A 70,587-nucleotide genomic window follows, 5' to 3' on the forward strand; every position below is an offset into this window, starting at 1 on the left:
TAACCTACTTCAAACTGATGGCCATTGAATGATGATAACAAACCACAGACAACTGAAAAAAGCAGCTTCTTCTAAATTGCTCTCCTGAATATTAGATTCTAATGAAAATAAAAATGATCCTGATTCAACAACAACAGGTGATGTTTTGGAGTAAATCTGTGCTCTCATATTATTTCTCCTCCACATATTTAATTAATACACTTTGAAATTTCACATGACTTACGACTAAACTGAGCCTGGAGCACAGGCGGCACACCTTCCACACCTGTCACCTTCACTCAGGACATTTCAACCGACTCTGCAGCTCCACCCAGGGGCGTTGGCTGCAGCTCCAGACTGCAGGTTGGAGGACGAAGCACGACCTGTTTTGTTTTGCGTCTAAAACTGAATGAAATATTGATCACCTCATATCAGTCTATTAAACACCTCTAACGTCTTTGATTCTCTGTTACTGGTTGATAAAAATGGCAGGATTAGTGGATAATCCCTGGATATAACATTATAGTTTTTAATCATGGTCTGATTTATGGAAGTTGACGTCATTAAGAGAGATGAACATGTGTTTACAGGGTTAAAATTATAAAAGCAAATAATAAACAAGTGTTTCAAATGTTTTAATGGTTGAATTGACAGAGCACAGTACAAGCATCATTTTATAAATTATTCCTAAGGAAGCGTACGACAGGTAACATTTCTGCTTGTCCACATCTCTGCTGCTGCCTGTTGGACAAAAGACAATAAATATTTGTCACTGTGATGGACAATCAAGAGAAAAAGCTTCAACAGGACAAACACAAGCAGCATTTATTTATTTATTTATATATGTATATGTTATATGTATATATATATATATATATATATATATATATATATATATATATATATATGTTTTATACATCTAAAGAGGCGAACATGTTGTGAAACAAAGTCAAATATAAAAGTTAGTTTGAGAAGTAATAAAGAATAAACTTTTCACCATTCATGACTTTCCACCTTCGTGTCCGTGTCCATGTCCGTGTCCACGGCCGCGCCCCCGACCGTGACCGTGACCATGACCATGACCATGCCCGTGCTTGTCTCCATGGCTATCGTGGTCACCATACTGAAGGCCTTTGTGCTCATCCCCTGCACGGGGAGGAATATTCCCCCCTGGGGGAGGACTACCTCCCCATTGAGGAGGCTTAAATTCCCCTTGGGGAGGAATATTTCCCCCTGGAGGAGGCATATTCCACCCTTGGGGAGGAATACCTCCCCATTGGGGAGGCAGATTTCCACCTTGAGGAGGCAAATTTCCCCCTTGGGGAGGAATATTTCCCCCTGGAGGAGGCATATTCCACCCTTGGGGAGGAATACCTCCCCATTGGGGAGGCATAAATCCCCCTTGGGGTGGCATATTTCCCCCTTGGGGAGGAATATTTCCCCCTGGAGGAGGAATATTCCACCCTTGGGGTGGGATATTTCCCCCTGGAGGAGGAAAATTTCCTGCGGGGGGGATGTTGGTTTTGTTATCTTCAGGAGAACCAATGAAAAGAAAGAGAAAAATCAAGCGGCTGCAGTGACGACATGTTGCTGCACAAAATCAAATGTGAAACTTTTCTTGTTTCTCCATAAATAAACACAAGAAGAGAAACTTACCTGACATTTTCTGTCTGAAGTTTTAGTCTGTGCAGCAGGTGAGGATTCCTCGGTGGCGCTCTGTGAAAACAGGGAGGTGTCTGTCAGCAGCTAATTTGAACCGGTTTGACTAGATGGGAAATTACACTGCATCAAGAGAAATAAAGAAGCAGTCGTAGTTTTGTGTGTGTTTGAGAAAACAGTAACAAGTCCGTGAAGTTTGGATCATTTGAGATGCTGCAAAACAGTTCATGATTTCATCACATCAGGAAACCTTTGCGTTTGATTTGACACCTTCTCACAGTGACAATGTCATTAATAAGCACCTCTCCCACAGCTGGATGCTTGTCTCATCACGTCAGCCTGTAGAGTGGGTGGAGTGAGAGCTGTTGTCTTTTGATTGAAAACGCTTGAATGTGACTTCACTTTGTCAAGTTGAAAACCACAAATCAAAGATTTTCTTCCTGTTGTCAGGCTTCATCTGAACAACGTCCGTGAAATGAGTTTGGTTATGAAACAGCACGATCTGGAGCAGTGGCAACACATCTCTGTGTTACTGTATAATCTTACTAAAAAGATGAAGTCGAGCTGCTCATTAAACACTAGAGCAAGAAAACACGAAACTCTTTTACACACAACTGACTCCAGAGAATCATGAAGGGAAAAATAGAAATTAAAATTTCCAGTTTAGTAACTTTTGGCTACACAACATGAAACACAACAAACAACAGTGTGTGTGTGTGTATTCTCCAGGTGAATAAATAGGCATCGTCTGGTACTCTGGAATCCAATTCTTACAAAGGCTTAGTGTGTAAAAGAAAATGTTTCTCAGAAATCTGGGTGTGCCAGAGATAAATTTGTTCTAAACCGCAGAGCAGAAGCGCTGAAACCACCTGATGACACGGTTTTAATACAGTAGCTGATCAGTGGACTCAGATACAACTCTCTGCTGCTATTTAAATCTTTCTATCAAAAGAAAAAGAACAAACTAAACCTTTGCAGCAAATTCACAGAAACATCAGAATCATGCAGGTTTGGAAAAATGAAGCAATAAAGAGACGCTGCCTGGATTGGGCCTCTGCTCCTCCTCCTCTGTGTGATGTGCTTCAGTCAGGTTAACACTACACCTGCCGTGAACAGTGACCTGTAGGGGAGTCAAAGATCAGGCTGTTCCTCACGGAAATACACAACTTCAATATTTCAGCTCTGTTTATACTGATTTTTAAGTTCTTTTAATCCTCAGTCCTCAGAAAATATGAACTTAAACACATCCACTGTATCACCTCACATGCACATGTCTGATTACCATAAAACTACAAGAGCACATGATTCATTTGTATTCAGAAAACAAACTCCCCGCACTATCTTATCAAACACTGAATCAAACTGTGAGATAGTTTGCTATTCAGACACACTTGCTAAACACATATATTATGCTAATAAACCAGTAATATTCGTGTGGTTGACTATGAAAAGAGTTCCCTTTGTTTTCCTGCCGTCGTCTCTTCTCCACTCACGTCCACTGCGTTGGACTCTGCTATTTCTTCTCTAGAAATGTCTTGCCAGTTGTGCATGGCAGATGATAAATACTTTAAAATTCAGTAATTCTGTTAATGAGGTCAGTTTTCAATGACACGTTTTGTTACTGACGGTTAGAAAATAACAAAAATCTATTTTTGCATCTTTTGGGTGAGCCAGCAGCGTCTTTGGGTGTGACAGCCAACTGTGTTGGCACAAGACTGTTTCAGTGGTGTGTGAGTATAATTACACCATGTGTCAAATTCCTTTATGCTTCTTTATGCTAATGAACTATTCTTAATTTTAAACCCCACACACTGTTTGCCTCCTGTGCAAAGTTGTGTCACTGTTCACAAACATACAGATCAACTAAAAGTACAAGAGCTGCAAATAGCTGCCTGACAAAAGTGTTTTTCTATTAAAGACTGCAAATTCTTTGAAACCTAGTACTAACTGGTCTAAAATGTACCTTAAGTAAAGTATGAGTACACAAGTAGTAGTTTTTTTAATCTGGAAATCAATTTGACCAAGTTACTGATAATAAAGCTAAACTGGCTTTTCTTGCTGTTATTGTTCCCTCTGACCAAAAAGATGCTTCCTCTGGGACGATACCTGCAGATCTGTGCAAACATGCACAAACCTTCCAACTTAGTCACATTAAGCGGATATGTGGAAAAGTTTTCCGTCTTTTTAATACAACATTAGTGTTATTTTATTTATTTTAGTGTTTCCTCTGTCGTGTGGAAACATTTTCTAGAATACTTTTCCTCAGAAATGAACAGAAAAGTAATTCAGGATGATCCTCAGGGCACATAATATCCTTATACTGCTGTAATGAACCCAGCACGTTATCCTTTTTAATCCAGTAGGATTTATTAAAAGGCCAAACCCCAGTTGTTGTTGTTGTTGTTGTTGTTTATGTGTTGGCTTGTGGTTGTTTTTTTTTTGTTTGTTTGTTAGTTTGTGTGCTTGCAGCGTTAATGAAGAAAAACTACAATGTCAAACAGTGTCAAATAATATTTATTTAAAAGTATTTTTCAAACTCTCTTATTTCTGCAGGTCCAAGTTTCTGCAGCCTGGAAGACAAATAACACAAAACAAACACAATGAAGGTTTCTAATTGACCTGTGACCTCATAAAGTGCAGGTTCCGTTAGCAGTTCAGAGCAGTAAACACCGTTATGTTACCAGATTAGTTTTACTTTTGCAGGTATTTTAGACGTTGGTCAATATTATGCAAGAAACAAAGTCAAATGTAAAATTCAATTAGAAAACTAATAAAAACACACACTGTATTTTCACCCAAGCTGGAAACATTATAAACTTTACAATTTTTGCATAGTAATAATTTACACAGAGAGAAATTTCTAACGTCAACTCCGACAGAAAGTGAACATAGAATCACTCACAGTAAGAAGCTGATTAAGAAAAGAGTTCCTCATGGTTTTAATGGACTTCATGTCTCACCTGCGTTCACCTTTTCTTACTTTCCACCCTGTTGGCCTTGACCTTTATCTTTCCCGTGTCCGTGTCCGTGCCCATGGCCTTGCCCGTGCTTGTGGTCATGTCCACCACCATGCTTGTGGTCATGTCCACCACCGTGCTTTTGTCCATTGTTTCCTGCTTGAGGAGGAATGTTTGCTGCAGGGGGGATGTTTGCTGCAGGGGGGATGTTTGCTGCAGGGGGGATGTTGGGGTTGCTGTCTGCAGGAGCATCAGAAAAAATAGATTCTGTCAAAATCACTGCAGTGAACATTGTTAAACACCTTATTCTCAAATTAACTGTAAATAATTGTAACTTACTCCACAAATGGAAAATAAACACAAGAAGAGAATCTTACCTGACATTTTCTGTCTGTAGAGAGAAGTGTCTGTGGTAGATGGCTCCGCAGCGACGCTCTGTTAAATACAGGAAAACAGGGAGGTGCCTGTTGAACCAGTTTGACTGATGACGTCAAATATTACCGCTTTGGAAAATTACACTGCATTAAGAGACAAAAACATGCAGTTGTAGTTTTACAAATTTAAGAAATGCCAATGTTTAACAATCCAAGAGTATCTTTAAGTTTGGAAAAAGCTTTTACAGGCTGCAGAACTTTTCAGATCATGAAATCCCTAAGTCTGGTTTTATGCTCTATAAATATAAGTAATTTTTTACTTTAAAAAACAAAACTTTATTTCAGTTTTCTTCCTTTTTTAACGACAGGAGTTAAAACCGTGCACTTTCCTGATCTGGAGTTCAGTCGACAGTTGCACCGCCTGACGGTGAAAAGTAGATGAACTATAATTAACAAGCTCTGTCTCGCACAGCGGCATGTTTGTCTCAGTACATCAATGCATGAAGTAGGTGGAGTGAGAAGTGTCTCTTTGTCTTTTATGTGAGAAGTTTAATTTAAATTAAAAAGACATTTTATCAAGGTGAAAACCTAAAATCAGAATTTGTTTCCATTTTTTTAAAACATCATTTAACTCTTCATTGATTTCTTCTAAAAGACAGACAAAAGATAACTGGCAGGATTTAGATATAAGAATCTACGTCTATCAGATGACTTTGGTTATGATTGAGCACCAATCAGAACAACGCAAAATGTCATTATAGGTTTAATGGTGTCAACAGTTCAACAGAAATATTACTCATTTTTCTCTAACATACAAAAGATGAAATTCATAGGAAGCAGGGACAATTTGAATTTCTGCCATCTTTGTTTTCCAGATAAATCTTTTATACTTATATTGAGCAATGGTGAGAAAAAACGGGAGCCATGATAAAAATTGGCTCTTGCATGGAAATTTACAACATCAAAAGGTTGGCAAGAACAGCAGAGGGAGGTGTTTTCATTGGAACCGAGAAGCAAAGAAGCCAAAGTTATGCAACGAGTCCTGAGTAACTGCCGAGGTCCTCCTTGTCCAGTCTGATAGAAAAATAAAGAACCCAGCAGCATCGAACATAAAGGGAAACACTTTGATCATATTACTCCTCATGGTCTTGGGCAGAGGAAGTCTGAAGCCAACAGACAAATTATTACCCAGTTTAGAACGAGATGTGTCTGCAACCAGGTGTGCTATCTGTCCAGACATGTGCAAAGAAATGAAGATACATTCCTGCAGGAGAGATCGTGAAGCTGCAGCCAAGTTTAGGCCCAAGGAGGCGGAAGTTTGCAGCAGGTGTGTCAAAGTCTGTCTGAGAGAGGGTTATGACACATTACAAGCACAGGGGTTACTTCAAACGTTCATCATTTATAATAAATAATAAAATATACCAATGTAAATCAAATAATTCACAGACCGAGTGTGAACATTTTAAAGATAAATACACCTCACGCTGCTGAGGATGTACACCTGTCTCTACATTGGATACTGCTGAAGTATATATAGAAAAATATAAATAATCTATAATAATAAATTGCTGAATTTCCCCATCGTGGGATGAGTCTATCTATTGTACATAGTGTGTAGTATGGATTTACTGCAGCGTTCTACGAATGCCACTCGTGAGATGCTGTTTGAGGAATTCAGGGAGTGTCTCACCACATCTGTCTCTGTCCGTCTGCTTCCTGTATGATATGAGGCCTCATTGTTTTGCTCCTAAACATAGTTTAAACCGTCTCACTTACATTTTCCACATCACTCTGTATCTTTAATTCATGTCTTCACTAAGATCATGATGTTTTTTATCAGTCTACAAATGTTTTGCTTGTAGATATTTATGACTTTAGTGAAGTCTTTACTTTGTACTTTATACAAGGTTCCTTCATATCTGTCAGTTTTCCTTTGCCGCCTCACAGCTGGACCTCTTTTACGTTTTATAAAGAACCATTTAAACTATGACAGACCCCTGTTTTGTATGTTTCACGTGAAAGTTATTTCACTTCATCAACTTCCTTCAGGAGTTTAGTAAGTGTTGGTGATCATGTGGCCAAGTTTGACTTAAAAATATATTTTACATTTTTATTGTCCTTTCCAGTTAAATAGTAATTATAAAACCCTAACATTGATTTATTCAACAAAGGACGTCTTACAAAAGATTTTGACTTAGTTATGAACCATGCTTTAGAACATGGGCAGGTTTCAACCTAAAGTATTTAACTTTAAACAGCTTAATGGGAAAGAATTGTTCAGGGAAAATGTGGATTTGTTACAAAAAGTACAAAACCAAACAGTTCTAAATAATATTTATTTAAAAGTATTTTTCAAACAGAGTAGTAGCAGGTGACATTTCTGCAGGTCTCCGCAGCCTAGAAGACAAAAGAACACAAAACAAAGAGGATCAAGATTTTAACCTGATAAAGACTTGAGAACTTTCATGACAGTCTACAATGTGACGCCTAATTATTTTCCTAATTTCTATTTTCAAGGCAGAAAAGACTTTATTTGACAGATTCTTGTACTTGTAGAAGGTGTAGAGAGAAACGGTAAAATATAAAAGTGAATTGAAAAACCATGTGTCAGTATTTGTGCAACAGCTTCTTTTGTTCGTAACTTATCCTGACACTCGAGCAGCATTTACATCTTTACCTGTTACAGATGTTCCACATCAATAAGAGACGCCTTTCAATATCACAACAGACACAGACTGTGGCAGAAAGTGAGCGTAGAATCACTCGGAGTACGAAGCTGATTAAGAAAAGAGTTCCTCATGGTTTTAATGGACTTCATGTCTCACCTGTGTTCACCTTTTCTCAGTTTCCACCCTGTTGGCCTTGACCTTTTTCTTTCCCGTGACCTTGGCCGTGCCCCTGGCCTTGCCCATGCCCGTGCCCGTGGCCTTGCCCGTGCCCGTGCCCATGGCCTTGCCCTTCACCACAGTGCTTGTCGCCATGTTTTCCTTTATCTCCTGCCTGGGGAGGACGGTTTGCTGCAGGGGGGATGTTTCCAGCAGGGGGGATGTTGGATTGGCCGTCTGCAGGAGCATCATAAAAAAAAGAGAGATTCTGTCCAAATCACTGCAGTGACAACGAAATTTATTCTGAAATAACTGTAAATAACTGGAACTTTACCTGTTTCTCCATAAATGGAAAATAAACTAAAGAGAATCTTACCTGACATTTTCTCTCTGCAGTAAGAGTCTATGTGGTAGATGGACCCGTGGATCCCCAGTGCGTTTAAATACAAAAGAACTGGGAGGAGCCTGTTGAACCAGTCGGACTAATTATGCAGAATATTACAGGTTTGAAAAATTAGGTAAGCGTTAATTAGTTAAGAGAAAAAAGAAGCAGGTAAAGTTTGATATGTCGTGGAAAATGTACAAACTAATGAGCTTTTAATGTGTAGATCGTTCTGAGGGTGGAGAGCGTTTCAGTCATATCATAAAATCTTTATTTCATTTTCAGGTTTGGTTCTTTAGTCAGTGTTTGAGATATTTACTTAAAAAGATTATTCTAGATACTGAGACAGCAGAGTAACAAAACATTCACCTTAACTAATAAAGTTGCAGCAAAACTAAGGGGAAAATATTAGATTTGTTCTTATTCTCATTAAAAAACAACAAATTCCAATTGAACCATTTTAAATTGAATCTTAATTCTGTAAAATTAGTTGACAGAAGATAAAACCGTGTATTTAACTGATCTGGAGCTCAGTCAACAGCTGCACATTTCTGTCGATGAAAAGATAAAGCTTCATAAATAAACACTGGGTTGCACGGCTGCATTCATGTCTCATCGTGTTAATGTATGTACCTGTAGGCAGACCAGCCTGGAGCTTTACTACTTGATTCTCATGCGTGACTAGAACTGAAGTCTGCAAACACGCAAAACAAAGAAAAATGTGACTCTGGTTTCATGAGATTTTTTTCTATTCACAGTGTTTTACTACACGTCACCAGTACATGTCGATCACCCAACCTGATGTGATACAGGTGCTTTGCCAACATTAAAATACACCTTCATGGATATGATGCTGGCGTAGATACAAATTCATTCCAGTGTTTAACATCAACAGTAGTAGCTCCCAAAATAAAAACACAAAACTCAAAACCTTGTTCTCTCTTCTTCAAACTGATTCCTTCCACTTAAACTATTCACACTGCTAATATATCACATGCTTAAGTCTCACAAAGGATCAAATAAATTAAATGAATTCAAAACACTGGCTTCACGTTACAGAATCAAATGAAATCAATGTTTTTGATCTGTAGTCTTTTTCCTAAACAGCATTTACAGTGCATATATATATATGCAAAGGTTACTTATGATAATAAATAATATATAAATACAATGAGAAACACTACAAAGAAAATCAGTGCACAGATGCAAACACGTAACAAAATAAATGTGTTACTGCAGTACAAAGTGTTAAAAAGATAAACTGACGTAAGGAATTGAAAAACTGCATGGAGACAGGTCGCTCTGCATCCCGCCTCTTATCCTTCATAGATCAGTGGTGGATCCACTCCTGGCATTGATCTGCATGGATATAATCACGTCTCCTCTTTTATACTCTGATTCATGATTGAAGGATTTTTCCCACTGAGTTTGCAAAGATGCAGCACGAGTTGAGAGTGATTGGTAATCAGGGTGCTGCAGTGCAGAACACGGTGAAGCTGAACGATGCACCGTGAAACATGAGCTTTAGGTAGTTAGTTGTGTATAAAATGTGTAAAACGGTCAAAGGAAACTAATTCAGTCAGTAATCAGCACTAATGTCCACAGACTTTCTTCACTATTATTTGCTAAACACTAAGGCACAAATACATTATTTATTTATCTTATTATTTATTTTTTATTATCAAGTGTAAAACCCTTAACAACAAGAAAAGTGTTTGTGTTTTTAGAAACTGTCTTTGAATTAACAGGTAATTCTAGTTGCTGTGACTCAGCTTCCACACCTGTGGCCTCAGGACTTGGCACAACATTAATATGTAGACGTTTCTTTCATACATGTAGTGAAAACACATGCACACAGACATTTGTACTATTAATGGACTCGTGATGGCCTTGATCTCATCATCACTGCTGTATGTCAGACACACCTTTACATGTGGCAGTCTGCACAGGTCATTGTTGTTTTGTTGGTGTCAAACTCCTCAGACAACAAAAGCACAATAGAAGAAATTAAAGTGTGCTAGAAATAAAAGAACAGGGATATGATGAGGCTCAGGCTCACCTCGTTTGACTTCATCCAGATGTGTGAAGTGATGTGAGACCGTAGGAGTGTGTCCTAAAATGACAAACTTAGTGTGAAGCAGTGAGTTGTGTTACAGAGTTCCATGCCCTGTTTATTCCTGTTGGCACACTTGGCACACGCTTCAGTTACAAGTGTTACAACACGTTTTCAACGACCCAGTTTTTCTACGGGCAGCGGCGCCTCCAGAAAATGTTGACAGGGGTGAAAATCTCACGTTGTGCCTTGATCACACCACCGGGCCGACAGTGGGTGGAGAGGAAGGAGAAAGAAGATAAGAAAGAAGAACTCAAATCCTGTGGCTACCTGAACTGGCTTTTCAACCCACGAGAACACGACAACAGACGCAGCTGTCAAAGTGTGGACTAGGTGTGGGGAACAGTTGAGCCTTCGGGGGCTGATACCTGATGTGAGGAAGCATATTTTAAGACTTAATATGAAAACAATGCTGCTCACATGCAACTATGCTCTTGGAGGGAAAGTCAGTTTGACAAAAGAACAGACAACAGGAAGGTGACAGCGTAGAGGAGGAGGAGCAGACGTCTCCTGATCACTCGCTGAAGTCGCACCACAGCACTGTTGATATTCAGCCCCCTCCACACCTTCAACACCTTCAACACCACCTTACCTGAGCCGCCCTACCCTGTGTTTAGGATTATGTATGAATCACTTGGCTCCTCGTTGTCTGTCTGTCAAATGTATGAGTTAAAAACAGTAGATTAGTATAAAGACACACACACGCAATCAGAATGATTCTTGTTTATTCTCCAGTCTCTTAGAGTTTGTTAGTTTATTAAATGCACATGAATGTGCAGCAATTACAAACATTAGAAAACTCTGAATTTAAAGGAAAGTGAGTTCTGATTCATAAGTGCACAGAGGTGCAAGTGTACTGTGATATTCTGATGACAGATGATCTTACAGTAGATGTGCAGAGGTCTACACGTTCAGAGAATGTTTGTAATGTCATTATTTTTAATCTAAGTCTAATAGTGTATTTAAGACTGTTTTGTTTTGTTATGTCGTCTGTGTTGCAGAAGATTTTGACGTGTCACAGCTACATGTTAGCTACACTGCATCGTGGTCGTGTGGTGTGCACGCTGCACAGGTCAGTCTATCACAGTGTAGACAGACGACCGTCCACACTAACATTCACAGTTCACAGCCGGACAACAGGGTCACACCCAGAAATGTTTTGTGGTCACAGTGCTAACCACTGTACGAGGGTGCCGCCCGAACACCAAACAAAGGTGCAAGTAACAAAATTAATTTTGGCTGAAGTCCATTAGTTTTCAGTCAGTCCAGGTATCGAGTGTTGTGACTCGTGACACTGGCAGGCAGGTTGTTGTGACAAGTGACTGTGACAAGTCAAAAGATGTGCTGTGGAAAATCCCACCACGTCATCTCTAGGTGAAAAAGAGGCTGAAACACAGAACACAACAGCTGACACAACTGGTTTGTTGCAGCCCTTTTTTGTTAGGAAGCTTATTTTGATGTAAAAATCACCTTCAACAGCAGGTGGCGCTTTTGACATATGATTCTGTTTGTCTGCAGATGAAAAGAACTGAAATGGTGAAAATGAGACATGTAAGACAGAGCAGCTCTGAAGGCTTCACTGCAAACGGAGAAATACGACTTCATATTTAAAGGGAAATGCGAAGTTAAATGGTTGTTACTCTGCAAAAGTAGATGTAGCTTAAAGTGTCTGCAGATATGTTAAAGCTGCTACAGGTATGTTTCTATTACAAATTCTGCCATTCAAATCAAATTTGTCCAAACCAACAGGATGTTTGGGATGTGCAAAGTTTCTCTGTGCAGCTTTAAGTAAAAGATTAGCAAAATAACAAATTTCACATTTAGGCACTGTAACAAAGCTACAAAGCTCTTTAGTCCCCGACTGCACATCTCAAGTCAGTACTTGACATTCTTTCCTATTTTGTATGATTTATTCCTCCTCTTTGAGTTTCAGGCGCTCTTTGGCTTGAAGCGCCGCATCAGAACCGACAGACTCATCATCATGGTTGTCGACGTCGTCATCATCCTCGTCCGTCTCGTTGGTGACGTATGAGCCTTTGTGTCTGGACAGACACCACATCAACACAGCTATTGTACAGATCAGTATCAACAGCACTGCACTGACGATTCCTGAGAGAGCACAGATAAATAAATAAATAAATACTGAAATAAATAAGATGTTCACCCACAATGTAATAGTTTTATGTGACAATGTTGTGTTTAAAATGTTATAGTTATGTTTAGACTCTCACAGCAAAAGAAAGTTAAGGTTAGATAAAGACTGTAGTCGGGTTTAAGAGCGGAAAACAGTGAGTTCACACACTTTATACAAAACCACAATCTTTTTCTAACTTCATCACATTTGCAGTTTAGTTGCATGGGAATGTAATTTGAAGGAGACAAGATTGGACTATAATATACACTAAAATTATTATTATTATTATTATTATTATTATTATTATTATTATTATTATTATTATTATTATTATTATTATTATTATTATTATTATTATTATTAAGGCTCCACATTTTAAAACCCTTAATCATCACATGCTACCATAGTTTATATTATTCTGGATGCTAATTATCCAGGATCTTGAAAATTAATCCTTAAAGGCTAATCTGGGTTATAATAAGTTTTAATAAGGCCAAGTAGAAGATATCAATAAATCAATTTAGCTTCATCTCACTCTTGGTCCTCACAGACACTGCAAAGAAAAAAGTCAAATAAAAATCTCACCTCCGATTAAAGCTGCCAGGTCGCCATGGTCTGTGGCTGCAAAGACATAAGAAATGGAATAAAACATTTATTACCGTTCATTTGATGTTTGTTCACCTTGTTTTGATTTTCAAGTTTTAATTTTGAAGTTCTGCAGTAAATTGTCATATTTCTTCTGGGCCTGGTTTTGACCTGCAGGACGACACTGATGCAGTGTTTACAGTGAGCTCACTTCATAGAGGTATTTGTTGGCTCAGAATCCAACTATGAGCACTAATCAAACACCCTTAGTTTATTTTGGAGCGTTTCTTCAGGGCCTCATCACCTACTAAGGTTTTACTACAATTAAAAGGTCTGAGCATCAAAATGTACTGAAAGATAAAAGGTTACACTACTCACGTTCACAGAAGGATATTTTTTAATTACTAGAAGTTTGTTTTTATGGCTTTGCAGCTAAATTTGGAAAAATCTCGACTGAGGGAAATATTTAAATGAGACTAATATCTGGTACTTTTGGATGATTTGGGATCATAAATGTGGAGTTTGGCTTTTAAACGACTAAGTTCCATCTTATTAATGTTATAAAGTCTTTATACTGGTAATTGTTCTGGCAAATTACAGAACAACTGATAAATATTTAGCTAACGGAAAAAATACATATTTTATTTAAAAAGATTTAAATTTATAAACTTTACAATAAAAATATTTCAACCTGAGTGTACTGAAAACTCACTGTATAAATAACATAAGATTTTACAGAGTAACAATGATCATAATTGACTAAAACTAATCTATTTTAATCACAGTCTTACGTATTTTACTTATAATAAATAATTATTATTATCAGCAGTGTTCTTGTCTGTTTCTGTGCTGCAGTCTGTTCCAACCAAAGTAACGTTTCTCACATTTAAAAGTCAAATTATGTTCGTCAGTAGCAGAAAAAAATAATTTTATCTGTCACTTCAGGCCAAAACTTTACTTGTAGCAGTTTGATAACTGTGTTCAGGCTTCATGTTCATCAGAGGAGCTCCTCCTCCATTTAACGCTGACAGTTCAGTTTGTGTTTGTGTGTTTTCAAGTCCAAATTAGTTCAGAGGAACTTGAAAACAAACTTATAACACAGTTCAATTAAAGTCAAAAACAAACAGTTGGGCTTTTTATACACACATCCCCAGCTAGTTAGCCCTGCGTTGGCCCTCTCTGGCCCTGCTGTGGAAACAAGGGCCAGTGGGTATCAGTGCGCCAGCTCTTATCTCCACAGCAACAGACCCCTGAGGCGTCATGCTCATGCTCGTCCCTGATAAGACACTCCCTGCTGAACACACTCACGACAGGTCCGAAGCGACCGTAGCATCACTGTGTGTGTGCTGACATCTAATAAATGCACAATTATGTGTTAGTTAGTCAAAAAAAAAAAAAAAGTCTGAAATGACTGTGTCTCTTTGAGTCTGGGGGTCCTACACACAGTGGGATGGGTGGGAGGCCCTTTGTCTCATGGTGAAAGATCAAATCTAAAAATACTGCTGCACAATTTTATCTTTTAGTTGCATCAATTTAAAGTTATCAGTATCAAAAGTGAAATCTGGTAAGATGTGTGCAAAGATCTTATCATCCCTGTTGTTTTGTCTTCAAGTGGTAATTTTCAGTATTATTTATTGTGTTTCGACCACCAGAGCAGTTTATGGTACAAAGTTCACTGTTATAGGTGAGAAATACGCTTTTGGTCATAAAAACTCCAGGCTGCCTGTTTTCTTACTGTCAGTCTTTAAACTAAGTTGCGTGACTTACTGTAGCTTCACAGTTAACACACAGGTAAGAGTCTTTCCCCAAATATTGGACCCTACGTACCCTTGACCCCTATCCTGGTCACAAGGTCTGGAAAAGAAGAAGGTTTCTCAGTTGATGCTGAACTCAGAGGGGCAGGAGTCGTGAAAGTGCTCATGTTGACGCCACCCTGCACAAAAAAAACATAGAGAACTTTCTATAAGGGGATAAAGTCTGGGGAGTCATTAGGACTCATCCTTAGGGAACATACAGCAACTTATGCAACAGTCTTTTAAATGTGTCAGTATATCTCACAGTTTGTCTTCTGCAGTGAATTTAGCAGAAGGCAGAAGGTGTTTGCTCTTAGTTTATTTAGCTAGGTTGAAATTCAAGTATACTAATATACTGTAGTACTATACTACTACAATAATTCACAAGCAGCTCCAGTGCATCAGGACGTGCTGAGCTCGTGAGCTGTCTGTAGGATTATACAACAATTAGCCAAATAATGGAGTTTTTTAGAGACAGCAGAGAACTTGGTGTGTCTAGTTTTTCACACACTGACTCATGAACTCGAGGGATGCCTCCGATGTGAATCCAAAAGTGGGTGTGTTTGTCTGCATAACAAGAGTCACGCTTCACAAAACTATCTCACAGCTGCAAAGTATTAAGGTTGAACACAGAAATGCTAAAAAAATAAAAGACTTTACCAGATTATTTCCTTTTCCCTTCTCTCATACACCCCTTCTTTGAACTTGTGCTACTCATTTAAAATGTGTATCACCAAAAATAACTTTAATAACAAACCTAGAGGATATTAGCAGCAGACCTAGGAGGATGCATGACCTTTTTTAATATTGTGGAATAAAAACCATGGTGGCTGTCACAGTAAAAATATCCCAACATGTAAACTACAGAGCAAAACTTCGACATAAGATATAAGACTGTGATATAAAAGATAAAACTCACCAGTGCTGAGAATCTGCAGACAGCTCTTCACTCGCCAAGAACAACAAGGAGAAGAAGAAGAAACACCAGAACATATGCTGCACACACATCTCTAACACACACACACACACACACACACACACACACACACACACACACACACACACACACACACACACACACACACACAGATGGGTGTGGTGTCAGTCCCCAGGGTCGAGATCTGTTTCCACTCTGGCCAATAGCGGCGCTGACTCCACCTCTCTGATGCTAAACATCCTGCAGATGTCTGAAACTGTGCAGCTGACAACAGCTCTTGCATCATTTGTCCCTGTTCGAACTGCACAGAGTGCATGTGATGATGTGTTTAATAATGTTACCTTCAGCCTGTTTAAGGCCCCGGGTTCTGTTTTAATATTCAACTATTTGACAGTAGATTACTCCTCGCTGTCCTGCAGAGGCCGAAGCTAAACTCAGAGCTGTTTTTATTTGACATGTGAGGTGAATTATATGATATATTACAGGTGTAGTTGACCATGTATGAGCCACTCACCCTCCTAGAAACTGTAGACCCACTGACTGAGCAGCCACATCGTACAGTATGTCATCAGTTTTGAATCCCTTTAAGTTATTTTCTATCTTTTATAAGTTTATATTTTGTGTCTCTGTGGCCATTTGGCATCTATGAGATAGTTTTAATTGTCTTTGTGGTTGTTTAGAGTTTTATTTGTGGTCATTTTCTGTCTTTTGTGATAATTTTGTGTCTCTGGGTTGTTTTGTAGTTGTTTCGAGTTTCTTTTTGTTTGTTTTGTGATACTCTGTCATTGTTTGGAGCTCCTGAGCTGTAGTTTTGAATTTCTTTGTAGTTAGTATTGATGACTCTGTGGTCATTTTGCACCATTTGCTTCAACTTTCTGTCATTTTGACTGGCTGCAATAGAAAAAAAGTGATATCATTCCTATTACCTGTTGTCGTACAGTAAGAAGAAATATAAAAAGAACTAATTTGAACCTTTGACCGGGTTCTGTTCACAACTTACCTTTCACCTGAAGATTGCAATTACGGAGCACAAAAATTGTTGCCTTAGGTTTCCCAGTTTTCAGTTAACATTACTAGATCAACACTTTCTATGCTGCAAAACCTGCTAAGTAACTCTGCAAATATTAAAGTTAATAGGAAATTACAGCAGAAACTTCAATCTGGAGTTTGACGTGAATCCTAATTCTTTCAAATTACTAAATTTTGTCATCAGCTGGGACAAAAACAGCCCAAAGAAAAAAGGAGACATTTTAAACAACACAAATGTTGTTTAGGTGTTTTGTTCATGTGTGAGTTCATATGTGAGAGGTGTAAAATTTTAACCAGCCTTTCATCCCCACATGTCACAAAACCATTCTGATAATTGAATTCATTTAATAACGACATCCAAATAATCCAGTACTCCATGTTTCAAAAACACATCGCCCCAAAATCAGATCAACTTTTCTTTTCCACATTGTATGAACTAAAATTTTACCATAATATTTTTTTGCATGAGAAGTTACACACTGTGAAATAACATGTTTTTCTAGATTGATTGGTTTCTACTGAACTGAATATAAACTCTAACAGAATCAAACCTGCAGCAGAAGCAGGGAGGGAATTAAATACGATTTAACTAATCTCAGCTACAGGCAATAGTAACTAATAATTGTCCCAGTCTTAAGATTATTTTAGTTTACAGCTAGAAATTTTAAAGGCATTCTGATTCAGATATATGCTGATTACTTGTTTACCAACAACCTAAATATGATTTTTCAAATATAACTTCTAAACAAGAAACCTAAGCAAGAGTTAAACAAAATTAGTTGTAAAGTGTTGTAAAACAATGTAACTGTGTAACAGGTTATTCCAGAATTATGGTTGGTTTCCATCACAGTGGAAGACATAACTAAAAAAACTAAAACTAAAACAAAATACAAAATACAAAAAAGCAAACTTTCAATAACCTGTTAAATGTGAAATAGTTCCAGTCACTTTCCAGATTTACCGTACATGTGCACCTCTGAACAATCGGTAGATTCCTGAAGGGCCTGCGAGAGCTCATTAACGTGGTAGCTACTTTCTCAACTAAGGGCAACGGAGCAATTGATTTATTTTATAGCTTCAAATGATGCCTGAATTCCTCCCAAAGTGGTTACCACACCAAAACACTCAAAAGCCATTCTGAAAATGCTTTTAACTAAATAAAATGTTTTAACGTTAAAACCAGCTCAGCAGACCTCTCCTAAACCACCAAATAGCCGATCAAAGTCGACTAAAACATCAACTAAAACTCACAGGCCATTTTTAACTTTTAATAGCCAAAACAAATATTTTCAGACACCAGACTTACTAGACACTTTAATATTTGATGTTAATGTACACATTTTAAACCCAACAAAAAAAACACTACATGGCTATTGAGTTCTGAAATGGCTACTAGCATATTTTAATTGTTAGCCAATTTGAAATTCAAAGTGCAAAATCACAATTATTGATTTTGTGGCATTTAGACAAACTTTCAATAAGTTTCAAAATTGAAATGTTCATGAAGGCAAAAGAAACTTGGTAGCCAAATCTGAAATGTGGCCAACTCTTACAAATGTTCCAGCCAGCCTTTATGTTTGATTGTGCCTAGTATTGACTAACCAACCAGCCACTTTCCTACTTTTACTGGCCTTAGTCTTTGACCATATCCAAAATCTAGAAACACATTTCAAATGTTTTGATGTTTGAAAATTGGAAACTGAATGAAGTCAGGTGAACAACATCAAATTGACGTGACTCATAATGATTGGAGGTTTGCTCATCATGTTGGCACAGAAACAACAACTTACTAGCCACTTTCTTCAGGGCCTCCAAGAACTCCTGCTGACATGTTAAAGAAAGCCAACATTTAACTTTAGCTCTATTTACTGGTCGACTTATAGAAACCAGTAGCTAGTTTTGTAACAAACCTTGCAGCCGCTCTAAAAATCCCAAAGCCATTTCAAAGACTTTACAAACCATCTACATGTTTAGAATAAAATAATAGGAACTCTAGAGCATGGTGACGATTGAGTACTAGACTAGGCTGTTTGCCATCCACCACCAAACCTGCTGATAATGTTAGGCTGCTGGCTGGACTTGTGTTTTCCCACCCTGCACTGCTCTGAAGGCACCAACAGGTTGTGCGTTGCTAGGCTTCTGCTTCTGTATAATTTACTGTAACTCCCCCCTTTTGTCTCCGTCCACCGCCGCTTCCTCCCTACTCGTCCTCGTGCTCAAAAAACTCGTGGCAACAGACAGTAACCATGGAGATGAATGTCATGAACTCCTGGAAGTCGCACTCGGCGTCGCCGTCACTGTCCAGGCTTTCCATCAGGCTGTCCAGGGCGGCCTGGTCTTTCACATGCTGCAGGGAGGAAGACGGGTTCAGATCAGGACGACAAGAAAAGGAAGAAAACATCTGCTTGAAAATAGAAATTAATTAGAAAATATCTGCTTGAAAATAGAAATTAATTAGAAAATATCTGCTTGAATATAGAAATTAATTAGAAAAAATCTGCTTGAAAATAGAAATTAATTAGAAAACTTGCAGCTTTTTCCTACTGCACAGGAGTCAGATTGTTTGTAGTCAGGTTTTGTCTCTGTACTTTTGGACATATGGTGTCTTCTTTTTATTATTTTCAATTGCTTGCAGTACTTTTGTGTATCTGTTGGTAGCCATGTGCCCTTTACTGTCTCCTTGGGTTCATTGTGTGTCTACTTTTGCTCATCATGTGCTCTGTATTGTCCCTTTTGTGTCTATATTTGATCACCATGTGTCTATCGTTATCTTTCTTTCTCTATCACTTTATTCTAATTTGTTATCTCTTTGTGATAATGTTTTTTTCTTGTCTGTCATTTTTTCTGCTTTAAACAAAGCTCTTTGGAAATATTATCACTCGTAATTCACTATCACTGAATTATTTCCACCAATGCATTGTGATGATTTACCTGGTTTATCTGGTTGTGTGTATTTTCAAACTGCTGGGTTGTTTGATTTATTATAATGCATCATGTTGAGTGAAAAATCTTGATTTTGAGTAAATACTAACTTTGAATCATTTAAAACGGTGGAGTATGACTGTCAGTGAATAAATAAATGATAAATGACTGGAAATACTCAGGTACAGTAGGTTGACCTACCTACTGTCATTCATTTTAATGCTTAGTTATTTTCCATGTCTGCTATTCTGATGAATTTCAGCTGACTAATTTTCTGATTTTGAAATCGTTACGCTTTCTCTGTTCTGCTTTGTCCAACTTCTCTCCACTTTTTGTCTCACCGCCATCAGATCTGGCAACTCGTCATGAAGCAGATCCTTCAACTCGCTCTTCTTCAGTTTGTGTTTGTCTCCTTCTCTTTCTGAATACTTCTGAAATACGGCGATGATGGTCGCCATCGAGGTCTCCAGGTCAGTCATTGTCATCTATCCTTTCACCTTTGATAAAACACACAGAACAATAATAAATACACTTGAACTAGAAAGTTTGCTTTCAGTGTGTCTCAATAATGCAGAGTTGAGTTTTTTTTTTTTTTCCTGTCGTCTCATAAAATCAGAGCAATATACTGTATTAAAGGATATTTGATGGAATTTACTATAATCAGACTTTTTAAAACGGGGTTACAAACTGCTTTATGTGGTTCAAAACAGGATCAAGCAGGTAAATTACACAAAAACTGGAACAAAACAAACATAAAATTGAGTAAAATAGTAAAGATATTATATAAAAACAACAAAATAAAGAGCAAGACAAAAATCAATGAAAAAATATGATGCTACTACTTTAATACGGATTGCTGGATGGTTCCCTTGTAAAAAAAAAAACTTGTAAAAGTACTTTAAATTCATACATCAAAGTACATCTGTTACTATAAAATGTTAAATTTAATTTAATTAATTATAAATATTATAAAATGCAATCCACACCAAAGCATCCTGAATACAGATCTTTTTTTTTTTACCAGCATGACGATGCAAAAACGTGCTGCATTAACTTAACTCTAATATTTATTGTACATATTGTTGATCCTGCACTTTCTAAACTGTTCTTCAACATTTCTCACATATTATGGTACAAACTATAATAAAGCTTCACGTATCCAGCCATAGAAGACATGCATGACCTTACCTTAATGTGAGCTGACGGAGAAGTTCTCTGTTGTGTATCCAGAGGGTGGAGGCTGAGGATGTGCTGCAGACTTTATACTGCAGCAGTGAGCTGGGTGGTGGTGTGGAGGCTGCAGGGTAGAGGTCAACCAGCCTGTCATTCAAATTACTGACCAATCCTGTCTCTGCACCTCCCCTCACTCCACTGCAACCCTGCACAAACCACTGATGGGTATGTCTGACTCTAACAAACCTTAATGCCAGTGTAATGAAGAATGAACTGTTCCTCACAGTGTGGATGTACTTTACATGACTCCAGTAACAGCTGGGATAACTTCAGTTTGAAATGTTTAAAAAAGTAATTTAGTAAAATGTCACATAAAGTTTGTTCTACATGAAAAAGATAGAAACAAACTAAATGTAATTATAGAAAGTCATATATATATGATATACTTTATATCACCTGTTCTGTACATCCTGAGACATCATTTCAGCGAAGAGAGCAGAGTGTTTAGAGACCTCAGAATTGCTTCTCTGTTTTTTGCAGATCATGTGGTTCTGCTGATGACTTTCAAAATGAACTAGGGTGGTTTGCAGTGTTTGCACAATCCGATATGTCAATATGAGCTGCTTCGTATTGAAAGAAGCCTGTTGAAGGGGTTTGGGCATCTGATCAAGATGCCTCCTGGAGTGCTCCCAATGGAGGTCTGCAGGGCACATCCAATTGGTAGGAGGCCTCGGGTTGGATCCAGTGTATACTGGAAAGATTATATTTCTCATCTGGCCTGGAGATGTCTCCGGAACCGGCAGGAGGACCTGGAAAATGTGGAAAACATGGCCGGTAGAGGAGGTTTGCACTACCTAGCTGAACCTGCTGATACCATTAACCCGAGTTGGATCTCAGAAGTGTAAATGTAGTAATTAGTTGGAGATAGAGTAGAAAGAGAAGTTAGGCATTTTGCATTGGGTCAGTTTCATAAGAGAACAGTCATTAGTGATTGTCCACAGTTACTGCACGTTTACTTTAGTGCATGTTACAGAAAATACTTCACACATTCAAACAAAAAAATAACTGTGAACTATTACGCTTGGTGTTTTACACGTGAAGACATGAAATGAAATGTTTGAAAAAGAAACCGCTGGTGTACTGAGCACCACATAGTGACATCACAAATAACTTTTACAGAACTAATTTATAAACCCTCGGGTTTATAAATTAGTCTTGCAGTTCCAATACTTTTGGAAGGTGCTGCTAATATTGTGCACACATTTCTTTTAAAGCAGCCACTGAACATTGCTGAATAGCAATTGGAAGCTCAGCTCTGTAAGTTTCAAGGCTTTGCTGAACTCAGTGACTCATGTAAAATGCATGTTGGCTAACACGGGGAGCAGCAGGTGCTTTCAGTTAAATATGTTTACCAAATCTTGTCAAGCATCCCAGAGCTAATTAAGATCAAATGAGACGAGCACACATTCACTAATGAGCCAACCATCTCCCTCTGTATGTCTGTCCGGTCATCATAGATCCTATACCATCTATCTGTGCTTCCCTTTGATCCGACTCTGCCTCTCTTCGCTCTTTTTGGGGATCTGCTGGGCGACAAAGGCCTGCTTCAGAGGAAGCGGCTGGCCGTGCATGTTAATGAAGAGCTTCTTTTCACTGGTGAAGTTGGCCAGACGTGTGCCCTCCGCAGCCCAAAGAGAGCTCACAAACTCTGCATCTGCTCCGGCCAAGCAGGCAGAAGTTGACATGTCCCAGTGCCAGGTTTTTACTCCAAAAATCTGTAAACAAACTCTGAAAGTGTCTTAAATATCCAGCATTCTATAAATCTGTCCATGGATTTTACAGACAATATTTTACTAGTTCTACTATGAGCAAGTCTGACGCGTGCAGGAACATGTCCATTTAACCTGGCTTAGTGGCAGGTATGTGACTCAAATATTCATCATCAATATTCAGACATATCTCTCAGTATTGATTATTACTGGTCAACAATCTGCACAATTTGTCAAATTCCCCAGATGGCTTCTTCCAGCACCCTCACCGACCTCCGCACACTATTTTTCGGCCAGGCATGGTGTAGCCGAACAGAGCCGTTTATTATGTGATAAACTGTGTCTTTGTTTGGTGATAAACACACTCCTCACGCGGACCACTACAGACTGTTTCATTGTTTGTTTCTCACACTGAAACTCTGTTCAGAGACATGAGCCAAGACACAACCAAAAATCCTGGAAGCTGGAGTCGTACAGCTGGGAATGAGCATCTCATCACCTCTCTGTCTTCCTCTGTTTTTCTGTCTGCTCAGGTTTTAGGAATAAAAATCTAAATTATGGAAAAATAAGTAATTTGAATTTATCTACAAAGACCTAATAAATTAAACATTTGAACTTTATGGAGTCATGATATATTATAGGAATATTTTTTATTGAGAAGTGTATGGTTTATATTTAAGTGAGAGTTTTTGTGCTTTTGTTTGTTTTTGTTATATTTGATCAGTTTGACTTAAAATTTATATAAATATATCATAGTTTCAATTTACTGAGCTAAAATAATGACTTGAATAATGAAAGAGTTGATGAATTATTATTTTTACTATTCTGACTTAAAAAATGTAGGTACAGTTTCTCAGTATTTTAAATTTTTACGTTACCAACTTCTTAAATATGACATTTTTAAAACAGTACTTTTACATGTTTAAATGTCAGAGTGTAGTTTACAGTATGAAATGAGTGAATACAGTTTAAAAGTCATTTTTATTTTGCTGTTTAAAACAATAAAACCGTCCTGGTTTCTCACCTGCAGGATAAAGTCACATTTATTACATTTCACCATTAAACCCTCTCTCTGTTCTTCTGTTGTGTCTCTTTCAGCATATCTCTCCCAGGAGACGGCGTCCTCAAACGGCCGAGGCGTCCTCAGAGCCAGCCTAGGTCCCTGAACTCACCAGTCGCCGTAGCAACCAGTCAGTGCCTCCAGCTGGGATGCAAAAGGTTTGCCAGGCCTGAGTCACCTGGCACTGACACCAACAACCCGAGGCACACACTGAGGTTACTGGTGTTTTGGGCTCTTTCTCTTGTGTTTTTAGAGCCTTTAATTCAAATGTTTGTTATTTCAGTTTCGTATTTTACTTCGTCTGTATCAGGTCAGATAAGTTGCTCTGTTCACTTCCAGCGTACAGTGACCTCCTGTCTTTGCTTTGACAGATCAAGACTTTTTGTTCACCTCACTTTATTTACTTTTCATGCTAAAAAGTGTGGCACCTTTCTGTTTCTGCAGTTTTTGCAGTGTTTTAATTCACCATCAGAGGGCAGCCACGTGTCGTGCACAAAGTCAACACATCCATAGTCAAACTGGTCTCACTCTAATTAAACTTTACCCTTTAAAACTGCCACAATGATCTCAATAAACCAGCATTATCTAATTGTCATGGCTTCATTCATTAATTTATTATGGAGGATCATTAAAGTTATGTAACATGTCTCTAAGCCCAACCCTAAAATGACTTATCCTTCCTGAATTAAGTGAAACACAGTATGTGCTCTGTAGAGTGTGTTGTCTTAAAAACAGTGACGACTCAAACTCATGTTATAAATTACAGAGGAAACAGTATTCCTCGACTTATTTAGCTAAATGGGCAATAAAAGATTAATTTATGAATCTATTAGAGGTTTTCAGCTCCTTTCATCCTTCATCTGTACAGTTGTTGCTACATGTTTCTACCGCTGAGTCACAAATCATGGTCAATCGGAGAACAGTTGAATCTTTGTTAAAACGTATTGATGAGTTACATGATTCCTTTAAGACTCGTTTAGTCTTTTAGTCTGAAGTCCAGGCTGCAGCCAAGTCAACGCCTCTCGAGTTTGAGCTGTTCATGCAAGTATTGAATAGGTTGAATCTCCTAAAGTGAATATTACTCATCCTCTGGACACTATAAATGTTACAGAGGAAGCTGAATCCAAATCACACACACAGGAATGAATGATTATTTTTAGAGGCTTTGATGGAAGTTTACTCCAGTACTTTAACCACTACTCGCATTTTATTTCTTAAAGAGACCAGATCAGTTCACAGACATGCAGCATCTCTGTTTGTTCCCAACAAGCTGACAATGGAAACATCCTCCTCTTAGTGGCTGCATCACTGACTTTTTGTCCAGTGGTATCATGGTGCCCGTCCTGGCTGGCGTGTCCCTCCACTGGATTAGAGCATCTGCATGTCTGGATGTTGATCACAGCATTATCTGGACAGAGCCTCAGTCTGTCGTACAAACCCAAATCCCATCTGGCTCATTTGGTTGTTCACACTGCAGTCGGGGACAAACTGTCATAAACCTGGATAATAGAGAGAAGGAAAGTGTTTTCTAAAGGGTCAGGGCTGCACTGAGTCTTACTGCATGGGGTATTACATTGAGTTATGGATGCAATCAAGCCACCAAGGTGATTTATGAAGGTCGTTTGTTGTCGCCTGGAGCTGAGACGAGATCGTTTTTTGTCTTTCCGTGTCCTCCTGTCTCTCCAACACATTTTACTACAAACAGTGATTAAGTCCTTGAGTCTCAGATTCACCCTTTGAATTGGATTTTTGTTAAACCAAGAGACAAATTCTGCAAAATGAAGGCAGGTAATTCCACTTGGTACAAAAGAACCAACTTATTATTTTTGGTATATAAAAAAAAAGTGTTTGTCTGTCTTAAAAGAAAAACAGACTTGTTGAGGAAGATATATTAGTAGATTACATCATGTACTTATCAATCAGGAAAGCATCATCCCTGGAAGCTCAGCAGTTACAAATGCCAAAGTGGTACAGTTACAGTCAAACATTAGCTTGAATACATCACGATTACCGAGTTTCCAACTATTGTGGGAACTTAAATCTTGCACTTACACCTTAATCTGTTCAAACAGTTTGCACTAAAGCACCTTTTGCGAGTTATTTGACTGTTTAGTGCAACATAAAGATAAGGAAACAAGTTCTTATGTGAGCAAGTTTGTAGTTATTCGAAATATGAAAACTTTTAATTGTACAAAATTAGCAGTAGTTTTAACCGTCACTCTAGAGCTGTGAGACAGTATGGTGCTAGCTTATCAAGCCATCTCTGTCTAGCTGCTGGTCCTGGGTGAAGCTATGGGGGGAAGAGGCTCACAGACGTGTACTGAAGCAGGTTTCACACTTCAGTGAACAGAGAAACCTCAGTGTATTTCCATCTGATGGTCCCTTTAATGTCTGCAAATACTCCTCTATGCCGATGATGTTGTTATATTCTGTTAACTAATGAAACCGAAATATTCAGATTTTATTAGAAACATTTAACTGTCTGATCATTATTTGCTGATGGATTGAGCCACTGAAGCAGATTCGAACTGTTCCAGAGTGCAGGCCTGCAGCTGTAGAGTGGCCATCTAATGTCGCATCTTCCCTCCCTAATCCCATAATCCTCTCCTGCCTCCACTCTCACCCCCCTATCGGATTAGAGGCTCCTGGATCAGAGCGCTCTATCCTCCACACACACACTCACACCTTATGGCCTACATATCTAGTTCCTGCTCCCAGTCTGGGCTAATTTGGACTGACAGGAAAACAAACCACAGGACAATAAACAAGTTCACACACTGAACTGAACATGACAGACTGTGAATGGAATCAAGGTCAGTGATGACTCACTCTACTACAGCAACAACAACATCCATCGCAAGCTGTCCAGTCTCTCACTGATCCTTTAAATCTTATTTTCCTCACTAAATCTGTCCAATGGTGAACGATGCATACATTCAAATACAGTACAATTTCATGCTCCTCTGCCATTGACTGTTCGCCAGGCCTTATTGCTTTTACCTCAGCACGTGACTTCTCCTCCACGTCACTGTCTGTTAAGCACTGGGTCGATCGTCAGAGCCATTTTTAGCTTGTAAATTAATTAAATGAATCAGATCTCAGACAGATCTTAGACCTGACGGAAGTCCTCACTCCAAGGAAAGAAGCACAATGTTTGGAGGAAAGTTCCTCCTTATCTGACCTCGTCCCAGATGAGGTTTTCAGAGCCCGGACCAACATGCATTTGTTACCTAAGAGTGAGTCACGGAGGCAGATGGAGCGCAGAAAAGCCTGACTGTCTCACATTTATGGCAAATGTTTGACATGACAGATGACAGCTGTCTCCTCTATTTCTTCTTAAGTCATTTGTCCCATAAATTATGAAAAAAGTCTGGGTACTGGAGTTGTTCTAGAGACTCTTTTTAACACAGTTCAGTACCAATTCATGCAGATTTGTAGGATGTTGTACAAGCTGGATGGATATAATTCATCTACAGAGATAGATTTGGGGAATATTTCAAGCCTGAATGTTACATTTGCATTTGTGGCATTAATGAGAGCAAACAAAATTATGCTGCAAAATGTATTCTATGATTGTCACTGTGTGCTGTCATACTGTGGCTGTAACAAAGTATATGAGAAACAGCGTCTTTCCAATGGGTAGACTATCTCTTTGGTGTCTGAGACAAAGGGGATTCTTGAAAGACATTTAACCACAGTCAAAACCTTTGTTTGCACAGTGTAGAAAGCAGAAAGCAAAAGGTGCAGGGTGATGGATGTGGAGACGCTGCTGACGGAGTTCGCTGAAGTATATTTGAATGAATATAGTGTGTAATATAACACATTATGTTTGCAGCTGAACCACCATTTAAGTAAAGAGAAACTAATTACATCAATTACATCATAGGAAAGTTTAATATAAGTTATGTTCAACGGCATTTTAACAGTTTTCAAGTTGTTCATGTTTCCAAGCTCCTATTTTTTAAGTCAGAAATGCAGCATAAATATTTGTTTAGAAGACTGATGTTATATTTTCTGCCGTTTCTCTCACAAATTACTCATATAAACAAACTAAGTGCTGTTTCTATCCATTGCTTTATTCTTCACACAGTGTTTGCTAATGAGCAGAGTAGGGAGGGGGCTGGTCTGTCATTACTCTCTGACGCATCTCACTTGGGGGACCGAAGGAGAGCAGCAGTGGAGATGTCGAATTATTCTTTGCTGGGTTCATTGTGTCAGATTTTTAGGTTTGTTTGTTAGATTTTATTGTGTGGCTGAAGTGATACCACGTCCAAGAAGAAACCATCAAACACTGTAATAACAGGAAAAGAATCTCAAGTTACTGACACGTTAGGAGGTCTAAAACGTGTTCATATCACCCAGATCTGTAGATTTGAGTGGGAAATAGGAGAAAAAGAGAGTGAAGCCACTGTAGCCATCTGGTTAAAACTAAAAACTTAATTATCTCCACTCTCAACAGGACTCTTTGCAGTTATTCTAATGAATATAAATCTAAAAGTATTTAGTTGAACACACCTAACGATATATCATCATTTGTCAATAACACTGTCTCAGTCTTTATGCTGAGGAAAGAACCCACTTTCATGCAGCAGTATAAATATCCTCCTGTGTTCTTTGACACTGTTGTAGTGAGCGCCCAGCGTGACAGCGACCGCACAGAGCTAATCTGCCCACACACACACAAAAACAGCCTCTGACAACCACAACACCATATGGTGAATGCTAAGCTGCCGTCAGGTCATAACAGCAAAGCTGGAAACTCTCAGAGTGGCTGCCACCTTGCAGCCATCGGAGGGGATTACTGATACAAAGGCAGGTTCTAAACGAAGAAAACTGACAAAATGCAAAGAAGTGATCCTGTTTTTAAAGGATCCTGAGGACATGGGGATATTTCAGGATCCCTCACGTATAAATCATGTTCATGTACGATTTTCAAAGTTAATTTCCACACTTTAACATAATCTGTCTGTAAATATTTAAAAAGTTAAAATCGAATTCTTTTTATATTTACATTTGTACATTAAGACATTTGCAGATGAGTCAGAACAATGACTCTGATTTGATTTTGAATGTTACAATGTGAAGAATCCAGCAGACTTTAAATTAGCCGAGCAGTGGTCTGAAACGCTGTCAGATCGACTCCAGAGGACAGAAAGTGTTTTAGGACCTCCTCTAGGACTCACTGACTGGACTGACTGTCTGTTTTACCTGGTTTGAACCTGTGACCTTCCGGCGACAGGAAGTGTCCTCCATCCTCCTCTGGTGTGAGCACTCAAACAGCTGCTGTGATGAGGGCTTTACACAGAAACAAGAGCTCATTATGATAATGGAAATCAGTCGGGGAGCTTTTGAACAATGATTAAAACAACTCGATTGACCTGTTTGTCAGTGAAGCAGCTCTGCCACAAGCCACTTTGAAATCTAGTGAATGAAAAGAGAATTGTAGTGTCTGTAGACAAGTCGATGAAAAAATCTGCCCCAAAATATGACAGGAACTTCACAGTAGCTGTGCTGTTGCACATTCATAAAGCTTTGTGCATCAGCAATACGATGCAGAAAGTGGCAGCTGTGCTTCCTTATTATTGTGATCCAACATCATTTTATCAGGTGTGTGAATATACACTCAAGCAGCTCTTTTTTCTGTTTTAACCATAATTAAATTGTATATAGTATTGTAGATATTTAGATCTGAACAACATCGTGACGGTTGCCAGTCAAACCCTGGGAGCTCCATTTGATTGGGTGGCAGCAGAAACAGCTTCCCGATAGCAGCAACATGTAATCCTAAAACAGCCTGTAACAAGTGCTGCAGGTTGTTGTCGTCAAACAGAGCAGGCGGTGTCTCCACTTCTTTGTCTTATACACCTGTGGGTGGCACAACCTCACATTCAAGCACAAGACATTATTTGAAATACATGTTTAAAATGTCTTTAACTACTGTTTTGACAGCACATGGGTCGAATTGAAGAATCAAAAAAAGAAGAGCTGCACAAGCCCAGGGTCACAAGGCCCCATAGAGACACAAATTAACTAAGAAAAGACATGATGACTTCCGGTAGTTACTCTGAAAGTGACCGGCCTCGTAAAGTGGACGCCTTGTTTCTGCGGGAGCTTCGTCAATCACGGCTGATAATTGTGATAGATGGAGGAGAAGGTCGGGCAAATGAAGACCGAACAACATTTAGCCAAGCACAGCGAGGAGGAGGACCTGTGAGATTAATGGTGATAAAAGTGACTGTGGTGCATCACGTGGAGCTTTAACATACGTAAGTTATTACTGTATTAATACTGAGACGTCACAGTGTAAACAACGAGGCCCTCGCTGAGCAGCTTCTTTTCATGTGGTCAGAGTTCAGGAGGGAGCCTGTTGGATTTAACACCTTCTGTTTGAGGTTTGAGACCCCAGGGCAGATCCAGACCACATCATCCGGCCCGGTAACACCCTGTAATCCTGAACCTGCTGCTACCACGTCCAACCCCACATAAGAACATAATGGAAGAAGGTTTTGAATTGATCTTTTTAAAGTTAACTCTGGTTAGTTTGGGCCTGATCATGTTCTTATAATGTCTTAAAGTTGTTGTTTGTCTCCTGAGCACCGCGTAACCCGGTTCTGAAAGGTTAATATTATCACTGAATGTTACAGTTAATGGGTTTTGGGAGTCGGCGTCATTATAACAAACTATAAATTAGAAGATTCTTCTGGCCGCTCTCTCTCCAGTTCACCCTGACCTTCATAAACTCTCACAGGCAGGACAGCTCAGGTTGTCATGGGAAACCTGTGGACAGAGGGGCTTGTGGGTAATTGGTGTTGAACTGAAGTGGGCGATGGCGAGAGTTCAGAGATAATGATTTTACAAAAGGAGACGTTACAGAGAGGATTCAGCTCTATAGTGCAGCAGTATCTGTATTTCCACTGAAGTCGTCAACTCAGACTAGAGTGGATTACACAGCCAAACCCAAGTTTCACTTTTACAGTTTAATTCAATTAATTCAATCATTATTTTAATTCCATCTGTGTTTTAAAACTGTTTCCACATTTTAACTTAATTTGTAAATTTAAAGCTGCATTCAACAGCTGTTAGTGCTTCAAAGTGGACTGAAGCTGAGTTTGAAACGTTACTAAAGTCAAAGACAACAAAGAAGTTAAAGAAACAGATCTAATCAAACAGCTAAAAGCTACGACACTTCTCTCTTCACACTTCAGCTTCAGGTAGGTGCACAGTGCATGATAATGATCAGTGATTTGTCCAAGTGGAGTTCAGTGTTTGTTAAGTAGATTTCACATTATTTTTAATATACTGTAGCAGTGATAAAATAGTTCCTTTCAATGCAGCAGAAACTCCACGGTTTGAGCTCCAGGCTGTTTGGTAAATGACTCCAAATTAAACAACATTACCTTACCAGCTAAGAACACACGTAGCACCACACCACTGCAGCTGCAAAATCATTTAGAAGGTCATTCCACCTATTTCAAACTATTCACAGTGAGTTCTTTATGTTTAATGAGTAGTGCATTTAACTCCAACAGTAAAGGGCACTGCTCATTTCATCTACAAGATGAATCTGGATCATTTAAAGCTGCTGCCACACTGAACACTGAACATCCTTTAATGAAGAGAAAACATCATTAGCCACTGTTGATCATCCTGTATCACTTCTGAGTGTCCTTCAGGGAAACTCAAAATCCTTTCCTGCTCACTGTCTTTGTTAGTTTCATAGAAGCAGCAGCAGAAAAAGAGTGATGTAGAAGTGTAGATGGTGCAGAGGTGTCGGCCACTGAAAAGATAATCATTTAGTAACCAGGGATTTGGGGATTTATTTAAAGGCTGCCCTTCAGAAACTACCATCATCTGGTTTCATCACGTTGACAGTGGGTTTCACTGTATTACAAATTACAGGTGGTGGTTTCAGTTTGCAAGCAACATAAGAGCAGAAATAAAATACCAACAACGACAAGAAAGCAACCTGAAAACACAAGAAATGCTGTGATTAAACCATGCAACAAGAGTTAACACTAAATCCTAAGTGGAGCAGAAGGGGCTGCTGATTTCAGGTGCGTCTGTGTGTTTGCCTGAAGACACGGCCCTTTAATCTGTGGCCTTTTTCCTGCTGCTATAAACAGAGGAAATGATGAATAGGTAATTTCCCGTGAACAGGTTTGGCAGCCTCAAGTGTGGAGCTGGAGTAAATGGACAGATGGAGGCAGGAGAAGCAGAAATAGACCGGGGAGAAGAGACGAGGAAGCAAAATAATAGGAAGTGGAAGAGGTCTGGAAGATGAAATCTCCTGTTCTCCAGATTTCCTGAGATTTTATACTGTACTGTGTTTTTCTGTCAACGACAGGTTTCGTGTGTCTGCTGGTAATTCCTTCCAATACAGTTCTGATATGCAGCATTATTTAGAGCACATTTCCAGTTTGCGACATTACAGGATTGATCATTTGCAGCCTTTTCCTTTCTTTGCTGGTGTTTAAAGTTTTTAGAACTAACTCTAATGTCGCCACGTTCTCAGGAATTCCTGCATTTGCATTCAGCAGCATCTGAAATAAACCAAATTCCTGCTGTTTCTTCCCATAACCAACCTGGTTGACAAGCAAACGCTCCGTTATTCTGATGCAAAGCGAGCGCCGCTGATAGCAAGCCTCCTTGATAAAGCCGTGAATAGAAGGCGCCTTTTCAGATGCCACAGTTCCCATTGAGGCCACATGAATAGACGCGTTGAATCCCGTCTGGGCCTCTAATAAGAGCTGAACTACAGGGCAGCAACGGCTGCGCTGAGTGTGGCGTTCAAGTGAAACGTTTACTTCTTTTTACAAACGTGCAGCTTTTTGTACCAAATTTCTCAGGAGGCGTCTGAGTTCTTCAGTTTGTTGAATACTCGACGTCTTACTGATTGTTTGAGCTGCTACTATTCTTAGTATTATTAAAAGTATTAGAATACAAAGTGTTGTTATTAAATTCTACTGCTTTCCTATAGTTTTTTCCAGTGTATTTAACACCATCCATTTGTTTCCACAGAGAATGAAACATAATGAAAAATATGTGTTGGATCCTTTTAAAAACTAAATACCTACAAAACTGCCTCAACTGCACAGTGCATTTAGAGCTGAGTAGTAATTCGTGAGCATGCTAACATGCTAAACTACAAAACACTTAGTTTAGCAAAAATTAAAAGGTAAAAGCATGTCATAGTAAAGCTGCCAGAACCGGATTTTTATTAGCTAAAGAACTGACTGAGTACTGAGTTGGTTATTTCCACACTGCTACACTTAAACCAGTCATGTAACTTGGTACGATTCAGTGTGGTGTGATACGATACGATAAATTACAATACTATACTATACAATGCAATAAAAGACGATACAGCCTTATTATATAGTCGTATCTTGCATTCATCATGCATGTCATCTTACAAATACATCCCAAAACGCATCAAATCACATCATACACATAGTAAAAAAAAGTAAAGTACAGTAAATTAAGGGACTGTGAAATGTTAATGTCTAGAAAGGTTTTCCTATAAAACACATGATGGGACTTTGACACATGAATACAATTTTTAGCTTTGTGGTCTTCGTTTAGAGATAGAGGTGGAGATGGAGACGAAACAGTTTCCAAGTTCAAAGACCAAATATAATACAGAAGATTTAGAGCATTCACACGAGAAAGGGAGCAGATAAGAAAGGGGAAACTGTTAATGTACAAGAACAAGAACGCGGTTCCAGCTCAGGCTTTTTGTCGTGTGGAATATATGACAACATCTCTCCTGACTCAGGGACACTGAAAACCCTTTTGTAAGTGTGGGCCCAAGGTGACTCGAGCCTGCTGAATGGATTTCAGAGCCCTGCACTGATCTTTAGCCACTTCGTGAGTCACCTCACAGTATCCATCATATCCCTCGGCCCCTGTCAGTTCAGAATGAGAAAGCATGAGGAGGGTGGAGAGATAAATCACATCGCTTTCACTTTACAGAAGCTGCTGTAGCATTCATCGTGAACTCAGTGGATGAAAAGAAAAGAAGAGAGATGTCTGGCATTTTCTAAAACCTACAGCCTTTAGGGTGTGACTGAAATGTTGGAGTCCAACACAAAAGCAGGAGCTGAATAAGAGCTCTTGGACGAACAGGAAGACTAAAAGTGACGGCATGTTCACCGGTCATGATCTGAAAATCACCACGATGCTTCAATACAATTCACGTTTCACATAGTCTGTGTGAAAATAGAACCGATGTAAATCTGTTAACTGACTTTTATGAGATTAATGAGGAGGCTTCTCCTCTCCAGCTGTTGTTGGTCTAATTAGCTGCGTGCTTGGAAACCTGGGGTGCAGCTTTTAAGAGCTCCCTCCGGCGTGACTGAAGGGGGAGCAGACGCATGCCTCCCTGCAGCATGTGGTATCGTTTCTGTTTGGAACAGAAGTCTGATGGTCCAGTTTTTACAGCGTTTCTTCGCGGAGCAGATCAAAGAACAGTTTTCTTTGAGCTTCGGTTGAATATTTGATATCTTTGAGGTCACTGCTGCAACGTCTCAAACTGTTCGATTTGTTCCTCTGGGTGTGGACTGTTTCCTCTGAAGTCAGTTAAAGAGAATAATGTAACTTGTGACTTTTTATTGTTTTAACTTTATGAAACCATCTGACAGTTCACACTGGATGTGCAGAGATCTGTAGAGCTCAAACTACTTTTCTTTACAAGACAGTATCTGAACGACTGAATGCAAAACCACGACCACCTGCTGGGAGAAACCATGTCTCCCAAAAATGACATTCCTATGCAACTGAGCTGTCACCTCAAGATAATTACTGAATGGATTAAGCTCTGGTGCAAAGCTTTTCTTTAATGAGTAAAGAATGGAAGCTGCATTTAGTCATTTGCAAGGATGTGGTTGGGTTGGATGGAGGGCGCAGGATGTGCAGGACTGACAAACTACAGACCTGAGTTTGAGGATTAGAGAAAGAATGTGGTTTTATTTAAAGGTTAAGAAACACACCTGTAGTCACTGATAGATTTTCATGAAGCTGGACCACAATGTTTCTCTAACCTTAACCAAGCGCTGTCTAAACCCAACCATAAAAACTTTTAAAGCTTAAAAAACGCTGTAGTCTGGAAATCTGGATAACAAACTGATGTTTAGATATATTATCAGAAGACAGTGTGTGAACATTTTACTGAAATGTTTATTATCAACCACTAACAACAACACAACTCATTGTTCGGCCTTTGGTTATATCTCATCTCGACCACTCCAGTGTCTTATTGAAGGAGGTACCAGCTGCATCAAGAAACCTCCAGATGATCCAAAAAGCAGCAGCACTTCTCATGTTTGATCAGTAAAAAGGACACGTTACACCACTGTTCAGATCTCTTCATGTAGCTGCTGCATCTTATCTACAGAGTGGTCAACTCAACAGCACCGGTACCTGAACTCCCTCATCCTGGTCTACAATCCCTCTCGTCTTGTGGTCCCCTCACCTCAGAAGATCCCAGGTTAAACTGTTGTGGTTTCAGTGGTTCCATGATGTAGGGAAAGCATATGGAAAAAAGGAAACTGTGTAAACATGCCAAGTGAGAAAATTCTTTCTACCTGATGCTGGGAGAAATTGACATTTAATTAAATTTATTTTTACTGCTGAATAACAATATGCTTGTCTCTGACTTAAAGATTATCCATAACACAGAATAACATGGGAAAATCAGTCCAAACAGCCTTTAACACACATATTACACAGTTTCCAAATCATAAACAGTGTTTATGTCGGCACAGTAGTTATTATATCAGTAATTTTATCCTCACAACACCAACATTGGTTGAAGCTTGTGTTTTCATTCTAAATAATAAATAAACTGTTTCCACAAATGGAGCTCCATAACAGCAAATAACTGCATCTGGAGACTTTAATGATCACAGCTTCTACCAATAAGGATGAGTCGAGCTGGAGGGTAATGGCTCGTGCAGCGGGATGGTCCTCTGCTAATGAGGCAAAGTTCATAGAGAGTTTGGTGATTAAACGCTGTCAGAGAGCTAAAATCCCTTGGTGGCTGTTGTTTTTGTCCAGTGCATCTATAAAAATGAGAGTTTCACCCTGAAACAGTCTAAAAGGTTAACGTTCCCTTTACTAAATGCATCGTAAGAACCTCATGAACTTGATGACAAACTATTTAAAAGGCGACTTGGGAGATGATTTCATTGGTTTCCACATTCAGAAAACAGCTTTCATTAAACCTTCTACAAACCCACTGAAATGATTTGTGCTTGTGGTGATAATAGTGCTCTGTGGTTCAATTAGACTGTGGTTCAGTTGAAAATGTGGATTCTGACCTGAAGAGCCAGACTAGGTCCCCTGGTCGTGATGTGAAGAACTGGTCCTGGTTTAGTTGAAGTCATGGTTGGGGTTAGGGGTTAGGGGTTAGGGGTTAGGAATTAAATTATGTTAATGAGGGTGGAAGTGTGGGAAAAGGGTGGCCCCGCCCCTCGCCGTGACGTCGCCCGCCTCCCTCCAAGCAGCAGCCTCCTCCACCTCCGCAGACCGGACCGGAGGCGCACCGGGGCTCGTGTGTCTGTCCGTGTGTCCACATTTAAAAACTTCTGGGACCAGGAACTAACAAGTCTTCTTGCATTTTAACTGCTTTATTTGTCTTTTTTTATTTTACTGAACACAAATGACGCGGGATAAACCGAAGTGACCGGGATTCAGGTTTCATCACCTTCTCCTCACTTGGCTTCCACTTTGAGCGTTCGGGCTTCCAGCGAGCAGAAGGTCAGTTCACATTACGGCCAAATTTGAAATGTATTGCTCCTGGTTGTCTTTTACACAAATGATTCCCTGTGATTTCATGATTCATTTAGCACAACATTGGGTGGAGACGAATTCGGCTTAAATCAAATGAAAAATATTTGTAGTCTTCCTCTAATATTACTGTAGTTTTCCATGTCTGGTGATAGTGGGTTCAGCGTTTTACCGTGAGTTTGTGTTTATATTATTTTAAGAATACTTTAACACAGTAATAATTAACATTTGAATGGGTTTTAATGAGTGTATGGTGCTTTATAGTGAGTTATTCTCTCTCATTTTAAAATATTTAAGCAGCAGATGATAAACGGACAGTTAGTGTGACCTCACAGTTAGTGTGACCTCACACTTAGTGTGACCTCACACTTAGTGTGACCTCACCTGTGCGCTCCGACGCCTCCTTGGCCGATAAGGTCATCTGATCATCTGATAAGCTGTAAATCCTGTCTGGAAGGCAGCCTCCAGGTCTGAAACACGCACACTGTGCCAATTAATTCATTAATGAATTAGCTGCAACCTGGTTTTTGGTTTTTCAGTCTTGAACATTTTATTTGAACTTACAAACACACAGTCAGTCTGAGGAGGCCTCACTTCCTTTCCTTCACCTTTCATCTTCATCCCTCCTGTTAGGATTCTCCTCCTCCTCCTCCGAGTGCTGCTTCTCTTTTCACCTCCATGTTTCCTCTTCTTGACCGCCCTCCTTTTCCTCTTCCTTCTTCCTCTCTCACTTTCACACCTCTCCTGCCTTTTTTTCTTTTCCCCATGCCTCCTTTTCCTCCTCTTCCTCCTCCTCGTCCTCCTCCTCTTCCTCCTCCTTATTCTTCCTATCATCTAACATTCGCCTCCACATTTCCTTACCCGTTTCCTTGCTCTCTTATTTTCCTTCCTTTTTCCTCTTCAGCTCACCTGCATCCTCTTCATTTCTCCTTCTTCTTATTCCTCATCCCTTCTGTCCACTTTACCCCCCCCCCCCCCCCCCTTCTATTTATATCTGGTCACCATCTTCTGTTCCTCTTCTCTGAGCCTCCTCTTCCTCCTGCTGCAGCCCTGTTGTCTTCTTTTCCTCTTTATTCATCTTCATCGTCAGCTTCCTCCACTCTTCACCTTTCCTCTCTCCTGTGTTTTTATCTTTGTACCTTTTTTCTTCTCCTCTCTTCTTATCTCAGCTGCCTGCCTCTTCCTCTCTTCTTCTTTACATCGTCTTTATCCTCCTCTTCCTCCTAATTCCCCCCTCGTCTCCACAACTACACAAACTTTGTTGTCTTGAACTACACTCCACCACCTCTGAGGCTTAGTCTGAAAACTAGCATGTCATCGTTTTTCCAGCTCCACGCAAAGGTGCTCTCCATTTTGTAATTAATGTCTGCTCAGCACTCTCACACACACACACACACACACCCAGTATGGATTTGAGTTTGCTCAGGCTTTATTGCAGATTTGAGTCACCACACACTCACAAACAAACACTACACCTTATACAGTGTTGAGTTACACTTCTACAGTGTTGATGCTGTAATCGACCGAACTCATTTACAAATAAAAGCCACTGATCTTTGTAATTATCTGGAGCTCCCAGTGGGATTTTACACCCTGAACCAAATAACACTCCACATACTTTAGATCATCAGCTGCTCTGTTACTCTACATTTATTTCAACAAGTCGTCCAACTGCTTCACCACATATGGAGCATTCATCTTTTTTTGTTGTTGCTCCAAACAGCAACTGTGTAGGTTTAGGTACTAAATAGACGTGGTTAGGGTTAGTACATGTTGACATTTTACATGCTTGAGTTCTAAAATCTAAAGAGAAAACACGTCCTCGTCATCTCTAACATTTCCTTTTAACCATGATGAATTCAGCAGCACCGCTCCGACCTGTGTTTAAAAATGCTGGTTAATATGACAATTAGCTGCTTTTACCTTTTCCCAGAATTTATTATATTAATTGGCTAAAACGCATTTTCACTCCATTTACTGGACTGGAGGATGTTTTATCACATCATCTGTGAATGCTTGGTGTTTTAAGGAGATTTATCGCATTCAGAACACTCGAAAATGAAACGGTTCACTGTTCGGGAGTTGACCTGTCAATGGGCTAAAAATGCTGCTTTCTCATCTTAAGCATGGACTTCTCCTTTCAGCAGCGTGGAGGTGGAAGCTGCACTAAAACTCAGCACTTAACAGGCTCATTTACCTGGAAATTCATCCTGAGGGGAGAGAGCGGCTGTAATACTTTACAGATACATTTCTGCAGCTATGGGCGGTGGTGGACAGGACAGAGCGGCGCTGCAGACCAATCTACTTGAACGTATTCCAAGTGGGACGTTTTTAAGTATTTATTTTGTCTGCAGGCATCAGAAGGTAAAGAGAAACCTGAACATGTACAGTAAGAAGGCTGCAGGAATATGAAGGAAAGGACACAAGAGAGGACATGAAACGAGCTCTCGTCATATCTAAAATATTCCTAAGACAGTGATGAAGTTAGATTCATAAGAAGCACAAGGTACATCGTCACGTGTTAATTACAGGAGGCAGGAAGTCGCCCCTCACTTTTTAGAATTCTTTATAAATAAATAAAAGTTTTTTTGTCTTCTTTCCTACTTATACAAACTTTAACATCTATAGATTAGTACAAACCATTCGAATCCTACAACCACATGCCGATATTTTAAACTCTATAAGGCCTTAAATCCTCCTCCAGTCTCCAGGCTGGTGCACACTCTTGCATGGTTTCCCACTGCAGCATGAATTCTCCTAATGTGTCATTTATTTGTGCTGTGACATTTGCATGTTTATGCAGCTGTAGCCTCATATCCAGAGAACAATGTGTGCACATTCATTTTTGGGAGGATTTTGCTGCAGCAGGTTTCAGTGAGCAATCAAAGCAGCTCTTTGCTTTACTCTAAATCACATTAAAAACTGTTTCTCGTGCAGAATTTGCTCATCAGGCTTCTGCAAACCATGTTGGGACGATGTCCAATTAAACTCGACAGACAAACAAGGAGAAACTCATTATATGTGATCAGTTTTCAAACATTCAAGGACATTTTTTCACATTAATTTCTTTTGCTGCTTCACCTCCACTACATCTCCGGTGTAAACACATGTCCTGATGCATGCTGGGAGCAGAGCCGCATCGCCTCAGGCCACAGCAGGTCCACCAGTAATGTACCTGACTCAACTAGACCTAATGTGTTTCTGTCCCTGAGGTCAAGACTGAATTAAGCCTGAGTGCCTGCACTCACTCTCCTGCAAACTAGATTAAAGAGTTGACCTTTGATGGAGCCAAATAAAGCTGTGTTTAATGGTCTAAAGAGAGAAGGTGGAAAATGTAAAGTAAAGTAGGAAAGAGGAAGAAAAAAAGCTTCAGGAGACACTGACAAAACTCTTCATGCTTTAGATAATGAGGCAGGACAAGAAGCAACATAGTTCATATTAAAGCTACGTTCAGAACAAGCCTTTAGATTAGCTGTGATCTAAGCTGCATTTGCCGATTTGATCTCAGTTTGAGATTATTGTCTGTGTGAACACTTGCACAGGAAATGTGTTGTTAGCTTCATTTAAATATTACTGTTGGCTTTGTTTAATGTTTGGAGTGATCGGTTCCTGCCACGTGTCCACAGGTTGGTGCTGCCGTGTCTCATGCCTCGTCCTGTAATCGGTTCATTTTAACAGCTGCCATGGAAAAACGATAAACTCTCTGCATGCGTATGGCTGCTGGAAATGGTTATTATAGCAACACTCATTCAGGGATTAGAACCAACTGACTCTCGGCTAATTAAACTTTTCATCTCCCCGGCGTCCTCCTGCTTCTCCACTCTGTCAGTCAGACTGAAGTGAGTTAATAACTCCGAGTATTTCACCGACTTGGATATCAGTGCACCAACGGGGCAAAAATATCCCTCTTTGCAATTTTGAGGAAGGTAACCAAGCACAAGCCCTCCAGCAATTTGCTGCACATCCCCTGAAGGTTTTTCCTTAGTGTTTCCTCTTCCTCTGTAATTGAAATTTCTCTGCTGTAATGTGAACACTAAACTAAAATAAGTTAATTTCCCCAAATGCTGTATGTATGCTGCGGACCTTCTCTGAAGTAGTTTCGCCACATCCAGCCCTTGCTTCACATTTATGTTTCTCTAATGACTTTTGTCATTTCCTCCTAAAATCCTGGAGGTTTTCGTCTTACAACAAAGGTTTTCAGCTTCAGAAGGCTCAGCGGTGATCTGCAGGGGTCCTTTGGAGGAATCCAGTTTGCTCTGAACTGAACCTCCTGCAGTGTTTCCTGTCACAAAGAACAGCAGCATCCAATTTCCTCTTATTTTTTTCACTTCTGTCTGTCCTAGCTGTCCTCACTTGCTGCTGCATTTAGGAGAAATCGCTGTGTCTTATCAAAGCGGGTGACAGTGTCTTTGTCTGCCGCCTTGTTATTGATCGCAGGCTCAGTCTCGCTGCCCGCTGAGGGCTCATTTTCGAGCAGGAGGAGGGGTTTTTATCGATGGGCAACTCTTTCTCTCCCTGGTGAGTGAGAGGGTGTAGGAAAGTGAAATGTCACCTCGCAGTTTGGATTTCAACTGGAGCTCCCAAATGCAGCCATTAAACAAGCCCAGATTTCTCTTCACTGCATGCTCTGCATCCCAGAGTGCACATCTGCTACGGTTTCACTCGTCTTCCCAAAAGCAACTGTTCATTTCAAGTACAGCATGGAAAACAAAAGCATTAGGCTGTATATCTGTTTCCACATTTACAAAAACTGCAGTCTGAAAATACACCAGCTCTACAAGTCTAGAGCTGCTGGGATTGTGCAAAATGAATTTGCATGGGAGCAAAAACACAAAAGTGAAGCAACTTTTTATTATGATTTTGATTTGCTGGTGTTAGGACTCAGCTGGCTAAACAAAGAAGTGTAGAGGAAAATGAGAAAGTGTGAGAGTTTGTATGTACTGTGATAGTGTGAGTGGGGTAATTTAGTGAAGGGGAAGTACTCGAGGGAAATATTGTACTTTTTATTCCACTACATTTATTTTACAGCTCGTTTCCTTTCAGATTAAGGAAATGCAGAAACCTGTTATTGAATTTACTCTTCTGAAACCTTGTGTTCCTGCAAATCAGTTTTTTGCCTCAATAATAATAATTTGATTTGTTTTATTTGTTATAAATAAAATAGTAACATTTGCTCTTTGCTACTCATGTTTTTTGGCAGACTGTTAAACCTGTGTTGACTTTTACAATTCCAATTATACAATTTGTAGTTCAGTTTTACTGCATTCATTTTCGATCTGCTTGACAAAAATGTTGCTGTAAAAAATATAGAACGGTTTTACCATGAGATACAAGTTGTTACTGCTGATCTGCAGTAGCTGATTAGTGAAGTAATGAATCACAGTGCTGTTAAAAATTCAAGTCACCTTATTAACAATAGATTTCTTTGACTTTGGGATTAGGATTATAGATCATGCGTCCATAAACCCACAGTTCATGTAAGTTTGCTCACATCCTGTTGTTTAGTGCAATAATAGTAAATACAGTTTTAAATTGAAAAATGTTTTCTTAGTGTTCCCCCCAAAAACACCATGTTGGCTGCTAGAAGCATGTACACAGCTGCTTTTTGACAGTCAGGTTTATATTTTTAATTGTAAAGAAATGATAGAATGAGATCTCACTGGACTTTTCACATTATGGGAAATAATGTGTCTTTTTTTCTTGCTGTCTGATGAAGATGATGGACATTTTGGATCATTTTCTGACCAACTGTGAGCAGAGCAGAGCTTTATGAGGAGAATGTGAGTCTCTGTGTTTCTATCATTTTCTTATTTATGCCACAAACACGTTCGTCACACAAGTTCTTCATCAAATACCATCATGTGGAGGAAAATGTAAAAACGCCGAAGTTCAGCTCCTAATGTAAAAGCTAATGAAGATAATAAGTGAGAGGTATTTACATGGCAGCAGTCTGTGTTGCTTTAATCAGATTAAAATGCATCATTTGTGTGCAAATGAAAATGTTCCCACTGCCACATCCTGCAGGAATAATAAAGTCTCTTGTAACTCCACAACATTTTGCTGCAAAACAATTTCTGGCAGCCGCTCTAATCAGGTTACAGTCATCTGCCGGCCGTGTGTTTTCATAAATAAATTCAATCACAGCTCAATTCCGACAAGAAAATTGGTAACTTGATAAAATCAAAGATCTAAACACTCCAAACACATAGTGCAGTGCAGCCAGGACTGCAGATAGTGTAACTGCTGAGTTTGGGTATGAACCATCCATTTGTGTTGACAGGGAAGCAGTTTTAGACATGATTTAGTTTTTATGAGGTGAATAGACAATAGTGTGTTTCTGAACTAATGGCAATAGTTGGGGATTATCTTTCACAAAGTGAGGTCCATATAGAAATGATTTCCCCAATTTGGCGTGGTAGACCCTTGACCTCAAACCCATACAAACAGATCATGTTGTGTATATGTAAATATGTTTATGTTTTTGCTTGGATTTATGTATGTTTGTCTTATTTAGCAGGTTTAGCAGAGTTGGATTGTTTGGCAGGGACGTAGCACTATAGTAACTGCAGCAGTAGTGTAGCCTATGCATTTCCTACATTGTCACATTGCTACAGTACATTTTTACTTCAATCTGGTGCCTTAAATCTCTTTTGGTATAGTTTTTATATTTTGCTTCGATTTATCTCCCCTTGAATCCCATCACTCACTGTCTTTCCATTCCCTGCTCACGCTTTTTGCATTGATTTAGATAAACTCTCTCTGTTCATCTGGGAGCTCATTACTTTTCCCAGCACATCCTTCATACTCGTTTCCTTCATAAGTGCAGTGATATTTGTCAAACCTTTTTCTTCTGCTGTTGGGACTTTGACCTTTGTTTCCATTAACTGTGTTACTGATCTAGAAAATTAAGCTCAGTACTGCAGCTTTGGAATGAGCTCCAGATTCGAGCATCAGCTAAATGCTTGGCTGGTCTCTGCCAACCTGAAATCCTTTGTTTGTTTCCCATCCAGGATAAAAGCTGCCAATGAGCACATGCTGCTGTAAGTACCGGCCATGGCTGCCCATCGAATCATCAGAGTGACAAACAACAATCATATCCTCCCTCGTTGCAAGTCTGAGGGGACACTCATCGATCTCAGTGAAGGAGTCACTGGAGCCAGTCTCAACGATGTCAAAGGTCAGTGTTGTACCGCTGCTACACCAGCCATAAGTACTTGTTGGTACAACAATTATGTTCTGTACAGAACATGACTCCAATGATTCATTTGAAGAACTGTGTTCACTAAGTATGGTTAGAATTTCAATAATTTGTTTTAATTTTGTGCTTTTCATCTTCTGGACTTGAATTATTCTGTCTGTGGCTCTTTCACTTCACTGGTTGCACTTCATTACAGCTTTGTTTACATGCTCCATATACGCTAATGAGGTGAACTAAAAATAGGAAGTAATGCAGTGCATGTGCTCATACATTTGTCTAGTGATCTGGAAATGTGTGATTGCTTCCAGAATGATTAGAAATTAGGTTATTTTGGGAGTATTCTGGCTTATTTTTTCCAGGATGCAGCACTTGTTTCCAGAATTTTGAAATGATTTAACTAATCTGAACACTAACTGTGATTCGCAGTAATATCACCTCATTAGTTCAACTGGTCTGTTATCTGTATGATTATGTGTATTTTGAGTAATCAGCCATTAATGATTTGAGTGCACTTAGGTGCAGTCACAAACACAAATAAAAGGCTATAATTAATGTACATTTTTCTAATACAATTTTCCTTTTTAGTGCCTTCTCCCAGTGCCTTAAGATTGGGCACGTCCTCTTCTTATGGAGCTGCACAGGAAGTGGTTGCCATAAAGGATTATTGCCCTAACAGCTTCACCACACTGAGATTCTCTAAGGGCGATCGCCTCTATGTCCTGGACACATCAGGTGGAGAATGGTGGTACGCCCACAACAACACAGAGATGGGATACATCCCAGCTGCCTATGTTCAGCCAGTCAGCTTCAGGAACTCTTCGCTTAGTGACAGTGGGATGATTGACAGTCTCGGGGAGGGATACGAGGATGGATCAAAGGAATTTGGCGGTTTGGGGGAGTGGACAGGGATGTCCCTTAAACCCTCACCAATTTACAATAACAGCCCTTTCTCTGTAAACCCCTTTATCTGTCCATTGTATCAAAACTGCAAAGATGCTTGTGTAAGGAATTCAGCTGATCTTATTCTTTTTGATGCTCTTGCATCCCCATCTTCTTGCTCTAACACTAGTGCAGTCATGACCAATGGGTTCAGCAGCTGCCACCTTAACAATACAAAACCCACCAGCCCCAGCCAAGAGGTTGTACCAAACCTTCACAGGGATAATCCATTTTTCAGGAGTAAACGTTCTGCTAGCCTTTCAGAACTGTCTGTCCTGCAGGCGCAGTCGAATCCAACCTTACCATCTTCAGGATTCTTCACCGGCCTTAAGGCTCCTTCTCCAGAGCAGTTTCAGAGCAGGGAGGACTTTAGGACTGCTTGGTTAAACCACAGAAAATTAGCCAGGTCTTGCCACGATCTTGATTCTCTGGGACAGAGCCCAGGTTGGGGGCAGACTCAGCCAGTGGAAACCAATATTGTGTGCAGGTTGGACAGTAATGGAGGGGTTGTTCAGCTCCCAGACACCCACATCAGTGTGCACATCCCTGAAGGCCACATTAGCCATGGAGACCACCAGCAGATCTCCTTGAAAGCCTTACTAGACCCTCCTCTGGAGCTCAACAGTGACCACTGCTCGGCTGTTAGCCCCGTGGTGGAGATAAAGCTTAGCAACATGGAGATTAAGTCCTTTATCACACTGGAGATAAAGGTATCAGTAACTGTCAAGACTGACAGTTGTCACACTGCAGAGGTGCTTTGTGTCCGGAGTGATTGCAAAGAAGGGCCTTACACACCAATCCCTAATACTTATCTTTACAAAGATACAGTCCAGGTACATTTAGATAGTCTAGAGCCTTGTATGTATGTAGCTGTTGTGGTTCAGTCCCAGTATATCAGCCACAATATGAATGTTTGGGACCATATGCAGAGAAAAGTAACTCTGGGTGTGTATGGACCCAAGCACATCCATCCTTCCTTTAAGACAGTTGTGGCTATGTTTGGGCATGACTGTGCCCCAAAAACCTTGCTGGTAAGTGAGGTGGGTCGGCAGGCTACATCAACTCCACCAGTGGCCCTCCAGTTGTGGGGGAAGCACCAGTTTGTGCTGGGGTACCCTCAGGACCTCCAGGTTGGATTGTACTCAAACATGTCCAGTTACCAAGTGAAGGCAAGTGAGGGCATCGGGGTGATCCAGGGATTTCAGATAAAACTGGGAAAGGTTAGTAGGCTCCTGTATATGATCACATCGCACAACCCAAATAGCATTTCAGACTTCACTCTCAGGGTCCAAGTCAAGGACGCCCTTGACTGCATCCTTACCCAGTTCTGCGTTCAAACTCCACAACCGCCACCAAAGACGGGAGCCAGGATAACAGGCCAGCGGCGGTTTCTGAAAAAGAAAGAGGTGGATAAGATTGTTCTCTCTCCGCTGGCTGTCACCTCCAAATACCCAAAGTTTCAGGACCGGTGCATTACGAACCTGAAATTTGGCAAGTTGATCAAAACGGTGATCAGGCAGCACAAGAGCACCTATCTGTTGGAGTACAAAAAGGGGGATGTTATTGCTTTGCTCAGTGAGGAGAAAATCAGACTGCGAGGGCAGCTGCGAACTAAAGAGTGGTACATTGGATACTATCAGGGGAAGATGGGGCTTGTACATGCCAAAAATGTTTTGGTTCTGGGTAAGGTTAAGCCCATTTACTGGTGTGGACCTGACCTGACAACCACCATGCTGCTGGAGCAGATCCTCAAGCCTTGCAAATTTCTTACGTACATCTACGCAACCGTGAGGACAGTTTTGATGGAGAATGTGGGAAATTGGAGAGCATTTGCGGACGCCCTGGGGTACGGGAATTTGCCATTGAACTATTTTTGCCGAACTGACCTGGACAATGAGGCAGAGAAGGTGGCATCAGTTCTTGAAAAACTCAAAGAGGAGTGTACAAACATGGAGAACAAGGAGAGGAAGTCCTTCCAGAGGGAACTCATGATGGTAAGATATAAAGCATGGTTGTCTATCTTTGTTTAACAGTTCTGTATCAAACATTGAACTTGAAATATTTTTCTTGCGCATGCTTAACAATCACATTTCACTGACCTGGCTACAAGTTTGAAAAGAGATGCTGTGGAGTAATATTAACTCAAATATGTTCACTGAAAAACAAACCACTTGGATATTTAAGCAGGATGTAGGCTTGTTTAAGAAATGCTTGTACAGATAGGGAAGAGCACACATCTGACAGCTGTGTAAAGGTGGCCTTAGGCAAGGCCATAAAAGTGCAAGCTTCCTATTTTAGGAGATCACATATGTTCTTCTTCTTGACCTCCAGGATTATTTAGCCAACTGTAGTAGAGTGAATCCCTTTTTATCTAAAGGTTGAAACTGTGGACCTGACCTTTAAGACGGTTTTTAGAAAAATCTGTTGCCTTTGGCAATCAAAGTTTGTGTATTTGATAAATAACATTTGAAAGAGTTCAGAAGTGCAAGTTCAATCACTGAATGAACTTAATCAGAGAAATAACACAGAGATTTAAACTGAGTGTCATTTCCACATGTCCTCCAACTTTTATAGGCTATTGCTGAAATAACATTTACGGACATCAAACACATTTACTTCAGAGATAAAGAAAAAGAAAATTGCCTTGCATTAACACAACAAAAGGCCAACAGATTTCATTCTGAAATGATGCACATAAACTGAGAAAATCAGAGTCATTCGCAGTTTGATTGATCAGATCGTCTCTGCTATAACAGCCCTTGATGTGATTCCTTTCCACTTCAGCCTGGATAATGTGACACAGACAGAGTGTGAACGGCAAAGATTTGAGTCCTAATGCTCAATAGTAAACAACTTGTCTCATAGCCTGAGGTTGCTCACAGTGGGAATAGACATTACATGAAAAATGAAGGGGATGGGGAAGTGTGTGTATTTGTGTGTGTGTGGTAGGAGAGTCCAGTAAAAAGGAAGCACAGAGATAAAATTTAACATCAGCAGTTTGAGGAAAAACAACTCTGTCTAAAGGACACATGCAGACCTCGTTGTGTTTTTATTCCCCAACGCTGCCGGCACCCTGGGGAAACCAAAGCAGTCCTCGACATTACCTTCGCCAGACACCATTATTCAAAAAGTACTTTAGCAAAATACATTTTCCAACGTCTGTTTATCCACACTTGATGAAGCGTGCATGCACTTTTGTTGCAGCAACATCGACTGTGTGGTCCCCAGAGCAGCTGGAGGTAAAGTGCCTCACTAAATGGGACTTTGACAATAGTGTTAAGGTAAAGGAGAGGGAGGGAGTGTGTCATTTGCTGTTTTTGCTTTTTACCTATCTCACCTGCATAACTCTCCCTGTTTGATTTGAAGTCATGTCACCTATGAATAATCTGACTAAATTAAGTGGAGTAGGCACTTTGATGTTTTCTCAAAGGCTTTTATTCTAGCAACTACATTCAGCTCCTGCTGAGGCTCTTTAAGTTGGTCTGTGCACAAAGACTTCCTTGGTTTTTTTTATTTTTTTATCTCTGAACAGGCCTACATCCTTGACTCTGCTGAGCTCCTTTTTTATTATTTACTGGAAAATACCCTCATATGTCCTATTATTGAAGTCCAGCATCTTCCCTCTGAAGCCAGAGACACTTTCATCACCAAGGGCCATATAGAAGCGCGTTCTGCTGACCTCGGTGAAAGACTTGTCCACATTCTGTCATATTATCATGTGATGTTTCCTCAATGCAGCTACAGAAAAACAGTTTTCATTTCTCTGAGTTAATCTCTTAAACTTAAATTTGAGCAACACATACAAATCCCATTTCAGTATGAGACTACCCCTCTAGAATGATTATCAGATGGGTTTGGTATCTGTCAGGGAGGTTTTTTGATCTCAGTTCTCACTGAGAAGTAGATGGGTTTTTAAAAAAGGAACAGGTTTTCTTATCAAATGTATGTCCAGACACATCTAAAACTCTTGTTGCAAAAAGTCTGCCATACTTCACTGCTTAAACCATTTTGGGATGTGTGTAAAAGTGTGTGTGCTGCTCTCTGGGGAAAATGTCCTGCAGCATGTTTGCTTGCTCAAGTGAGGTTGTTGGGTTTTCTATATAATTCTGTGTGCAGTTATACTTTGCAAGGTGCCTTGAGATGACTTCTGTTGTGATTTGAACTATTGAGCTATACAAATAAAATGGAATTGAATTGAATTGAATTTTCCCCAGAGAGAAGTGAATTGCCATCAGGCTGTAGGAACAAAGTCCAGTGAGTCACATAAGCTTGAAACCAAATCTTCTCCTCCAAGGAGAAAATAGCCACTCTTATGTAATTGTTAGTCAATAAAACATTCCTATGGTTAGATCCACTGGCTTCAACATCCTCAATTCTAAAACTAAGCAGTCATTGTTTTTTATTAAAATGTGAGCTGCTTGTTTTTAATCCACACTAATCTGTGCAACGCTTCAAATAAAAGTGAGAAATTCAAGTGTCAAGAAAAAACATTGACTTAATTACACAGCAATTCAGGTGTTTAGTTTAAAAAAAAAGATAAAATAATTTCTCTCAACTAGGAATTGAAAGATATCGTGCTGAGGAACCCAGGGTGTGGGACTCACAGTATTATAGATTCTTTGCCTCCCTCCCTGTAATAAGAGATGGAGACAAAGATGTGAGAAGTTCTACAAGCGGTAGAGAGAGTGTGTAGACACAGTTATGTGCTGACAATAAGTATGGAATACTGATTAGGAACAAGGTTACCATATTAGCATAATGTCCATATAAACTGTACAAACATAGTATCGACATATCATCATCAAAACTCTCTGAAAAAAGGAAATGAATCAACTAAAGTGTTGAACTGATCTTTATAGAGTTTACTGATTAATGGACTAAATAAAAGTCGGATTCATTGATAATAACAGTAACAGATGTAAACTAAATGTCTGCAGCTCTTCATTCAGCCAGCTCGCTTTGGCTGTTTCTTGTGGTGTCGTCCCTGCTTTGCAATATTTAAAACCAATCTGCTTACATAACACCACCCAATATATCTACTGTATATCCTTTTTGTGCAGACTGCTTTTTATTAAACAATAGCACTGGAAACAATGCTGCGCTGTCTCAAGAACAACCACATATGTTGAGCTAAGCAGTTTACCACAACACACAGCTTTGTTTTAGAGAGGACACTTTCATGGATTGGGCCCCGTTGGCCCTGTGAGGCTCAACTGCAGTGTAGTGGAGAAGTTATATAATACACAGTTGAAACTAGAAATGCAACATGTTGAATTAAAAGGGGTAAATATGATTAACAGCACTATTGTCTTGCATATACAATTTAAGTTTTGTCATCTGTAAATTTAAATTAAGAAATCTTCAAAGTAGAAAGACATGTCAGCTGCAGCTGTGCATCTCACTGTGGTCAGTATGAAACCATAAAAAATGAAAGTGTTACAGCAGAACAAGCACTCATGCTCCGTCTACAGAGTTAGAACAGTTCATCATGTCTCCCCACGGTCTGCCACAGTAACCAACAGGTGTTCCCGTGTGAAACGTGAGCAGCCATTGATCAGGACCGAGCTGGGACCTCGGGGGGCATCTGACACCACGCCTGCAGATCTTTTAACGCTGCAGCTCGAGTTACGAAGGCAGAGGACGAACGAGAAAACCGCCCCTTGTTATCACTGGAGGAGAGTGGCTGAAAGGCCAGAAGAGTGTCGTTTAATAATAGATCCTCTCAGAGAGGCGAATCACTCCTGCAGGAGACACAATCAATCCTCTACTTGTAAACATCCATCTAAAACCAAGGCCTGTTGTCATGGTTACAATGATAACTAACGATCGGTTTGGAAAGTACAGCAGTCAAAGTTTTGTCGACCCCTCTTCTCTGACCTCCTCTTTGTTCAGGTCCATATACCCGTCATCGGACTTTCTCCTGTGCTCCAATTATAATTAAGTGGGTTGTAATGAGGTGCATGCAGAAAACCAACAGGGTTGTTGTTTAGTTGTGACAGCAAACTGAGAGACACAGGAGTTTTTCAAAATAACATATTCGTGTTGGTTCCTTACTTCTTTCAGTTTTTCTTTGTTTCCATATTCTCTGTGCATCTGTGTATCACTCCTCCTGTACTTTCTCTCCTTCCTTTTCTCCATCCTTCCTGTTGAAGCCTTCAGAAGTGAAGCTCATTTAACTGACAGCTGCCAGGTCACGTCAGCTCCGTCTGTCCGTCTGCTGTGAGGCTTCCTGCAGGTCGCCCCTATTTCATATTTTTCAGACACTTAAGTCTCTCATGGAGCAGACTGTTTTCTATTTTTACGCCAGAATAAGGATGTTTAATAGTGTGGAAACATCATCCAAAACCAGGCCGGAAACTGGACTTAACAACTGAATAAGCTGTAGTCCAGTATATTTTGTTCATGTTAGCACAAGATGCAATAAATCAAGTGTTGTTAAATTATTTTATCTCCTTTGATAGATATGCTTAGTCCAACCCTCTTACAAACAGCCTTAGAGTTCCTCAGGGGTCTATTTTTGGTCCATTCCTATTTACAACATACATAAAAAGCATTTATCTTCTTAATCAGTACATCAGCAAACATTTTTATGCAGATGATGCAATTTTCCTCACAAGCACAGACCCTGACTCATCATCATCAATTTATTTTTAATGCTTTCCAATTATCATTGTTTTATTAGAGATGAGATCAAGTGGTATTCTCAACTCCACCATCGTCTCTGACTACCCTGCTGTTGAAACTGTGGCCATATTACTCTTACTGAGTTATACAAAATTTTAGGAAATCTCATTTAAAATTAAAACTTATCTCTGTCACGCTGCCTGATCTTCTTTCAACTCTTTATCACTGTTAAATCCAAGTAACACAACAAAATATTACTGTATACAGAATTATATAGAAAACCCAACAACCCCACTGAGCAGCACCCAGGAGACAGTGGAGAGGAAAAACTCCTTTAGAGGAAGAAACCTCCAGCAGAACCAGGCTCAGGGTGGGCGGCCATCTGCCTCGACCGGTTGGGGTGAGTGGAAAGAGGAGAAAGAAAAGAACAGCAAACCCCCTTTGGAGCATAAATATGACGTCTTCTACCAACTTTCTTTAGACTGACGAAGCTACTTGGATGAATATTGATGCATTTCAACCCAAACACAAATAATTCCAGTAATTTCTGCAGAGCCCAACAGATACAGTACAATAACTAAACATCTTCATCAATCCAGGGTTGGTAGTTTGAGTCCTGCTTCCTGTGAAAAGGAAAGTGAGGAGGGGATGTCTCTGTCATCATCAAACAAAATAAATATGATTATTAAACATTTGCAAATACAAAAATACAAACACCCCCAGATCAGGATCAAATGTTTTCTGTTGCTCAACATTAGAATAAGTAAATATATAAATGAATGTGAATGACTCGATCTGGAACTAAAAGAACAGCTGACAAAGTGTCCTTGAGCAAGACGCTGGCCTTTGACCTCCATCTGGTGCAGGCTGTATTCACCTCAGGGCACAATAACACTCTTTTTCCAAAAAACTATGTTCAGATTGAATTTTTCTGCTTTAATCCTTCCGTGCTTTAACAGCACCTCCGTCCTGCACGGACAGCAGCTCCTGATTAGCATTTGAACACATCACGCTCGCTTCCAGACAGCAAGCAAGTGTTGAACCCTGACCTGTGTGTCGGCCGGGTCTATATTTAGACTGAAACCTGTGTGAAGTCTGAATCAGCAGACAGAGGACATCACAGCAGAAGACAAAGTGCTCGTCGGCCAGGTGGTGGAGAGAGATAGAGACAGACAGGGAGAGAGAGAGAGGGGGGGAAAGAGATAAACCAAATGGTTCTTTGAAAACCAAATCATTTAGATAGACCTGAATGTTGTAGGTTATTCAGGTTAATTCACTTTATTACAGACCTGTCATTTAGAATGGAGATAAAAGACACAATGCTAAAAACATCGGGTATAAGATAAATTATTCTAGTGACTTGAATTCATATAACCTGAGGTTTATACAGTTCCTCTGCACAATGAAGACGATGTTGTTGCTAACAGACTGACAGACTGACAGATCTCAAACCTTTAGAGTGTAAAACTTCACCATAGTTACTCTTTATGGAACCATAGGACGCTGTATTTGAAGCGTGTACACATATGACAGTACTGTGTATCTACACACTTGTGCTCAGAGATCTTAATAATTGAAAAATTCATTAATGAATAATATAGTCTTAGCCTTGTTTTGATCAGATGTGGACAGATCAGTGGTTTTCAATGGAAACCACTTTGCAAGGACAGCGGTCTGGTAGAAGGTTTACTTTACCTTGATGACATGTGAGAGCTTTGGCTTCCTCTTTCCTCTCTGTAACATGAACCTGGACAAAGGATCACACAAATATTTGTCTACATACAGACTCGGCCCTTATTTTATTTAATTTAATCATTTGAGTTAATGAAGACATTTTATTTTTCTGCCTGGTATCTTGAAGATAGAGACTGGAGACTAGAATCCTGCTACATCTCATACAAACAATAAAAGTCAGCTTTGAAGCATATCATCCTGTAGCTGTACATTTGGAAATCGATAACTATCTGTGTATTTTTAAATATATACTTACCACCAAAGGTTGTGTTGCTTTGTTTTTTAATTTTTAAATAACAGTGTACAAAACATTCAGCAGAGTCAGTTTCAGAATTCACATTTTCAGAGTTTACTTTTTATTCATATACAGAATTTAAGCTTATAATCTTAATATTTTGTTATTTCAATGTGTCAGAAACACTTTACTGAACATTGTATGTAAATTGGTATCTGATTGGAATCAATATTGACAGGTACCAAGTACTAAATGCTGGTGTGTGTGTGTGTGTGTGTGTGTGTGTGTCTGTGCTTTGACGCTGCAGCTGACAGTCAGGGTGAGTTTAAGCTGAATCAGTAGAAACCACTTGAGCTCCATTAAATTAAATCAAGGCTCCACTGCTGATGGTGTCTCTAATTTTTGGCCTATAAACCGTGCAGGTCTTCAGAATGCACCGGGGAACTGTTGTCTCTGAAATGATTTGCATAAAAGCACACAGCTTCATTTCACAACTCATTTTCCTAAAGAGAAGGGATAGCAGATGCTTAAAATAGCAACATGCAGCAACATCAGCAAATTGTGAAATGATGGCGTTCACAGAGACAGGACCTCAGCATCACTTCACAAAGGAGCGTTAGTGATAGTGGGGCTCATTAAACGTTACGCACAGACCACTCACATCGTGTTGCTGTGATGATTTTCTGTACTGTACTGTACTCATGTTCACTACAACATCCTGTTGTGTCTCGTGTGTTTGGTCCCATATTTGATTCCAGTCCCAACATTTAAGAGCTGCAGCCGCTCAGTCTCTGTTAGAGGAATCTGAAGCTCGTTAATGCAGCTTCATCATCAGCAAACCTCATTCTGGATATTCTGGATATTCAGTAAGCGTTTTCTGCAACGTGCCTTCTTGATGCCACAGATGAGACCTCTGCTTATCTCTGGATGGACCCACTGTGGTTTTTGGTCACAGTATTACCTCAGTGGCAGCTGTGTCTCTCTTCAAGAAAATAAGTCTTGACTGCATCATATTTTCCAGTCAGCCGCTTTTGTTAATGCTCAGTGTTTTTTAACCCTCATTTCACCGGGTTACATGAGTAAGAACATATTTCCAGCAGCAGCCTGGGGGACACGACTACTTCCAGACAGGGTTAAGGACTATGTGCAAACACTCCTCCACAGAGAACATGGTTTTTTCCCTGAACCACGGCGTGTTAAGCCTTGATGTTTGCTTTTCTGCCCTTGGGCCCAGTTGAGAGGTAAACAGCTAATTTCAGTCAGTGTGTGCATCGCTGTGCATTACAGCAGTGGTCACATGATGAGTAACAGGATAGGAGGAAATCAGAACGTCTGCACAACATAACGTACCGCAGATCGAGCTGTTCAGGATGTTCAACATCTTCCTCGTGCCATGCAGCCCCTCAGATAAAAACTCACAAAGTGTCATGACTTCGACTTGATGCTGCCAGTGTTTGTGTTTAGTTGTTGTGTATTTCAGTAATTCAGTTTTTGGTTCAGTCTTACTGGACTTGGCCCCCTTCACATCTGGTTTTCCACCCATTTCTAACAAACATGTTTCAGACCTGGGAGACCTTGTGTTTAGCGTGTATCTCAGCACTGAAGCGATATATAGGAGTTCATTTAGGTCCGTAGTCCGTTCATCTTAGCATCCCTGGATCTGGATCACTAAAAACTTTATGTTATTAAAAACCCAGTCTTCTGCTGTTTCTCTTCCCCTTCAGGCATTGCTGAAGATGGACTGCCAGGGTCTGGTTGCCAGGTTGGTGCTGGATTTTGTGTTGTTGACCACAGCAGTGGAGGTGGCGTCTCGATGGAGGGAGCTGGCTGAGAAACTGGCTCGAGTGTCCAGGCAGCAGATGGAGGCTTATGAGGCTCCGCATCGCGACAAGAACGGCCTGCTGGACAACGAGGTGAGTGACCTTTGAAAGTGAACACGTGTTTTAGTCTGTTGTAAAAGTCCGGACAATGTCCGGACAGTGTCACAGCTCATAGTCCCCCAGATCATAGTCCATATAGATATCTGTTTATGAATGGACAGAAAGACATGACAATCTCAGAGGGACATTTACTGTAAAAGATAAATGATTGTGTTGTTTGGAGGAAGCGTTGAACTGTTTTTTATTTACGTCGTGTCAAATTTAAAACACACAACATAAGTAGAATTTCGACATCTAATAAATAAGCAGCTATCACTGGATTATTTAATAGTAATAGTGAAGAAAGCTTCGTGTTTGTCAGGCAGCTTCTGATCTGGTCAGGGGCTCTTGTCTCTCCCGTCTGAAAACCTGCTACAACAGAAAGTGAAGGAAACAGAACTCATTCTAACATGAGAAACTCCTTCTTTGTCTTCCTCCGCTCCCCGTCCTGATCTCTCAGTCCATGTGGAAGCCAGCCTACGACTTCCTCCTGACGTGGGCCGCCCATGTTGGGGACAGCTACCGTGATGTGATCCAGGAGCTCCACCTCGGTCTGGACAAGATGAGGAACCCCATCACCAAAAGGTGGAAACACCTGACCGGCACGCTGATCCTCGTCAACTGCCTCGACACCCTCCGCAGCGCCGCCTTCTGTCCCACTGGATATGGGGACTTTGCAGTCTGAGCATTTCTTCCTGAGTGGAGACCGTTTTTAAAGTGTGTCAGGATTGAATTCTCTGACTGGTGGTTGAAGCTCCTGGAGAAGAAAGGAGGAGTTCTTAGTTCTGAGGTTCATCTGTGAGGTTTGGTGAAGTTGGGAAAGACGCCTGTCTGTCATGGACGAACCAGAGGGTGGAGATCAGATAAACCCCCCAGTGTTAGACTACTCTCTGAGCTTTCAGCGCCGTCCACCTTCAGTATTGTGGGAACTGTGGGACTGATTGGTTCGTTGAGGAGGTACAAATGCTTTTGGACAGATTAAGTGAAGCTGGACCTGGAGGACCTGTCTCTTTACGTCTTTTCCGCCTCCTGCTTTCATTTCCTTGTCCTGTTCTCCACCTGTTCTCCACCTGTTCTCCACCTCACCCTTTTCTTTATCATTTCGTGTCTTTAGACAAACAAAACACTGAATGTCTTTATCTTTCTCATTTCGTCTTTATCTTGTCCTGTGTCTGTTGCTTTTTCTCTTTCTGTCTCAGACTTGAACTTTTTCCCTGTTTTTCTCACGTTGTACATTTTGTTCCAGTTAATTAAAGTTTGTATGATTCGTTTTTTCCGTCACTGTGTTTTTTTTATCCGCTCTTTCCAATTCACCCTCAGGATAACATCAGAGACCTCAGCCACTGCAGTACATCAGCACACATACTGTGAACTACAGCTTTCTCACCCCCCTGTAGAGCTGGTTCCCATACCGGTCCCTCTGTTTCCAACTGGACGTTTCTATTCTTTCACTGACTCTTACAGTTGTTTTTTATTTTTTTTTATTTTATACAAATAAAGGCAGCAAAGATTTTTTTAATCAAAAAGAATCCGAAGTTATTTCATACATTTCAATTTCATTTTTCATTTTCTTATATCTGCTGCTGTCAGATGAGCAAACTCTCTAACTTTGCAGTAAAAGTACCAGATACTGTATCTCTTGATGCAAGAAATACTTCTATTTTTTATACTTCTGTGTTATCATCAGTGTTGCATTGTAGTGGTTTCGATTTCTCTTGTGTGCAAACATAGTTTGTATTTTTCATATTTCAGTGTAACCACGCTGCAGAATTAAGGAGCGATTCAAACTTGATTTGCCGTCGTATGACATCTCTTGACTTTCTGACATCTCCAGAAAACTGAATCCTTGTAATTCTGTTCTAATTTGATCTCTGTTCTCTTCATGTTCTTGTTTTGTAAAACAGAGCTGTGAACCTGTTGTTGCAGGACATTTTATTTTAGTGTCAGAGAAACCACGAATCAAATGATTGAGTTTTGTTCAATGTAAATTGAATGAATTCAGCTCAGTGAGTCCTTTCATTCAATCTCTCGATGCTGTTTTGAATCTTCTGTATTCATTTCAGTTTTCCACTCAGTGTTTTTCTTGCTGTGTGTCTGCTGCAGCGTCCTGTTCCTCTGTTCGGAATATGAATTTGATCTGAACAGAAAACGTGCGACGAGTTTCTATATTTGTACCGACGCGTTGTGTCACCTGCGACAGGTGACTCACTGAATCTGTTCAGTGTTTCTTTTCAGAACCTTTTAATAAAACTGAAAATTGAAAATCACTCTGTAACTGTGTTTAATTTAGGGCTGATTTAAATATTGTTACACGTCCCATGATTCCTCCCTCCTTTAAAAGTCTCTCTCACCTCAAACATGGGCAGGTTGAAGAACGGCTCTTATATATTCAGTGGATAGACAAAGATAAAATGACACCCGCGTCTTATTTGACTCTGGGTAGAAACTCAAACGTGCCGAACGTTCTCTTTAAGGTGACAGGTTCTGCACAGACGCAGCAAATGGCTGTAAAACCGTTCTACCTTCTTGGTTTTGTGAATAATGTCCCAGCTGTGATTCTCACTGCATAAGAGTGTTCATGAAATGACTGTGTGTGTGTGAGTGTGTGTGTGTGTGTGGAGTGACACTGTCTTCGTGAATTCCACAAAGATAGTACAGCAGCTTTGTTTGTGTAGACACACACACACACACACACATCCAAACATCGCACATGAATGCACAGACGATCTCTTGGACTAATGTATGCACACATGAACGCACACAAATCCAGACTTGCATGCTCTCTTCCCCAGGCAAGCAAAATCTTCACACACACACACACACACACATACATACACACGGTTTAACATACTTAATTAAAGCAGATAATTATTCTCCCTCAGAGGACAGGCCACCTTGACAGAGTCGTCCTTTGCCTGTGAATGACTCACCCTCTACATTCCTGACTGTCTCCTGGATACGAGTCAGATTTCAAGACTCTTTGTGTGTGTTTGTACTTTTTCCTGCAGATTTCAAACAACATTTAAAAATAATATTTATATATCGAAAAGAAAAATGGTGAGAACATGTGCAAAGTTCTCTGATGCTGTTAAAAGCTGCTTGAAGGAAGCTGCCATGCTGTTTTCTATGATGTGTAACAATGTGAAATGACGCTCCCTAGTGGTTTGGGGTCAAATGTTCTGCAGACGTCGTCATCGAGATTGTTCCTAATGGGACAAAGTGGGCAACTGCTCAGGTACTCAACAGGTTTTATATTTATTATATGCAGCTCTGCTCCAGTGAAGTACATTTTCATTTTTAACATCCACCTTTGTCTTACAGAGGATTTAGTTTTAAAACCTTCACTGTTTTATTTATGATCTACTAAAATACAACTTCTAATGAGAACACGTGTAATCTTTTTATCATGAAAAGCTAAAGTTAGTGACGACGTCTTGTTCTAAAGTGTAACAGATATAAACAGATATAAAAGCACAAACACACACTGGTAACAAACTCCAAACACCTCCAAACTCTTCCTGTAATCTCAGCATCACAGTTCATCAAATCACACAATCAGAGGGATGCGTCAGGGAAACATCATTTTCCTGCCAGTCTTCCTTCATTAATTCGGGACAAATTGACCAGCACAGAGGCGCTTTTCAAAATGCAAAACAGGTGGCGAGATGAAAAGCTTTGTGACCGGCCGACGGCTCGTTTCATCTGGAGTTATTGGAGGACGTGTGTGGATGTGTGGAAAGAGGCCGCGCTGGTTTCACCCTGTGCGTCTGGAGAATGTAAAGAACCCTTGAAAGGCAAAAATAAAACTCCTTCATGTTGGTTTTGTCACGTCTCCCTCCTTCAGCGTTGACAGCCATTATTTTGAAGCCTCGTGAAACTTCCCGACACAGTGATTAGGAGAACTTCAGCTGAATCATCGCTTGTTTCCCTCATGGGCTGAAAACTTGATTTCACACCTGTGAAATCTTATCAAGCTTCAACAAGCTGCGTTTCTTCTGGGTCGTGTCGTGTTCATTTCATGCTTTTACAGACCTAGATGTGCAGCTCTGTTTTCAAATGCAGGTCTACTGACTGAGAGACACCTGTCCTTTAGTTTCCTTATTGCTCTTTCTGAGAAGCATCCAGACGTACGAGTCAAAACAAAAGTTCCTGCTGTACAGTGTGCACACTTTAAAAAGGTGCTTCAGGTCATTCTTTGCCCTGAATTGTGTCTGTAAGGGTGAATATAAAACCAATTTCACAGCATGTTGGTGAAGAATAGAACCAGGCCTTTGTGTGGTGTTTTGATATGTTCATGATGGTTTGTTGTGACAGATCTCTGCTCTGCTTCTTCTCTCCTGATTGCTCCTGGTTCATCTGTCTGCAGACGCAGGACTCACCTGGGTCTCGTGTACCTCTTGAATACCAAAGTCCTGCAGGTTGGCTCTGCAGGATTGTTTTCTCTCTCCTTTTACTGACTTTCACAAATCGCTCCCACAGACTTGTTTGTTATCTTCTCTTAATGAGTTTTTATCAATCCAAATTCTACCCTTTATTAATAAAGGTAAACGTGTCGAGGTCGGCAGTAGAAGCACAGGCGCTGAACTTCCACTCGTTTCTATGATCAAGCAGATTTGACGCCAGTTGTTTCCTTTTCTCAGCATCTGGCTGCTACTTGGCCTCTGCTACCTGAAGAGCAGTGAGGAGACGCTGGAATAACTTAGCGGTAAATCAGCGAGGGAGGCGCTTGTTTATGGGGGAGAGGACTGTGTGGGTGGGCGAGAGACATTTGGGTGACTCAGCCTTGTTAGAGGGAGAGAGAGAGGAGTGCAATTAGAATGAGTTGTGGTTCTTATAAAGTCACAGAGTCTGTGTTTGTGTGTGTGAATTTGTTTCATTGATCTCACACATTCATTAAAAGGCAAATCAATGACGGAGGAGGGCAGAGAGAACAATTAGGGAGGTCTTGATGACTCAGGTTGTGTTGCTGTCTCTGTGTGTGCACTGGTTTCTTCCTCTGTCTCCTCTCTTCACGACTTCTGCCAACACGACAACTTTGTTCTTGAAAACTCTGCACAGTCACACAGGTGTTCCCACTTCTTCTGCCTGATTTGACCCTGGGAACGGCTTCACTTAAAGATACAAACTTAACATATCATTAAAAATGGCTGCCGTGCATTTGGTCTGGTCCGTGTGCTGAATGTTAAGTGGGACACAAGGTCCCTTTGGAAAGGTCCCTTATTTTATTCTCAATAAGATTTCCTGATTAAATAATATGTTGCAGCCAGACATCTTGTCTTGGCAGCTTTGGCGCCTTGGCAGAGACGTTGCCGTACATTTCCTCTGGGAACCACCCATCACAAGCCGTGTTTAACACATGTTTTCTAATTGGTATTGGCATTAGATGCATGTACCCATTTGTCAGTCAATTTGAAACAATGAATGACTCACAACTTGCTCTGCGTTGTGTCTGACAAACAAACAAACTATTGAGTCTGTTCTAAACTACGCTGTTCTGAAACAGAGGATATTTTTGTAGCTACAAATATGTGTTATGTACCTTAAACCTAACTTTCCATTACAGCCACAGAAAGAAATGTGGGAAAGGAAAAACCCTGATTGTTTTGGATCATAGTCAGTGACAAAGGTGGATGTTTCCTGTCCCAACACGTCAAGTAACAACTGAATCGGGGACCTGTCAGTCAGGTGTAGCACCTGTGTGGGTGGACTGTAGGAGTTCAGTTTGTTTAAAATCATCAACCAGGATGAAGTAAAACTGCACCAAATGCCACCAAAAGGAAACATCACAACAAAAGATGGACGGTGATGTGCAGGTACACAACCTGTTAATCTCCCAGCTCAGCTACTGTCCCTGCACAGTGGAGATGAAGTGCTGTGCTGCCATCTAGTGATGCAAATATCACACAACCACAGGCCCCATAAAGGACCATGAAGGTGTTTTTGATCATGTTTTATTATGGAAAATACAAATCAGTGTCAGCTATGGCATTAAAAACCACCCAGATAAAAATGATGAGGTTTTCAAAGCAAAGGTGAAATGATTGTATTAATGTACACAGTTGTTTATTGTGCACATAGAATCTTGATTATTCGACATTATATACTTGATACACAGTCTCTAACCTGCAAACACAACAAGCCAACATACAAGACATTTAAAATAAGTGTTGACATTTTAAATGAACTTATCAGCAAAGATACATTGAGCAGGTAAAACTTAAAATGTGATCAGAACACACGTATACTCATGTATGAAGATGTGCGAACATGTTTCTGTACAGTATAAATGACAGGGAACCAAACAACCATAAAAACACGCATAAAACATGTTGCCTGTTAATACACTGTACTTGTTTATTGTTGTATTTTTAGTGTGAATGTAGAATGTAGACACTGGTTTGCTGCATATTTGAACCTCACTGTGAAATTGTCTGCAGGTGGACTGATGGGAAACGTTGTCAAATTCCACCACCAGGTGTCAGAGTTTGTGCAGCTCAAGTTTCTCAGTGCGCAGAGGAAACACAGCAGCCGCACGGTGAACGACCACCTTTCAAAATAAAACCCTCTTCGCTTGCACTAGTTTTTTAATGGACATTCGAGGCGAACAGAAGAAGCTTTTATTTTGTAGGGACTGTGGTTTACCAGGAAACGTGTTTGTTGTTTTCCTGATGGAACTTTATGCATCTTTACATGGCAACGTTTACAGGCTGATCCACGCGTCACACAGCATCACTTGTGTGTGTGTGTGTGTGTGTGTCACTACATGAGCTGCTGCGCACTCAGGAGACGTGATGTGACATTCACCACGCGTAACAGGCGCATTTGGAGAGCGGTGCGCACTGGAACCCGCCGCTGCTCGGAGCTCGTTTCACCCTCTCTGGACGCCTGATGCTGTTGGAACGAGTCCAGGGATAATGCGGCTTGTCTGGCTGCCGGAGTTCCGCCGCGCACCGTGGGGCTGCGCCCTCCACGTCTGCTGAGGAGAAGCTCGGAGCAGCTTTCTCAGAGCGTTTTCCTCACCGGGGGGTTAACCCGCGATGGATCCCCCCTCGAAGATTTGAGCATCTCCCGCGGTGCACGCTGTTCCTCCTTCCCAACCTGCAAGATGGGGAACAGCTTCTCCAACCTGGCCGCCTTCCAGTCTTTGCACATAGTCATGCTCGGCTTGGACTCAGCGGGGAAAACCACCGTGCTGTACCGGCTGAAATTCAACGAGTTCGTAAACACTGTGCCCACCATCGGCTTCAACACGGAGAGGATCCGACTGGGCGGCGCAGGGGCCTCCAGGGGCATCAGCTGCCACTTCTGGGATGTCGGGGGCCAGGAGAAGCTGCGGCCCCTGTGGAAGCCTTACAGCCGCTGCACGGACGGCATCGTGTACGTGGTGGACTCTGTAGACGCCGAGAGACTGGAGGAGGCCCGGACTGAGCTGCACAAGATCACCCGTTTTGCGGAGAACCTGGGGACCCCTCTGCTGGTCATCGCCAACAAGCAGGACCTGCCCCGGGCGCTGGATGTCGGGGAGATCGAGAGGCAGCTGGCCCTGGCCGAGCTGAGTCCCTCCACCCCGTACCACGTCCAGCCGGCCTGCGCCATCATAGGAGAGGGGCTGGATGAGGGTATGGACAAGCTGTATGAGATGATAGTGAAGAGGAGGAAGTCGCTGAAGCAGAAGAAAAAGAGACAATGATGGTAGAGTTTGTCTGGACGATGGGGAAAAGCTGTGATACATCCTCACTATAGAAGAATTACAGGATTCAAAGGATGTGTCACACTGAAAATCAAACATAAACAGCAGCACTGGTCATATTTAGAGTCTCCATATACACCGCCTGTCCAAAAAATAAAAAAGGCATCACCTGGATTTAACTTAGCAGATAGATAAGAGCCTCCACTGGATAATTACTGCATGGACGATTCTGTTTCAGCTGCCAACAAGTTATTGAACCCGAACTGATGCAGTGAGTAGCTTCTCATTTCTTAAACAACCATGTCTGAAGACTCATCCTGTGGTCGAGGACGAGACGTTAATCTGTTTCAGAAGAGTTAAATTATTGGTATGAATCAAAGAAAACATCTGAGGAGGTGATGAAACTACTAAAACTGGTTAAGAACTGTTCAATGGAAGAAGGTCATGTGGTCTGATGAGTCCAGATTGACCCTGTTCCAGAGTGATGGAGCATCAGGGTAAGAAGAGAGGAGGTGAAGTGATGCACCCATCATGTCTAGTGTCTACTGTACAAGCCTGTGGGGGCACCACAGTGTCCAGACCCTGACCCCACTGAGAATCTTTGGGATGTGCTGGAGAAGACCTGGTGCAGTGTTCCGACTCCAACATCATCAAAACGACATCTTGGAGAAAAATGAATCCAACTCTGACGGGAAGAAATGTTGAGACATAACAGAAACAGATTGAAACGATGCTGTAGTCAAAGCTAGAGGTGTGATTTTTTAAATCATGGAAATATATTTATAGTGATACCACATAAATTAACACACATCATTAATAAACCCATTAGGATCCACGTCGTCCTTTAGGAATGTTACAGAACATACATAAATTTTTTTCACCAACTTTTTGTTTGCAGACTAAAGTGAAGATCTAATGACAGAACAATAGATGATGACATGATGATGAGAAATCGTGACGATGTTAATGGTTTGCCTTCCCCCCCCCATCCCCCCCCCCCCCCCCCCCCCCAGACAGCACAACAGCATCTCTATAAAGTAGGTCCTTGATGTAGGAATATTAATAAGACTGTTCATTAGGGACGTCCACGTTGTAGCAGAGATGTTTTATACAGTGTATGGGTCTGTTGGCAGAGCTCCCTGTTGCTGCTGTGTTGTGCTGTGCACAATTCTGAGACTGTTGTAGATGTGATTAGGGATGCACTGAAGCGCAGGCCGATGTGTAACGTTGTGAGGTTCCAGAAAAGATGATTTCCCAGAGAAGGCACAGACAACGCTCCATCACTCGGATCCTTCTCTGTTTTGTTAGTTCCAACACTTCGAGATGAGAATATAAACATGAAATGAATTGTTAAGACGAGGCCGTGGCTACTGTGACTCTTTGTGACAGGTTTAAACATCAGCTTACGTGAAGTTATGAGAGATAAAAATGATGCATTTAATAGAATTATAATCGGCATCACGTCTGTCTTAATAATAACAAACACTTCAGAGACACACTTGCAGAATGTGAATGGTGTAAGATGACACTTCCTCACTAACCCCTTGTCCTTTCAAGAGAAACCGTCTTTGATTACTCCTCTGAAAGCCATATCATAACTCTCAGTCGACTCCGTCGCTACAGAACTTACTGTAGCAGGCGTCTTCCTGCTTCATCGGATTAGTTTGGACCATTTTTACTGTTATACTAAGGATCAACAAGAGTTTCCTAAGTTGCACTAAGTTGATTCTGTTTTTAGTTCAGTAAAGACACTTTTCTCCCAAGAAAACCAACAACCAGTTGCTAACAAAAGTTGCCATGTGTGCAGGATTAGGACCTAGAAATCATGTAGTCTTTGTCAAATACATGCAGTGAGCACACAAACTGTCCATTTACCAACAACAGGACCCATTTATCGCTGGTTGCATTCAGTCTTAGTTTAGTAGTTCTTCATAGTTGATAAGACAAAACAACATAGACTAGATATGATCCTGGACCTATTTCACCAAACTTTTACAAGATTAAGAAGGACATGTAATGAAAATGTTGGAACGTTGTGAACTAAAGGCTGGAAAACTGAAACCAGTACGAGACACTGTCCAATAGTGAGAATGGTCGTTTTAAATTTCAAGAGCTCAAGATTTTCTGTCAGCATAATGAAACAGTCACGTAAAAATAGTTTATGTAAAATAGTTAATGTTAAAATATTTACTCAGTGTTCAGTTGAACCATGTTCTTCTTCTTTATTCACTGTTGTCAGTTTTTTAGGCCACTAAACAAATCAAGGTCCGTTTGATCAAACTAATATCATGGATTGTGCAGGATCCAAAGTGTCTGATGTATTTATCTCTGTTTACTGACAACTTATAAAATTCACTATAGTCATCAACATATGGTGAACATAAGATTTTTCCCACAGATCAAATGTTCACAACCTGATCTGAACTTTAATCAGAAATAAACATTATGAGTGAATATTTGAGTAAAGGCTGAAACTAAACTGTTGATCAGATCCTTTTTTGATATGAATCCTCTTTTAATATCATCCACCATGTGAGTTAACCTTAAAAATCTCTGATATCTGTTTTTTCTCTGACGGGTTCTAACAACACGGGGTGTAGTCATCTGCACAGAGTGAAAGATTTGGGATGCAGCCATAAATAAAGACAGACTCTGTCTAAAGGTATTCTTATTGTTCTAAAAGGTGTTTTTTAGTGTAACAGCTGTTTCTCTGAGTTGCTGAGAAAGTGCTAAAGTGCGTCTCAGACTGTGTCGACCTGCTGGCAGTGACAGGACAGGAAGACATGGAGCAGAGTGTCTTCCTGTAGCACTGACATAGTGAAACAAACCAACAGGCTGGAACCTGTTCAGCTGCACCGAAAGGGACTTTTTCCTCTTATTGAATTATATTTAATCATGATCTTTTCCTCCAGTTCAACGACAGTGTTACAGTAATGTTCCATCCACTTAAATGCACAGACATACTGACAGGACTGTTGAATGTCTCACACCGACTGTTGTTCCAGAGCCGCGTTCACGTCACAGAAGAAAAAGATGCCAAATGAAATCTTGTTGCTGCAGCATGACGTCCTCAAAATAAAACAACTTTAAACCATAATCTGCAGCATGTTTTTCAAATATTTAAACAGAGTCGACTGCGTTTTGAAGGTTATTTAATCACTTAATAACTTTGAATGCTACATGTCATAAGTGTAATTACCACCAGGGGCAGAGATGAATGTTAGTTAACGTAGGAAAACAAATGACCGACGTGAATCCGACGTGAACATGGCATCTTTTTTTTTTTTTTTTTGCAGCAACGTTGCATGACAGCCACTACTTCAGACAATGTAAATTATACAGTATAGCATTACAGCCAAGATACAGCAAGACCAAACAATGTATAACATGCCAAAATGGAAAAAAGAAAAAAAGTATTTTTGGGATTAAACTTTTTAATTGAAACTCTGTGTTGTCTGGCTCGTCTTTCATTTCCAAAGGTTTAATCAGGATGGGAAATTCCCAGCAACTCTCGGGACAAATAAGTACAAATTATACAGTTTGTCTTCGGGGCTGTTTGCATCTAGTGAAGCATCGTGAAGGTAAATTATAATGTAAAGCAAAGACAGAACGTCTGCAGCTACTGGGTGCTAGCAGCTCTGTTAGTGCTAAATCCTACTTGTGCAACGCTAACAAGCTGATTTTAAGAGCGACAAACATCTTAGTTCAGTGTGTTAGACATTTTTAAACATTTGCTTTTTGCAAAACACAAATTCATGTTCATAAACACCCTGCTTTATAAGCTGCCAAAGGTTTTAATGAATTGTTTTTATATGTATAAAATAAATGTTCAGTTCAGCCCATTAACTATAATAACTTAACTATTAAAGTTAATAGTATTTTAAGTGTTTTACCAGAAGTGTAACAAAGTGAAACCAAAGCTCTTCTTTCCCAAGAGGAGAGCTGCTGTCATGTCAAAGTGTAATTTCTGATGAGAAAAATCTTATTTACCCGTTTGACTCATTTTAGTTTAATTGCATTGTACACACTGAGTTCCTGAAATGAACATTTATCTCTCCTCTGGGCTTCGACTGCCTGGACGTAGAAGAATCTTATCTGACTGTGCCTGTAAACAAAAGGTCACTGGTTCAGATCTTAGACATGGCAACCACGTCACTGTACACGCAAATACTTATTTTAAGATTCGATTGGATCTCAGAAGACGGTCACATAAGGCTGTGAGAGGAAAGCCAAGCAGGCTGGGGGAGAACATGCAAACTCCACACAGAAAGGTACCCGGCTGGATGCAAACCTTGGTGATTGTAGCTGTGACGCTGACCACAGGCGACAGCAGCCGACAACACCCAACGATCAAATCTTGAATAGTGGCTTCACTGATGGCTCATTGGTGAATTTAAGCTGCAGACCTGTGCAGTAGTAAAGCTGCGTGGTGTCCATATGTTTTCCTACCATTCAGTTCAACTTACTTCAATTTATGAATATAGCACCAAATCACAACTAAATCATCTCATAGCTCTTTACAGTGTGAGGGGAGCAGCAGTAGGTTGAATAAAGACTGAATTACTGGTGTTACTGATCCATATCCTGATGGATATCGTCTGAAACCTGAATTCGTGCCTAATGTTCTACTTTCCGCTCCCGTTTCTGATCCTAAATGTGCTGCAAACACAGGACTGTACTGTCTCCGATCCTACTGTAAATCCATCCTCAGTCTCCTTTTCAACTCGCTGACAGAACGCAGAGGTTTCAGCTGTTTCTTTGTTTCTTCCTCGTCCTCCTCTGTTTCTGTGGGTGGCTGTGAATGGGATTTTCTGTTTTATCTTTGTGTTCTCCTCACTGATAATCCTTCACTCTTCCTCCTTCACCATCCAAATTGGAGGAGACTGAGCCGTGCATGCGAAAGCTTTGAACGCCAACGTTAACATGCTTAAAAATCCACTGATGTTTGAATGTGCAACAGTGCGATTGTTTTTTTTTTGTTACAGCAGGTGGTGAGATTTTTGCTGACGACACAAACCTTTTGTCGGATGGAAATTAAATGGATTTAGAGGAAAGCTGCTGCCCACATTATTGCAGTGAAGACACCTCTTCTTCTTCTACATCTATTCATGGAAACGATGGTACGCCTCTGAAACAGCAAATATAATTCAGTAAAGATATTGAATAACTTCTTTAAAAGGTTAAAAGGAATCAGCAGGATCATTAGTAGATCATAAAACCCAAAGCCAACGTATGGAAAACCACAACATCAGACATTTACATGAGATAACATGGAGTCTTTGCACTGCTGAGTTCAACATGATGCACAACTTGTTGCTGCATAAGTCCAGTCTACTGTTTAACATCAGCTTGTGTTGAGTCAACAGAGTCTATGTGACAATCAAAAGAAAAGCTGCTGAGACACCTCCTCTAACACAGTAATGGTGCCATGTTGACCCTTCCTTATGACGGTTCGGCCTATTTACACCAAACTCTATCAAAGCCAGCATAACACCATCCCTGTGTCCTTTCCACGCAGCTGCTGCCTGTTGACCGTCACATCCTGAGTCCCATATTATCACAGATCTATAAAGAGCACTCATATGATAACGCCTTTCAGCCTTTTAGTCAGTTTTCCATGTGGTCGCTTTAAATACTGCAACACAAAATCCCCTTCGGCCTCAAAATCATTTCCTCCGTTGATTAAAATGATAAAAAAACTTTGCTGCAGTCTGTCTCAGTGAGACACGTTAGTGGGCATGCAGTAAACATGTGAGTGGACCACTATGTTCCAGTCCAATATCCTGTTCTTAAAATACACACAGCAGAGTGTGGATGTACTTATGCTACGATTTGGACTCATGCAAAGTTGTTGTGGTCACAACTTAGCGAGACGTGGATCTGACCCCTGTTCTTGTCCTTGTTAAGATAACCCCAACCCTAACCCTAATCCTAAATTGTTCCACAGTGTTGTTCTGTGCTCTGCTCAGCCTGCTTTGGTTTTATAAGACCTGGTCATATTTTCTAATCCCAGCTTTTGCAGACTCTGGTCTTGGTCCAGATCCCAACATTAGACCTAAGAAGACGAAGACATTAAATGTTGAGAGAATTTCATCCGTTCAACACTCTGACTGTGATTTCAGATCCGTTCTGAATACATCATCAGCCCTTTTCTTCTTGGATCAATAGCACGTTGGAAATGAACGCTTCCTATGAAAATGCTAATTCCACCCATGAGCTGCTGTTCCAGCTGGTTTTGAATCATTTCTCATTCACACACACGGCCCACATGTCTGAGTGTGTGTCAGGGTGTGCAGCACTTCGAGCTGGTTCAGTCGTCGGCTAATCCAGCTGTGCTTCCTCCTGCCATCAGCGTGTCTGTGTGAACTGAGGCTTCTGAAATTAAGGCTAAGGCTTCATTTGAAACACCCCTTATTATGATTTTAATTACAGACTCAGAGTCTGGGAAAGAGGGAAGATAAGGAACGGGACGAGAGTCATCAGCAAGTCACCGAATGTTTTATTAGGCTGAAATATGGAGCATGGACCATGTTGAGGAAACACTCAGTACATTGATGAACTATGATACAGACAGAAACTGCAGGTTAAAGGTCTCTTTGCTGCTTCCTCCGTTAATTTGAAGAACAATTTTATCAGATTCAGAACTTTTATTTGAAAACAAATACAAGAGATCTCCGTCATGACTGCAGCAGTTTACTGTGGCGTTGCTGGATGTCAGCAGCTGATCACAAGTTGTTGACTTCTGCCTAAACATTAAACCGACATCAGATTTATAACTTTAATGAACCTTGTTTGGTGGAGCGTGTCATTAATGTGTTAAATTACACAGTTCACCTCTATAATTGAGCCGGCGGGTCCGTCCCCACTGGGAATCTCCCGGAGGACGCTGGGACACACACTGAAGCATCATTATCATCGTCAGGTTGAAAGTTTAGTCCCTGAACTAATCCAAAGGTTTGTGGTCACTCTCCATCCAGTGTCTGTGTGGTCATATTGAGACTTGTTTCATTTTGTGGTTTGTCTTCTAACTGAGCTCTGGGATTTTAAGCAGTCATTTTATTCAGAGGTCCCTGAACCTGAGTCTGGCAGACTTGTTCTGTGTCCCACACTGTGGTGTTGTCTGATGAACCAGTAAATGTCCTCAACCTGCTGTGACCAGTCTCTCGTCCACCTGCCTTACTTGTCCGTTAATGGCATTTCAGGGCGTTTGGTCGTGAAAAGGACAAAAGTGGACGTTCGAATAAAATCTTTTTGTGGTTGTTTTTGCTATTCTTCCATAACACTCTGACTTTTCTCGTTAATCAGTTTCTCTTTTAACTCACAGTCTGTTAAGAAGTGTAACAAACAATGACTTAACAACATCTTAAACTTCACACAAACAAAAATATTACAAATATTCTCGACCTGCACATACTCTCCAAAAGAAGCCATGAATTCTAGTTTAAAATCATCAGCAACTTTTTCCAATACTCATAGACATTTTTTTACATTGGCAATTGAGTAAATGAAAAGTGGTAGTTTCCTCACTTGGCCCATGTAAGCTGCACTTAGGGAGGGAAATTATCTCCCACCGCCCATCAAATGTGGCTGAAAATTGGCAGCGCTGCTCAGTCCTCACCAGTTTGCTTGGTTACAGTTTGAAAGTGTTTCCAGTGGATGAACGTGTCTCTTGTGACAGATCAAGGCCAGAATACAGAGCTACATCAGCTCAGGTTGAAGTTTATACTGACAACAACATGTCTCCAGTTACTAACAGAGCAGAAATCCAGCA

General features: G+C 40.4%; 5 protein-coding genes and 1 long non-coding RNA gene across 16 annotated transcripts; 2 read left to right on the plus strand and 4 right to left on the minus strand.

Moving 5' to 3' along the window:
* Positions 1-600: 600 nt before the first annotated feature.
* On the minus strand, positions 601-3,188 carry LOC113164047. Its single transcript, XM_026363145.1, has 5 exons — positions 3,132-3,188; positions 1,917-1,958; positions 1,636-1,695; positions 977-1,509; positions 601-720 (listed from the first exon to the last, which is right to left on the minus strand). Exons 1-5 carry the CDS (start codon positions 3,186-3,188, stop codon positions 654-656), a joined length of 759 nt encoding a protein of 252 aa, XP_026218930.1. The 3' UTR covers positions 601-653.
* A 946-nt stretch (positions 3,189-4,134) lies between these two features.
* Positions 4,135-5,046, minus strand: LOC113164085. Its single transcript, XR_003298970.1, has 3 exons — positions 4,973-5,046; positions 4,599-4,835; positions 4,135-4,208 (listed from the first exon to the last, which is right to left on the minus strand). It is a non-coding gene; the product is annotated as an uncharacterized LOC113164085 (long non-coding RNA).
* A 2,240-nt stretch (positions 5,047-7,286) lies between these two features.
* On the minus strand, positions 7,287-15,845 carry LOC113164499 (cell adhesion molecule 2-like). 11 transcript variants are annotated; one of them, XR_003299009.1, is made up of 9 exons: positions 15,721-15,842; positions 14,836-14,941; positions 13,009-13,044; positions 11,760-12,398; positions 9,443-10,942; positions 8,810-8,870; positions 8,171-8,259; positions 7,795-8,031; positions 7,287-7,366 (listed from the first exon to the last, which is right to left on the minus strand). XR_003299009.1 is itself a non-coding variant. In XM_026363823.1 (4 exons), exons 2-4 carry the CDS (start codon positions 14,927-14,929, stop codon positions 12,199-12,201), a joined length of 330 nt encoding a protein of 109 aa, XP_026219608.1. In that variant the 5' UTR covers positions 14,930-14,941; positions 15,721-15,839; the 3' UTR covers positions 10,998-12,198. The 11 variants fall into 11 exon arrangements, 1 of the variants encoding a protein (XP_026219608.1); XR_003299013.1 differs by having other exon boundaries at positions 10,236-10,942; positions 15,721-15,839; XR_003299011.1 differs by having other exon boundaries at positions 8,171-10,657; positions 10,896-10,942; positions 15,721-15,845.
* Positions 15,846-17,237: 1,392 nt separating this feature from the next.
* On the minus strand, positions 17,238-21,000 carry s100b (S100 calcium binding protein, beta (neural)). The gene is made up of 3 exons (XM_026361248.1): positions 20,878-21,000; positions 20,031-20,186; positions 17,238-19,114 (listed from the first exon to the last, which is right to left on the minus strand). The coding sequence occupies exons 2-3, from the start codon at positions 20,172-20,174 to the stop codon at positions 18,968-18,970; spliced, it is 291 nt and encodes a 96-aa protein (XP_026217033.1). The 5' UTR covers positions 20,175-20,186; positions 20,878-21,000; the 3' UTR covers positions 17,238-18,967.
* Positions 21,001-36,331: 15,331 nt separating this feature from the next.
* sh3bp4a (SH3-domain binding protein 4a) lies at positions 36,332-56,046 on the plus strand. Its single transcript, XM_026363500.1, has 5 exons — positions 36,332-36,447; positions 43,488-43,654; positions 44,261-46,608; positions 54,932-55,120; positions 55,587-56,046. Exons 2-5 carry the CDS (start codon positions 43,531-43,533, stop codon positions 55,809-55,811), a joined length of 2,886 nt encoding a protein of 961 aa, XP_026219285.1. The 5' UTR covers positions 36,332-36,447; positions 43,488-43,530; the 3' UTR covers positions 55,812-56,046.
* A 5,801-nt stretch (positions 56,047-61,847) lies between these two features.
* arl4ca (ADP-ribosylation factor-like 4Ca) lies at positions 61,848-66,260 on the plus strand. The gene has a single exon (XM_026363502.1). It carries the CDS (start codon positions 62,232-62,234, stop codon positions 62,814-62,816), a length of 585 nt encoding a protein of 194 aa, XP_026219287.1. The 5' UTR covers positions 61,848-62,231; the 3' UTR covers positions 62,817-66,260.
* Positions 66,261-70,587: the final 4,327 nt, after the last annotated feature.

This window comes from Anabas testudineus, chromosome 2 (assembly GCF_900324465.2).
Source record: "Anabas testudineus chromosome 2, fAnaTes1.2, whole genome shotgun sequence".
Taxonomy (NCBI): Eukaryota; Metazoa; Chordata; class Actinopteri; order Anabantiformes; family Anabantidae; genus Anabas; species Anabas testudineus.

Coding starts and splice junctions, on each gene's coding strand:
- LOC113164047 (XM_026363145.1), bottom strand. CDS start 3,188: ATGCACAACTGGCAAGACATTTCTAGAGAAGAAATAGCAGAGTCCAAC. Junction 1,959..3,131: donor CAGAGTCCAACGCAGTGGAC/GTGAGTGGAGAA, acceptor TGATGAGACAAG/CATCCAGCTGTGGGAGAGGT. Junction 1,696..1,916: donor TTATTAATGACATTGTCACT/GTGAGAAGGTGT, acceptor CTGTTTTCACAG/AGCGCCACCGAGGAATCCTC.
- LOC113164499 (XM_026363823.1), bottom strand. CDS start 14,929: ATGAGCACTTTCACGACTCCTGCCCCTCTGAGTTCAGCATCAACTGAG. Junction 13,045..14,835: donor GACCAGGATAGGGGTCAAGG/GTACGTAGGGTC, acceptor ATGTCTTTGCAG/CCACAGACCATGGCGACCTG. Junction 12,399..13,008: donor CCTGGCAGCTTTAATCGGAG/GTGAGATTTTTA, acceptor GTGCTCTCTCAG/GAATCGTCAGTGCAGTGCTG.
- s100b (XM_026361248.1), bottom strand. CDS start 20,174: ATGACAATGACTGACCTGGAGACCTCGATGGCGACCATCATCGCCGTA. Junction 19,115..20,030: donor AGTTGCCAGATCTGATGGCG/GTGAGACAAAAA, acceptor TCCTCCCTGCAG/CATGTGAAAGACCAGGCCGC.
- sh3bp4a (XM_026363500.1), top strand. CDS start 43,531: ATGGCTGCCCATCGAATCATCAGAGTGACAAACAACAATCATATCCTC. Junction 43,655..44,260: donor CAGTCTCAACGATGTCAAAG/GTCAGTGTTGTA, acceptor TTTCCTTTTTAG/TGCCTTCTCCCAGTGCCTTA. Junction 46,609..54,931: donor TCCAGAGGGAACTCATGATG/GTAAGATATAAA, acceptor CTTCCCCTTCAG/GCATTGCTGAAGATGGACTG.
- arl4ca (XM_026363502.1), top strand. CDS start 62,232: ATGGGGAACAGCTTCTCCAACCTGGCCGCCTTCCAGTCTTTGCACATA.